At 42.2% G+C, this 70,774-nt stretch overlaps 4 protein-coding genes across 4 annotated transcripts in view; 1 reads left to right on the top strand and 3 right to left on the bottom strand.

The window, feature by feature from the left end:
* Window positions 1–4,985: 4,985 nt before the first annotated feature.
* Spa17 (sperm autoantigenic protein 17) lies at window positions 4,986–15,983 on the bottom strand. The gene is made up of 5 exons (XM_057767060.1): window positions 15,865–15,983; window positions 14,124–14,304; window positions 9,368–9,438; window positions 7,815–7,892; window positions 4,986–5,465 (listed from the first exon to the last, which is right to left on the bottom strand). The coding sequence occupies exons 2-5, from the start codon at window positions 14,275–14,277 to the stop codon at window positions 5,319–5,321; spliced, it is 450 nt and encodes a 149-aa protein (XP_057623043.1). The 5' UTR covers window positions 14,278–14,304; window positions 15,865–15,983; the 3' UTR covers window positions 4,986–5,318.
* A 31-nt stretch (window positions 15,984–16,014) lies between these two features.
* On the top strand, window positions 16,015–50,273 carry Siae (sialic acid acetylesterase). Its single transcript, XM_057767062.1, has 10 exons — window positions 16,015–16,220; window positions 19,849–20,010; window positions 24,540–24,715; window positions 30,214–30,352; window positions 34,183–34,441; window positions 35,699–35,808; window positions 36,326–36,459; window positions 44,273–44,430; window positions 46,407–46,602; window positions 47,980–50,273. The coding sequence occupies exons 1-10, from the start codon at window positions 16,154–16,156 to the stop codon at window positions 48,196–48,198; spliced, it is 1,620 nt and encodes a 539-aa protein (XP_057623045.1). The 5' UTR covers window positions 16,015–16,153; the 3' UTR covers window positions 48,199–50,273.
* Window positions 50,274–52,188: 1,915 nt separating this feature from the next.
* Tbrg1 (transforming growth factor beta regulator 1) lies at window positions 52,189–59,923 on the bottom strand. Its single transcript, XM_057767063.1, has 9 exons — window positions 59,674–59,923; window positions 57,897–57,967; window positions 57,066–57,286; window positions 56,064–56,200; window positions 55,641–55,787; window positions 54,351–54,448; window positions 53,988–54,098; window positions 53,074–53,216; window positions 52,189–52,522 (listed from the first exon to the last, which is right to left on the bottom strand). The coding sequence occupies exons 1-9, from the start codon at window positions 59,818–59,820 to the stop codon at window positions 52,377–52,379; spliced, it is 1,221 nt and encodes a 406-aa protein (XP_057623046.1). The 5' UTR covers window positions 59,821–59,923; the 3' UTR covers window positions 52,189–52,376.
* A 3,971-nt stretch (window positions 59,924–63,894) lies between these two features.
* Window positions 63,895–70,774, bottom strand: part of Panx3 (pannexin 3) — a 7,116-nt gene continuing 236 nt past the window's right edge. Inside the window, exons 2-4 of the mRNA XM_057768934.1 lie at window positions 68,984–69,126; window positions 66,394–66,608; window positions 63,895–64,534 (exon numbers count right to left, since the gene is read on the bottom strand). Of these exons, the coding sequence (XP_057624917.1) occupies window positions 63,895–64,534; window positions 66,394–66,608; window positions 68,984–69,126 (998 nt within the window). The remainder of the gene's footprint in view (window positions 64,535–66,393; window positions 66,609–68,983; window positions 69,127–70,774) is intronic.

Raw genomic sequence — 70,774 nt, forward strand, 5'->3', positions numbered from 1 at the left:
ATACCCAGCAAAACTTTCAATCAAAATAGATAAAGAAAACAAGATATCCCAAGACAGAACCAGATTTAACCAATACCTAGCCACAATTCCAGGCCTACACAAAGTACTAGAAGGAAAACTCCAACCCAAGGAAGTCAGCTACACCCACAAAAACACAGACAATAGATGATCTCACAGCAACAAATCCCCAAGAAGGTAAAACATACACAATAATATCAGCACCAATGAAAACTAAAATAACAGGAACTAGTAATCACTGGTCATTAATATTCCTCAATATAAATGGACTCAACTCACATATAAAAAGATACAGATTGGATATGAAAACAGAATCTATCCTTCTGATGCTTACAAGAAACACACCTCAACCTCAAAGATAGACATCACTTCAGAGTAAAGGGTTGGGGAAAAAATTCCAATCAAATGGACCTAAGAAACAGGTGTAGCTATCCTAATTTCGAACAACATAGACTTCAAACTAAAGTCAGTCAAAAGAGACAAAGAAAGACATTTCACATTTGTTACAGGAAAAAATCTATGAAGAGAAAATCTCAATACTGAACATCTATGCCCCAAATACAAGTGCATCTCATATGTAAAAGAAACACTACTAAAGCTTAAATCATACATTAAACCCTACATACTAACAGTGGGAGACTTCAACACCCCACTCTCACTACTAAACATGCCTACCAGAAAAAACTTAATGAGAAATAATAAACTAACAGATGTTATAACTCAAATGGATTAACAGACATCTATAGAACATTCCATTTAAACATAAAAGAATGTATCTTCTCAGCACCTCATGGGACCTTCTTAAAAACTGACCACATACTTGGTAACAAAGCAAACCTCAACAGATACAAAAAATTGGGATAACTCTATGTATCTTATCAGATCACCATGGCTTAAAGTTAGAATTCAATAGTAACACTAATTTCAGAAAGTCAACAAACACTTTGAAATGGAACAATGCTCACTTGACCAATGGGTCAAGAAAAAATAAAGAAATTAAAACCTCCTCAAATTCAACGAAAATGACTGCACAAAATACCCGAACTTATGGGACACAATAAAAGCAGTGTTAAGAGGAAAGTTCATAGCAGTAAATGCCTACATAAAACAGATGACAAATTCCCACAATGTGCTAGAACACAAAAAATATAAAATAGCGGGGCTGGTGAGATGGCTCAGTGGTTAAGAGCACTGACTGCTCCTCCAGAGGACCCGAGTTCAATTCCCAGCACCCACATGGCAGCTCACAGCTGTCTGTAGCTCCAGTTCAAGAGAATCTGACATCGTTATACCAATGTGCATGAAATAAAGTTGTTTAAAAAAAATATATATATATAAAATAGCAAATTCACCCAGGAGAAATAGACAGGAAATAATCAAATTGAGAACTGAAATCAACAAAATAGAAACCAAGAAAACAATACAAAAAAAAAAAAAATCAATGAGACAAAGAGTTGGTTCTTTGAGAAAATAAACAAAATAGACAAACCTTTATTCAAACTAACCAAAAGTCATAGAAAGAATATCCAAATGAACAGAATCAGAAATGAAAAGGGGATATCAGACGCAGAGGAAATCAAGAAAATCATCAGGTCATACTTCAAAAACTTGTACTCCACAAAATGGAAAAGTTAAAGGAGATGAACAATTATCTAGATAAATATCACTTACCAAAATTAAATCAATACCAGATAAGCAAATTAAATAGACTTATAAACACTAAGGAAATAGAAACAACCATCAAAAATCTCTCAACCAAAACAGCCAAGGACCAAATAGTTTCAGTGCAGAATTCTACAAGATTTTCAAAGAACTAATACCAACACTTCTCAAATTGTTCCACACAACAGAAACGAAACATTGCTAAACTCTTTTAATGAGGCAACAATTACCCTGACACCAAACCACATAAAGACATACTAAGTAAGAGAACTACAGACAAATCTCACTCATGAACATTGATGCAAAAATACTCAATAAAACACTGGCAAACTGAATCCAAGAACACATCAGAAAAATCATTCACCATGATGACCAAGTAGGCTTTATCCCAGAGATGCAGGGATGGTTCATATATGAAAATCTGTCAATAAAATCCACCATATAAACAAACTGAAAAGAAAAAAACCACATGATCATTTCATTAGATACTGAAAAAGCCTTTGCAAAATTTAACACCCATTCATGATAAAAGTCTTGGAGAGAGCAGGGATTCAAGGAACATACATAAATATAATAAAAGCAATATACAGCAAGGCAACAGCCAACATAAAACTAAATGGCAAGAAACTTAAGGTGATCTATCCAGCTGAAATCAGAAAGAAGACAAGGTTGTTCACTCCTTCCATATCTATTCAATACAGTACTTGAAGTTCTGTAGCACAATAAGACAAAAAAGGAGATCAAGGGGATGGATACAAATTGGAAAACTCATGAACACCTTCAGTAATGCAACAGGATACAATATTAACTAAAAAAAATCAATAGCCCTTCTTTATACAGATGATAAACAGGCTGAGAAAGAAATCAGAGAATCATCACCCTTTACAATAGCCACAAATAACATAAAATATCTTGGGGTAACTCTAACTAAACAAGTGGAAGACCTGTATCACAAGAACTTTTAAGTTTTTTAAAAAAAGAAATTGGTGAAGATACCAGAAAATGGAAAGATCTCCAATGCTCTTAAGTAGGTAGAAATAACATAGTAAAAATGGCAATTTTACCAAAAGAAATCTACAGATTCAATGCAATGCCCATCAAAATCGCAGCAAAATTCTTTACAGACCTTGAAAGAACAATATGCAAATTCACATGGAAAAAGAAAAAGAAAAAGAAAAAAAACAGGATAGCCAAAGCAATCTTGTACAATAAAGGAACTTCTAGAGGCATCACTATCCCTGACTTCAAACTCTACTATAGAGCTACAGTAATGAAAACCACTTGATATTGGCACAGGAGGACCAATGGAATCAAATAGAAGAACTGGATATCAATCCACACACCTATGAACACCTGTTTTTTGACAAAGAAGATAAAAATATAAAATGAAAAAAAGAAAGCATATTCAACAAATGTTGCTGGCATAACTAGTTATCAACATGTAGAAGAATGCAAATAGATCCATCTCTGTCACTGTTGGACGAGAGCTAGTTGTTGGTTCCTGGCTGCTTAGCAGCTCAGCCTGAATAATCACACAGAAACTGTGTTAATTAAATCACTGCTTGACCCATTAGCTCTAGCTTCTTATCAGCTACATTTAAAAAAGGAAGGTTTTAACTTTAACATAGTAAAATTACATATAACAAAACAGGTATCAAGTAAGACAGTTACAATATTTATATCTATTTTATCTTTTATCATAACTAGAGAAAACTATAACTATAAATTCTTCAATTCCATCCAAGACTGCAGAAGGATATGATATTACCTAAGGAAGCAGGAAGTATATTGTAAGCAACTTTCAAAACTCTAGAATTGACAGAGAAATCTCACTGCCTGGACAGTCACCCAAAGTTCTTCTGTACCGTTGGGGAATCCATCTTCAGCCTACATGCCCATAGTATCCAGCAGACTTTTCCATGAAGCAGGAAATTTCAAAGACAGTTCTGCCTATATTGGAAGTTTGCCAGTCACTTTATTCTGTATCCTGCATGAATATAATAATTTCATGAAGCAGGAACCCTGAAAGATCATCTTACCTTTAGGCAAGTTCAGCAGTCACTTTCTGTGGGTCCTGCATGTCCAGTTCACATAGCATACCAGGCAAGAGTTTAAAATTGTATCAATAAACCAAAATTCACAGCAATGTAAATCTCTAAAGCATATCCCCCTTTAAATGTAAACAAACATTTATGAACAATATTTGGGAATATGGACATAATTCTTCTCCAAACTGCTTCCTGCTGTTTATTGGGTGAAGTAAGTTTTTGAGGGGTGTTCAAGGAAACCTTTCAGGGGCTCTTGGTCCATCAAACCACATTAGCCTGGAATGAATCCACAGGTTCTCATCCTCTGTGGAAACAAAAGAAGAACCTCTTTTCCAAAACAACAGATCCTTAGACCCAAATTATGAAGTCAAGATACCATTATAATATACATGCTGGTTTAGCTTAGCAGCCCATACAATGAAATGTCTTTCTGTACTTAGCTCTTAAACTGTCAAAAAAATCAAAGAAAACACAATAATATACATAACCCAGACTATTTGTGTATATTCCATATTTACGTGGCTTATTTGTTTTTACTTTATTACTTTTTAATATTTATTTTATTATCTTTGCTCTGTCTCTTTAAAGACAAGGAATATCAGTGAGGAGGGCAGGAGCTTTACTTACCTTTGTAACAACTCAAACATTAAAAGGAAATTAGGGCTCAGTCAGGGCCCTGGGATTCATCACCACTGACACCGAGAAGAAACAGAAAGCAGACTATACTTAAAAGGAAGTGAGGTTATCAGCAGAAGAGAAAGATGACCCAGATTCCAAGGGTCAGGTAGAGCGGCTTTACTCACTAGTTGTCAGTGTGAGGGCCAGCCATGATAATCTAAGTCTGGGCAGAAAGGAAGTTCTCCTCCAACCATTATCACCTGGGATTCTGGCCATCAATATATTTAAATGGAGCCTAGAGTCTCAATAGTTTACCCTGAGACAATGCCTGGCATTATCCGACTCTCACCCAAGAGCAGACCATTCAAAGGAAATTCCTGGCATTCCAAGCACTGTAGATAGAAACACCGGCCAGCACTTCACCAGGACACCCCTAGACAAATGTCAGCCAATCAGGGGTCCTGGGACTCAGAGACCCCTCACCTCCACCTTTACTACTATAAAAACCCAATTCTAATTGAGCTTGGGGCTCTCCAGATATTCCAATACATTTGACTTGCGGAGAGACCGAGTTTGCAAACTTGATTAAAATAAAGGCTCTTTGCTTTTACATATGGGACTCAGTCTCCTTTGTTGGCTTTTGTGGGGACCCACAAATTTGGGCATAACAGTCAGATCGCAACTCAAGGTCTGAAGTGTCAGGCACTATTGTTCAGATGCTGAATTCAAAGGGGTTTATATGTAGGCTGGGGACAAGTAGAGATGATCCTCCTGGTCCCAGAGAAGTCTTCATGGGGTGTGTTTCAATTCCATGTTTACTAAACAAATGCTAATGACAGATTTTCACAACAGCAACAAATGCTATTCCATTACATCAAATCTCCCTTACTGAGGAAAAAATGACAATCACAACATTGATGGATTTGGATTACTTTTTCATGTTTTCTAGGGTGGGGGGTAAAGCCAGTAGCCTCATTTGGCTTCCTCTCCTTTCTCTTGTTCACTTTTATCTGACTTCATTTTCTTTACCTCTTCTCTGGCCACATGTCCCCGGAAGACGGATTGGATTTTGAGAGCAGCAAACTCCTCCTTTTCTCTTTCTTCCTCAGTTAACTCCTCCTTCATTAAAAGAAGAGAAAGTGAGACCCTTTTCCAGAATGCTGCCATAGAAAGGAATGTATAGATTTAACCAATTTACAGATGCAACTATCTGAAGTCTGTTGCTTCCTGGGGGATTTTATACATTGTCACACACTGTGTGTGTACCAAAGGCTAAATGCCAAAAGAGCAGACATTCAGCTTGCCACTCTTCAATATGTCTTAATACAAGATCATTGCCAACTTCTTTTCTCTTGTTTCCAGACAGCACCTATTTAATGTTTCCTGAGAAATAACCTTGTGTTTAGGGTGGGGAAGCAGAATTATTGAAGTAAGTACTGTTCTGTGTTAACACCAGCATATGTGCTATTTTGAAGTAATTGTGATTATACAAGACTGACAGATGTTAATTCTAATTTCTAAATGTTTAGACAATTAAAACCACACATTTAGAGGTGGAGCATCAAAGAGAAAGTCAATTTACTATTAGTAAATTGGGCTTATCAGAGTTGGTTAAACAGCGACATACAGTTTCTTCTTTATCTTTTAAATTTAGGTATAATTTACAGATGGCAAAATTCATGGATCCTAAATGTAGAACTGAAAAAAATATGGCCCTCAATATCTTTTTTAAGCTACAGAAATGATAAGTACACATTTAAAAAATCCTCAAGGCATCACTTGTAGTACAAGTAGAAACATTCTCACCTCCTAAAATCTTGCTCCTAAAGAGTACCCTTTATTGTAGGTTGTGTGTCTCTGTGTGTATCTGTGTGTGTTTATACATCCTTATAAAATTTCTCTATCTGTGAGTCCATTTACATGAAGACACATTTGTTTTTCGGTTTAAAACGAGACCATGCTAATTGGAGTGCTCTACAGCTACTTTCCCCATGAAAGAAGATATCTGGGCTCTTTCTTCTATGCTATTATTTCATATATAATTTTGCTCAGTTTTAATGGGAGGGACATGGACATTGTGTTCCATTGTACTGATATCATTCAGCAGAAATTTATTATTCAGTCAACTATTGATGGACCATTGAGCTAGTCAAAGCTATTCATGCTATTTCATATTTCAAACTGAGTCAAGTTTAGCTCTTAAACTTTTAAATACAAATAGACAGGCATAAAATTCTTTGAGGTGATTCTCCAATATGGGCAAGTGAATTACTCTTAAGTTAAAAATCAATGGAACCATAGCACAAACTTGCAGTAGCTTATAAAAGAGAATCTACAAGAGAAGTAAGGAAATGACTCTGCCTTTCTATATTCCCTGAATCCCTATTGCGTCGGATGCCACTGTTAGATCATTTAGATTGTAGTAGTATTATTCTAGATTAGTTAAATAATGTAAGGAAAGGTTGGTGTAAAGTCAAGGACCCCTGAGGCGCATATTCATTTTAGGTATCAATATTGCTAACTGAGATACCAGGACATGAAACAGAACTCAAAGGTTTGAACTCTGACATTGTACAGAATGAATTCTTTTATGCAAAACCTTGCTTTTCTTTTTCCTTTTTTTAAAAAATGGGGTTACATTATGCAGCCTTGTCCATCCTAGAACTAACTCTGTAAACCAGGCTGGCCTTGAACTCACAGAGATTAAAGGCGTGCACCGCAGCCACCACCACCAGACAAAGCCTGTTTTTTTAATTAGTTTGGACTATGAAGAATCCAGGTAATAATGTTCTGGTAAATGTTTAACTGGATCTACAGGGAAATAATAGAACAAACAATATTGCCTTCCTAAAATACCACCAAAACTCTGGTTTGTAGTGTTTACCTTGGTCTCAATACTTTTAGTATTTTAAGTTATCAAAATGATGTTTTGCATTGTACACAATTATCTCCAAGTAATGGCTTTAGCACACCACTGAATAGAAATAGGTAGTCTCTTTGAGGGTGGATTTTCCTATGTGTAGGTGGTTTGGATGTAGAATATCAAGGCAGGAAAGTATTTCTATAGTAGACTTTGCAGGAAGTATGAGTAAGCCATACCGTGTAAGGCCATTTTATTTGGTGGTCTGTAATTGTTTTCCTTTAGTTATCTCTAACCTTTGCCTTTGTGTGGTGGCAATGGCAACAAGTAGTGGAAAAATTCCCAAAGTAGAATATTAATATGAAAGATGAGAGGTGGTTCCAAGTTCATCTGTCTGCCTCTTCCATGGAAAGATTTTCTGATCTAGATTTTTTAAAAGGAAGAATGCATTTATGAAAATAATCTGCTAGTTTATCACCAATGTTAATCATCTAGAAAGCATGATTTTAATTTAAAAAAGTGTGTTGATATATATTTTGTGCACAACTTTAAACTCATCGATGCCATTTTGGATAGCAATACATAAGTAAATGAAAAATACTACATACAAAGGTTGTAACTGGTGTTTCTTCATTAGCAGATGATTTTGCCATTTCTTCTTCACATTTCTCAGTTTGTTCTTGGTCCTAGAAAGAGACGAGAGGGCCACATAGGTACTGTTTTGAAGACAGAAAACTCTGGACCATACTGCATAAGAGAAACTTCAAGTTAAGGTATTGAGAAGCATTGGGTAATTAAAGATATATACTATATACGTATGTATAATATATATTATATTTACCTTTAATATATATTATATGTATATTTAAATAATAATTTGTCTTGAAAGAAAAGAGTGAACAAAAACTCAAGGCATAAACCACCATCTCACACTAAAAATTAATTCAGTTTGCGCCGCCACCGTCCAGGCTGACTTTTTAATGACAATTATAAGTTAAAAACTAAGTCAGTATTACAGAAGAGAAGGGGATTTGGGAAGAGAAGGTAATAGAGGATGAATATGATCACCTTATGTGCATACATGAAGATGTTAGCCATTATTTTATGCAATTAACATACAATAATATATTAAATCAAGAAAGTGAGTTTCACTTTGGAAAAAGATATAAGCATAAAGGAGGAGCCAGCTCAGTCTGTTCTGACATGACTAGTCCAGTCTTCTGCCAAACAGAAGCACTGTTAACTCACTGCCTTCAGGAAGAGAGTCTAACATACAACATGGATAATTGAGGATGAATAAATAAATAAATAAATAGCATAAAACCATAAAAACCCAAAATAAAAGAAACTCCTTGAATTTTCTATGTGACACAAGGACATAACATTTTCAATATTATCTCTTTGATTTAAGTAAAAAATATAAACGAACAAATCAAAAACTCATGCGTATAGATAATCGTGGTTAAACTACAAATAAAAGCAACAGACTCACACAAGCAGGTATAAATGGATAGAAATTCACTTCTGAATGAAAAGTAACAGCTTCTACAAAAATATTTTGCAAATCTATTGGAGTACATTAAAGCCTGAACTTTGTCAATCTCTAAAATCTCTGTCAGAGTAACAACTGAGAAAATGGTGTTTCTTCAGCCGTCTAGAGTAGTATTCTAAAAAAAATTAATTTATTGTCATTTGTTGTTGTTGTTGCTGTTTTGAGATAGGGTTTCTCTGTGTAGCCCTGGCTGTCCTAGAACTTGCTCTGCAGACCAGGTTGGCCTCGAACTCAGAGATCTACCTGCCTCTGCCCCTGAGTCCTAAGATCAAAGGCATGCACGATCATATTTTAATTCAAATTAGTCTTTTTGTAACATGCAAATGGAAAAGTTGGACTAATAGTGTTTTATTTTATGAAATATAATTTATGACTTATGATGCTCAATAAAGTTTAAAGAATAAGAGATGAGAGTAATTCTGTGATATCATGCTCTTTCTCCTATTGGTCATCTTTAAATTTATGCTAAGTATCAGTATTCAATTCAGATAGTTTAGAAGATTATCTCTCATTATAAAAAAGTTTTATTAAGATATTAAAAAAGCTTGACACACTTCTCGAAAGTTGGGGGAGACAATAGCCAAATCTGGTAGCTTCATAGGACTATACCTTGAATGCGTGGTTGTTATAGAAGCGGTCCTCTAGCTTAGCCCCCCATTCTGCTGGATCAAAGTTGGTTTCTAAATAACAAAAATATTTTTATATTTATTTTGTGTTCATTACAGTGAATCTAGAACAATACAGGAATACAGGTTTCTTGTTTCAAATCATAGGTTCTTTACTGATAGCTGAAAATCTTACTGGCATTGAACAGCCCAGGGCTGCAGGCATAAATAATTATTAAATATATGATGAGTAGTTTAACACTGAATGATCCTTTAGGAGACATTTACTCACAAGAAAATGGTAAAGAAAGAACAAATGCCAATATTCAAGTGAACAGACACCAAAAGCACACATTAACAACTGCATAAAAGCATACAAAATATGGTTAAAGGATCAGGGAGTCTGGAAAAGTGAAAGATAAGGGAGGGTTTTCAAATGAAACACACTATGTAGACAATTAACATAGACAAGAAGTATTTCTAGCCAAATATAATTTTCTTTAATTTTCTGTCATGAAGATTTTCAAACTCCCAAAGTAGGATGTTCTGACAAGCCTCACGGGCACATTCCCTAGAGGCTACAATGGCCAATTCATGGCTTATCATTTTATCTCTACATATTCTTCTGGTTATTTTCCGGCCAACCCTAAACACCATATTAATGCATCTATAAACATTTAAATTTGTAACTTTAAAATAGTCTTTAAAATATAAGCATGTACCATTACCATATCTGAAATATTAACAGTTCCTTACAATCATCCTGCATCTAGCCTACTATCCAAAACTGTCTGCAATGTCTAATATACTTAGATATCTTGGTCATATCAGAGCCTCAAAATGGACACACACTACCTTTTGTTATGCCTTTTAAAGAATTTTTAGTGGAAAATCCACCACCACCTTGTTTTTCTGTGCAATTTATTTGTTGATAAAGTTGGGCCAGTTTTCCTTTGGAATTTTCCAGTGCAGTTATTTCTGACGACTCCATTGGGAATTTTAACAGGGTCATTTGCCCTTAAATTCTCTGTAGTTAGAGTTGCAGGTTTCATCTGATTCAGATTTGATTGTTTTGGCAAGAATACTGATTGGTAGTACTACTTAATCTCAGAAGATAAGTCATAACTTGCTCTCTCTAACCTTTAAATAATTTTTATGGGATCATGATGAGTGTTCCCTAACTTGTTTAGGGGTACAAAATGATAATGTTCTAAATTAATCAGTACTTATTTTTGGGTGGATTCAATAAAGAAAACAGGCAACCATTTGGTTACCCTGAAATATGGCTCTTACAAAAAAGGTTACAGGTTTGATTCCCTTACCAGCTCTCTGAATAACCAGCTGGCTCCCAGCACTTTCCTGGGAAGCCTGACAATGATGAATTCTGTGACTGATTTTAGTATTATGATCTCACAAATATTTAGTAATCTGGGTGAATTCTGGTCCATGGAGTTTTATTATTTTTTCTTACTTCTTTCTTTGTCCAAAATCTGGTTAGTGGTAGCTTATCCAGGTGCTTGGATGCTGCTCAGGTCTTTGCTAGCATCCCTAGAAATCGTTAGGAGCTTATTTCCTGGGATGGAAAGATGGCCAGCCTAATCTTACATATTTATCCCATGTGTATAGAACTGCAAGTCTGACTCATGGGAATTGGTATTCAGGGATGATAATATAGGGGACAGATGTCCACTAACATTTGGTTAGTCATGATTTTGAGGTTTCAAAATCTACCAGAAACGACTTCCATTAAAAAGTGCATTTTAAAATAGTGCATACATGCATGAGTATGTGAGTACATGCTCTATATATGTATGGGCACGGACATGCTATGGCACATGGTTGGAAGTCAGATGGCAAATTTCAGGAATCTGCCTGGTCTTTCCACAATGTGGGTCTTGGAAGTTGAACTCTAGTCTTCTGGCTTTTCACCAGGTGCCTTCACTCTCTGAGCTGCTTCCATTTTAAAAGAGAAAAGATCACATTGCTATTTCTAAATTCAAGACTACATGGTTTTATTAAACTATCTATAAAATTAGATTTTCTTACACTCCAAATTTTATTCCCAATAAGACTAGCATACTTGCTTGATTCATTCTTTAACATACAGGTCCAAGTTTCTGGAATAACTCTACATATCAGTCAGCTTCTATCGCTGTCACAAATACCTGTGATAACTTAAAAAGGCAAGGTCTACATTGGTTCACAATTTGAGGTATTAGTTGAAGACTGTTTTGCCAGCACAAAAATTTTAAAAAGCAAAACAAAACACCTAATATGTATATTTGGGTTGTTTTCATAATGCTGTAATGAAAAGTGCAGAGGTTCAACGTCTGGGCTACAGGTTAAACAAATATGGAATTTTGGCATATATTGCAAAATTTCTTTCCTTTAGATTTTGTATTACATATTTAGTAGGAATGGGTATAAGGGCTTATTTCTCTGAGCTGTATCTATAAACCATACTGTCAAAGTCATGACTTTCTGACAGTACGATGCAGGAGTAGCTGATGGCAGTTCAGTATAATTTCTTCTATTTTTCTTCATGTGTGTGTGTGCCTATGGAAACAAAGAGGAAGTCAGATTCCCTGGACCTGTAGTTACAGGCTGTTGTGAGCCTCCAGAAGTGGTTACTGTTATCTGAACTTGGGTCCTCTGTAAAAGCAGTAAGTGCTCTTTACCCCTATACCATCTCTCCATCCCTAGCTGAGTGACATTTTGATTTGAATTGCTATTATGGGCCAGTCTGACTACATTTTCATGTTAAGGACTATCTGTGCTTACCTCTGTGTGAACTGTTTGTTGGTATCTCCTGGTATACATATGCTACAACACAATATTTTTACAAGCTCTTTATTAGGTTTATTAACTTACTGGTATGCAAATTGCAAGCATTTTTTTCTCAGTTTGCTATTTGCGTTTTTGTTTTCTTCATGGTGCTTTGCCACATACAAGTTTGCTTTTTATGTTGTCAATTCTATCAATTTGTTCCCTGTTGTATTTGGATTTGAAGCAACGAAGGCAACTTAGCAAGCAAGATGTTTTTTCCTAGCATCTATATGGTTTCTTTTTCACGTTTAAATTTGGAGTCAGGTTATAATTTATCTGGATTATGCCATAAAGAATTGATGCTATTTTGTTTATTCATTTTTATATCACATCATTTAAGTTCATTTTCCATACTGATTGGAGAGACCACTTACATTGTATATTAACAGGTTTCCCATCACAAAAAAATGGAGCCTAGTAACCATCTGTGAAAAATGGTGGCAAGGGATTCTTGCAATGTGGGAGACTGGATGAGAAACCCACAATCGTTTATTTTGCCTTTGCTTGGGAAGGCTAAATTCTTATACTGTGTCAGTTGGAAATTCATGTGTAGTTGATATAGGTGGAAGTGGGTGTGGCGGTTAAATTTTTTCAAAGGTTTTAGTCATTTGTTTATCAGAGAGCTTGCATTCTGAGGCCATTCGTCATCAATTGTTTTTATTACTATGACCTGGTAACAATGACTCAAATACGATTTTAGTGGTATGTTCCTGAGTTCTAAAGTTAAACAAATGACCAAAGATTTTTACTGCATGAATTTGCAAAATTACTGTTATAATAACAAAATTCGTGTTCATAAAACTACTACTTTTAATCAAACATGTTTAATAGCCTTTCCCCACTAACGTTGCAGGCTGCGCACCCTGACTAAATATGGGACAGATCGGCAGTAATCAGGAAATTGGTGAAATTTTGAATTCTTCAAAGGTAGGATCATAATGGGCAGGGGGGAGCTGTTTGTGTGTACGGGAGTTGTTTGGATTCTTGCCTTGCTCTGGGTTTCTTCTCTTTGTAAAATGATTTATAAAAGAACGTCTGTTTGTTTGGGGCTATTTCTAATCTCCTTTGCCCAAAGTAATGATAACAAAGCTTATATAACAGGATTGTTTCAGGCAAAGAACAGGTTTTCAGTACAAAGTTACGATTGTAACGGTCCTCTTTGACCACTGGGCCAGACCTTCATAGTCATGAATCTTCAAGGCTGGGATCTGAAGATTGTCTTCATGAAAGGGAATGTAGGAACTTCACTTTGGCTTGAAATCAAAAAGTCACTATTAGCGTGAACCCTAGTCTCTATGTAGGATGGGACCTGGAGAGCATATAGAATGTAAATTACCTTCCCCAACTGGCAATCCACTTGCCAAAGCAGTTTGTTTCTGTGTCTTCGTTGAAGAACAGTTTCATATACTCCAGAAAAAACTAATTTACTTAATCTAAAGAGTGTTAAAATATTTTTATAACACGTATAATACTTTCAAATGAGAGGAATCAAAATTTAAAGAAAGCCACAAATTATCCTCTCAGGAAGAACAGACAGTCAGCTAACAGAGATGCATAGGAACAGGCCCGCCTCCTTCAACACCCTGGATGTGAGAAAGGCTGCGAGAGTGGCCTGGGGAGTGAACCGGTACATACTGTTTCCAATAGCAAGAACCTGTCTCATAAAGGCTTTCTGCACAATGAACACGATCTTAAGTTTTTGTTGTTGTTATTGTTCTCTTTTTTGTGTATGTGTATGTTTTTGTGTTCCCATGTGTGTGGGTACGTGTGTGTGTGTGTGTGTGTGTGTTTGTGTGTTGAGGGTGTGTGAACGTGTGTTTGCATATGTATGGAGATCACAGGCTGAAGACAGGTATATTCTTCAATTGTAAGTTTTACCATAACAGAATGCTTAGTTCCTTTAAAAATTCCTATTTTTTTAAAAAAGAGCTTACTCTCTCTTTTTTCTAGAAGGTTTTCAAAATACGCTGCGGCAAAAGCTGGTATATTCTCCGGTTGCTCCCTCAGAATCTCCCGTGTCAGCCCTTCAAGAAGATTTCCAAATCCTTGTGGAATTCGGTAGTGGGTGTTGGAGAAAGGAATCGACATCTCCTTGGAAAGAATTGCCTATGGTACCTGAAGATTTAGTTAAAAGTATCTAATTTTAATGTGTCTAATTTAAAGTACATAATCACAGCTACAACAAACCAACTCACAACACAACTCAAATTATTTCACAGACACACATATTTTGGGCTTTAAAAGTAAAAGTTCGTACAATCCAGGTCTGGTGGTGAACTACCTCAGTAGGTAAAGATAGCCTGGAAAGAAATCCCTGCAATCCACATTGTGGAAGGCAAGAACTGACTCCCACAAACTGTTCTCCGAGTTCCATAGGCAGGCTGTGTCCCCAGGGTTGCACCCATTCAGACATTCACACTCAATAAATGAAAACAAAATTCAACCCTCTAAGTCTACCCATTTCTTTTGGAGTTTTTAACTCTTTCACGAATCACTGGATTTTTGTTTTGTTTTCCCTTTTGAGATAAGGTGTCTCTATGTAGCCCTGGCTGTCCTGTCTCCCAAGTGCTGGGATTAAAGGCGTGTCATATCACAGCCCGAGAATTATAGTATTATAAATGCTGATCCACTACTTTAGACAAATCAATCTTTTCAGAGAGTCACAGTTTTCCCTAGCTATTAAGTACTTTGTCTTCCTGTCCTTAAAAGGTGAGGTTGCTTTTGCTATTCGGCAATATTTAAGAGACAGTGGTTGCTGGGAAGCTCCATATAGTCCCGTTTACATTGCTAAGAAGAAACTGTTGAAAGTTTAAAAGTAAAAAACAAACAAAAAAACTGGTCAGCTGGGGGCGGGGGAGCACTCCTCTGATCCCAGTAATTGGGAGACAGGTGGGCAAATCTCCGAGTTTGAGGCCAGTCTAATCTACAAAGCGAGTTCCAGGACAGTCAGGGTTACACAAAGAAACCCTGTCTCGGGGCGGGGGGACCCCCAAAAGCAACCCCCCAAAAAACTAGTCTGGGTTGTAGACATTATTATAATTTGTTGAATAAAATTTCACTTTCTTCTTCAGCCCCCACTTCTGAAGCATGGCCTATAAAGTCTTCAAGCACCTCTGTATTCTAGGTATTCTAGGGTAGGGCTGAGAAAGAGAGGTCGTGGTTTTGGAAGCCAGCCTTTGAAGTTTGGTGAAGTCTTATTTCCTGTGTTTGCCTGGCCTTCTATTTTGTAATTCAAGGGCTGGTGGCTGAAAGGTGGCTGACAAAGAGAGGGCTGGGTCACTGAGTAAAGACTGCTTCGGGATTGGGTTCTTTATCCCGAGAGGCACACAGGGGCGCTGGGAGGGGTCTAGGCGGGAGGACTTGAGGTTTAACGAGGCCTAACCTTGGAGAGTCTTCCCTCTCTCTTGTGGGCGGGAACAGGAGATTAAATACCGAATCTGTGAAAAGGCCTAAACCGGGCGGGGAAGCGCGGGTGGTAGAGGGGGGGGAAGACGGGTCAAACCGTGGGCGGGACGTCGACGATCTAACGTTCCAGATTCTCCAAGAAAGGACTTTCCGGGCTCCCTATCCGCTCCAGGGGTTGCGGGAGTGTCGGGGATGCCGAGAGACTAGGCCACACGACGGAAAAGGCGAAGCCTCCACGTTGGAGAGGGAATGGGGGGGAAACTGCCTCACCTCTTCTTTCTCTTCAAGCTGGTGCGGATGGTTCCAGTTGTTTTATCTCGTTGCTGGGTAACCGTTTTTTGTTTTTTTTTTTGTTTTTTTTTTTTAAACTACGGCGGCCGGGAAGGAGAGGGCCCGCTCCGTGCCGAGGGTGGTTTCGCGTACTGAAGACTCGAGGGTGGGGCCCCGCTATTTGGCCCCGCCCAGGCCCCGCCCACCACACAGAGATCACGCCCCCGTTCCCGCCCCTGCCTAGGGCTTCTTCCTGAGTCCAACGCGTTGACACGGATTTCCCGCAAGCATGGTTGCCCTGGGGTCTGTGTATGGCCTGCTGCTGCTCATAATCGTTCGAGCCAGCAGAAGTGCAGGTGAGGTGACATGACTCTGCGGGACCCTTCCCTTTCAGATCCTCTGCAGGATCTTGGCCTTCTTTCCCTCTCAAGGTCTGGTTTGAGTCAGAACTGGTCTTTTTCTACCTAGGCCCGGTGTGAAGGTGAAGGTCCTGCTGGGCGGTCAGCTGCCTTTATCCCCACCCACCCATGGTCCTTCACTTAAAGCATAGGGGGCAAAGGGACACTTCGGTTTATCAAGTTGGGGAGGCTCCTATGTGCCCAGACCGAAGCCTTCAGGAGAGCTCTGAGAGAAGGGGGCGAAGCTAGTTAGATAATATTTGGAAACAGGTGACTGAGTCATCCAAAATACTTCAGCTCCTGCCCCCACAGTGGTACCCTTGGGGAGGGCTTCTATCGGAATGGGTGCCTTGAGGGAATTAAATTTTACTAGTTTAAGTGGTTATTAGGGCTAAGAAATGCAACCCCCTCACTAGTGCAGAATAATTTAAGGTTCAGCCCTGAATTTTGGTGCAGCTTAGAGAGATTGGTGGAGGGAGAAGGCTCATCGCCCTGGGGGGAGGCTAACTCACACTGGTCATTCTGCAGGGCAGAGCTTGTCATCTGACTAACCCAGACTGGACATTGCCTCTCAGCATGGAGGTGCCTGATGATAGGAATCTGTCTCAAAGTAAATTTTGAGAATCTTCACTCAAAATGATAGTTAAAGCTGGATCCACCCACCCTTTCTCTTATTTGGATCACTGAAAGAGTGAACCCCAAACACTGTCAATAAATGAAATTTGGGGTGTTGGGATTATAGCTCAGCAGTAGAGCTCTTGGCTAGAGTGCTAGGAATTTGGATTTTTTTCACCACAGTAAAAAGAAATGAAGGTTGAAGTGAGAAGAAAAGGCTTGATTGTGTTCTACCTAAGCACAAGACAGACCCAGCCCATCAATGGCCTTTCAGAGTTTCAAAGCTGTAGTTAGCAGTCTTTCCCATTTCTTGTCTCTCTCATGATCTTGGAAACCTATTGGAGGAGGTGGGGAGAAGGTAAAGACAGTGGAGTTTTCCTCTTAGTTATTTTTCTTAAGGTCTGTCACTGTTTTATTTCCTTTGGGTCATATTACATGACCTTGGTTGCTCTTGCCGTTCACTGGTGCTCTAGAGTTCTCTCCCGTCTTCCTGGCATATCCTAACGTCTTTCCTTTAACTCTCTCCTTTTGCTCATGTTTATAATGTAACAAAAAGTTACACTTCACAATGAGGGTCCCTATGAACTCACCACCCAGTGTGAGAGCTGTGGTTTTTACCGAGACTGTCAGGGTACTCCTCATTAGTACCTCTGCTGGGTTCTCATCAGAGGTAACCGCTGTCTGAAAACTTTTGCTAGTCTACTTGTAATGATTGCTTCTTTCCCACAGCTCCTGTTCTTATTTTCCACTTCAGTTCCCAAATGGAGAAATCCAGCACCTTTAAAAAAATTCATTTTGACTATGCCTGGTTGTTTGAGATGCGTGACTCTCTTCTGTCCGTTTCTGGTCCTCAGTATCTTTCACATCTGTCCAGCTTAGAGTGTGAATTTTGTAAGGGTAGAATATATAATTTTTCTCTACACTATCATCACGATCTAACTGAAGCAAAAAGGAAATTATTCCTTCAGAATTAGAGACATGGATTCTAATTCTATCATAAACTAGCTTCTGAGGCCAGTCAAGGAAATGACTGTCTCCAGTATCTTCAGCACTCTGTTACATGTGTAACTTCCTAGTAGGTTGCAAAATCCCCAGCAGCAAGACTTTTTAATCTATTATTGGTAGTATTTTCCCTCCACCGTTATAGCCTCAGTGTGTAAAATAGTGCCTGGCACACAGTAGGTATCAAGAGATATTTGTTGACTTCACAGCTGTTCTAACTATTCTTAAAAATTGCTTAATCTATTTGTGTCCTAGTCCCTTGATGGGTTATGTGTTTATATCTCTTGATCAGTCAGTAACACAATTATACTATTATTATAAAGATATTTTCCACCTCTAAAATTCTTTTGCTCATCCTAAAGCCATTCGCAAAGACATTCTATAAATGCATGTTGGCAAACACAGACTGGCTTGAAAAGGCATTTCCCAGCCTGTGGACAGACTACTGGCTGCATACTCCAGTTCGTAAGCAATGTTTTCTTCACTCAGTTCCTCTAACTCCAGCCCTCTCTCTACTTAGTTCTTATTTATGCCTTTGCTTTTCAGCTTTTGTTCTGTATCCACCCGAGACAGGGCCCTCCCACACATATGCCTCCCGGTTTCCCCAGCAGGCCGCCAGTCTGCTTATGCAATTCTGGGATGTTGTGGTTCTAGAGTGTTTTGCTCATGGTACACGCATCGTGAGCTTGTTAAGCCTTCTGGATGATCTTTGATTGTCACGGAGGCTTCATGATCAAATGAACTCCTGAGTGAGAAAGAGAGCTGAGGATTTTTAGGGACTTGTCTGGTATTCTAAGAGCAGTATAAATAGGCCACCAAGCTTGCGAGGAGACCCCGTTAGCTCTACTGCCCTGTTAAGTATAGCCTAAGGGGCTTGCCATCTTTTGTAGCTTCCAGGGAGGAAAATGTCAGCTTTGTTTGTTAATTCTAATTCTCTTTTCTGCCTATCATGCTTATATAAAAAAAACCCTTAATTTTGTAAATTATTTTCTTTGGAGGATTTAAAAAAAATCTTTTCTGTTGAGACAAATTGGGATGAAAGTTTTATGATTTTCCTAGTTAAATTTCTGTGAGCTCACTGGGATCATGTGGATCAACGCTTGTTATTTAAAAAGTACTTCGATATAGGCTATGAGTTAAAAATAGAAATGATCTCGTTAAAGTGAATTCTTATTCAGTCTTCTTAGTGACTCTTAGCACAGCATCCAATATGCAAGTATACCTCCTCTCTTTTGCCTGTGAAATGGTGACGAGACATTTTCTCTGAGATTTTAACCTTCTGTCTCTCCATGATCTTAATTTTGTGTCCCGAATTTATCTGAATTTCTCAGGGAGACTTGTCACGGTCTCATCCTGGGTCATCAAAAAACAATCAAAAATCCCAAAAACCCGGACAATAACGATGACAACAGTGCGTGCTGAGAGGAATGATGTGAAGGGATTTGGCAGTGGCAGGATGGAAGGCAGGAGATGAAGATGGGCACGGCATTAGAGAGGCTGTGCTGGAGACAGGCATCACTCTTCTTTCCTAGCTCCTAGGAGTGGGCACAGTGATAGAGAGTTGGGGAAGGAAGTGGTTTGGTTTTCTTATAAACACCATCTGTGAGGTATGTGGACGGTTCATTTTTAGTGATTAGAAAGAAAAGTTAAGTGTTAGAGCCAAGTTTTAGAGCAAGGGCGTGGGGAAGGGTGTTGACCAAGAGCTATGAAGGGGAGGGAAGGAGAGTGTGTACATTGGTTGTTGTCCTGGGCCCTAAGTTTTCCTTAATAATCATGTTATCCTGTGATGCATATTGTTGGAAACTGTCCTTATTATGTTCTTATTTAGTTAAGAGCAGCACGGTCTAGTTTTGGAAGATTACAAGGCTTGCATAGACTCATATTCTTTTGTATAGGGACTGTATGTTACTTCTACTTGATGCTCAGTCTCTTTGATGATAGTCTCCTAAGTGTTTGCCAACATTTTTAGGTGTTGGTTTTCGCTTTGCCTCATACATCGATAATTACATGGTGCTGCAGAAGGAGCCTTCAGGGGCGGTGATCTGGGGCTTCGGTACACCTGGAGCTACAGTGACAGTGACCTTGTGCCAAGGTCAGGAAACCATCGTGAAGAAAGTGACCAGTGTGAAAGGTAAGGCAGCCCATTTTCTCTTCAGTTGTTGTCTTCTTCTGCCACCTGCTGGATTATCTGAAAAATGAATGCTTATAGCTCCAGCTCAGGCTGTCCATCCATCCATCCATGCATCCATCCATGCATCCATGCATCCATCCATGCATCCATGCATCCATCCATGCATCCATGCATCCATCCATGCATCCATGCATCCATCCATGCATCCATGCATCCATCCATGCATCCATCCATGCATTTATGCATCCATCCATGCATTTATGCATCCATCCATGCATGCATCCATGCATCCATCCATCCATCTATCCATCCATGCATGCATCCATCCATGAACGCATCCATCCATACATGCATCCATCCATACATGCATCCATCCATACATGCATCCATCCATACATGCATCCATCCATCCATCCATCCATCCATCCATCCATCCATCCATCCATCCATCCAACCATAAAAGCTATTTTCTTTTTTTTTTTTTTTTTTGGTTTTTTCGAGACAGGGTTTCTCTGTGGCTTTGGAGCCTGTCCTGGAACTAGCTCTTGCAGACCAGGCTGGTCTCGAACTCACAGAGATCCGCCTGCCTCTGCCTCCCGAGTGCTGGGATTAAAGGCATGCGCCACCACTGCCCGGCCATAAAAGCTATTTTATTTGTCTATTTACTATGTGAATAGGCACCAAAGATACCACAAATGGTAACAAGCCTCAAAGGGTTTGTTAAGGACCTTATTGAACAGAACAGATTATGCAGAAGTTTGATGAACACCGATAAATTATCTGTGGAGTTCTATGAGATACAGAATAGAGGCATATACCTCAGCGTGGTTGCTATGGAAAAGCTGCCAATGAAGATGATATTTGAGCTGACTCATACATGCCAGAGAGGCAGTCCTAGATTCGAGAGAGTCGGCTCAGTGGGTGAGAGCTTTTGCTGCTCCTGCAGAGGACCTGGGTTCAGTTCCCAGCACTCAAACACTGGGTGACTCATAAGGCCCTGTAAACTCCAGCTCCAGGGGGGATCTGATGCCCTCTTCTGTTTACTCTGGGTGCGTACATATACATGGTGCGCATGGACACACACACACGCACACACACACACACACACACACACAATTTCTTAAAAAGTCTTAGCGTTTTTTAAAAAAAGAGTCAATTTGGAGATCTGCTAAATAACTTTGGCTTTAGAGTTCACGGTCTAGGTTTTGATTCTGACTCTGTCATTTCTGGGTATATAATTTAGACATATTATCAAATATTTAAGTGACAGTGTGTTTTCCATGTATAAAGTAGAAGTGGTACTAATTATTAATGGATGATAATGAGGAGTAAATGAGTAAACACATAAATTAGTTAAAACAGTGTTTGGCACATTAACTTGGGTGGACATTATTGTTACTATTATTGTTACTATTATTTACTCAGTTATTCCAATATTTATTATCTACTATGTGCGAGGTACTGGTGATAAGGTGATACATAAAACTGATTTAGCCTCTCCCTTAGTGAAGCCTGCAGGTTAGGGAAGGCAGGAAAATAAAGAACACTTATAGCTATGTGAGATGTGCGCCACTATAAGGAAGGATAGTGTGTGTGTGTGTGTGTGTGTGTGAGCTTAGCAGGGTAATGGACTTAGTTTAAGACTTGTCTTGAAAGAGGAGGCACAAGTCCTAGATACAGGGGTAGGAGACCATGTGTAACACTGGAGAATTGCCGTGGAGGTATGTTGTTCTGGGACACTGGGCTAAGTGACTGGTGGTGGATGACGGTAGATGGGACAGCATAGAGGCTTGTATCTTTGCTAAAGCACATAAGTCATGGATCAGTAGATTTTAAGCAATAAAAGCACACAAGCAGATCGAAAGGGTTTGACAGCCATCAGATAGGGCTGGTAGAGCTGTGGGCAGGCTCTTATGATATGCAGATGTTCACAGTGAGGACTTGAGAGTATGGCTGTGGGGATGAAGGCTCAAGGTGAGAGTAAAGAGGTCTCTGGAGAAGGGACAAGGATGTCTAAGAGTGGATTCTGGGGACCAAGCTCAGGTCCTCTACACGAGTAGCATGCACTCTTGACTGCTGAGCCAGCCTCCAGTCTCTCTTTGTGGTTTGTGAGATGCACTGAAAGTGAAGAATTCCAAGACTGCTGTGATTTCTGCCTAGTCTGCCATTGAATATGTTATGTAGCTGAGAATTACATTGAGCTTCTGGTCCTTCTTCCTCTGTGTCCTAAGGCAGCAAAGCGTGGGTCGTGACCCCTTTGACCCTTTCACAGGGTCGCCTAAACCATCAGAAATATCAGATATTTGCACTATGATTCATCACAGCAGCAAGATTACAGCTATGAAGTGGCAACAAAAATAATCTTGTGATTGGGCTCACCACAATATGAGGAACTGTGTTAAAGGGCCGCAGTCCTAAAGGATGGGAGTGTAGTCATGAACCATCATCACACCTGGTTTATGCAGTGCTGGGGAGTGAATCCAGAGCTTTGTGCATGCTATGCAAGTGCTCTATCAACTCAGCTATATCCCCAGTCTCCTTTTTGAAAGCATATGAAATAATGGGTCTTATTATTGGCATTTTATGCATATGTATAATTATATTGTGCTCACATTCACTTCTTTACCCATCTTCCACCTCCTGACTCTAACTGCTTGTCTCCTTTCCCCCTTCAAGTAGTCCATTCTGCTTTCATGTCTCGTATTATGTTGAATATATTTTATTTAAATCTAGATTATTTGTGATAGATGTGATATTTGTCCTTGTCTGACTTATTTTGCTTAATATAATGCTTTCCTATTTTATCCATTTTCCTTACAAATGATATAATTTTATTCTTTTTTATGTCTGAATAAAAATTCTACAAGCTAAGGGAAAATACCCAATTAATACCTCTGAATCCTTGGATAATAGTAGAAGTCTAAGACATAGTCCTGTGTTAAGTTTTCTGGCACATGATCCCATCAGCACATATGAACAATGTTAGTGGCGGGAGAACAGAGTAGTCTTGGGGAGATGTGTCAGTGCAGGAAGCCTGGAAAGACCTTGGCAAGCCTGTATTAGGACAGATTGGAACGTCTGCCTGTTCAGAAGTGTGAGCCATACGGAGCACATCACACCTGTGCGACTCAATCTGTACTCGCTGCCCACTGTTTCCAAAACAGTGATTTTTCTGGTTTAGGTGGAATTACGAATTTTATACACTGATGCCTGGCTATTGGTCAGAGAAATACAATAGTGAGCACGTGGTCCTAGGCTTTGCTGACCTCCTGGAGGGGAGCAATAAGCTCAGCTGCTTTTGCTTTTCAGAGGCCAAATATGTAGACATTTCTCCAGCATTCTAAGTGACCCTTTATGGTTTCAGTTTTTCCTAGTTTTCCAGTGTGCATCTGGGCATCTGTTTCTGCTTAGCTGTCTCTGGTTAGAAAGAGCCTCGGCTGCCCAGCATGGAGTAGGTGCTTGGGTGGTATTTATGTAATTGTCTACATAATTATTTCTTCGCATAGGTTAGGAGAATAACTTTCCACTGCTCTGTTGCCCCATTCTTTTCCTTTGAATTTAGATTGATGTGACGGCAACTGTGTTAAACCAGTTCATGTTTGACCATTTTTATGTTAAAATGTTTTCTCTGCCTTTTCTATGTTTGTATTTCCCTGTTCTACTGTTTTTATGTTTTCTTGTTGTTTTTCTTGCATACTTTGCCACTTGGAAGACAATTTTTTTTTTAAATCTCTGAGTATGACAGTGACTGCAGTGATCCAGTGACCGGAAAGAAGGGCAGTGGAAGGTGTGGCTCCCAGGGAGCAAGCCAGGGATTCCTAAATTAGGGTCTTTCGTAGCGTCTCCTTTCTTTAGTGGAGTCCCAAAAGCTCATTCTGACTAATCGACTGGGCACGTTAAAATATCTTTTTTGCAGAGATTAATTTATATGCTTCCCACTACTTGTTGACGTGTTCGTTTCTCCACGCACCTGTTCGTTAATGGGAGAGCCCAGTGCCACCAGCAATGTTAATACTTGTTAGCAGCGTGCGAGGAGGTGGGGTGGATGACAAGGGTGATTCTGCTTAGTAAAGGGAATATTTAGAGTAGAAATGAGTCCTAGCCTGTGCTCACATTTGATTGGATAATTGCAAGTTAGTTCAGGGTAAATCAGAAAGATTAGATTATGGTAATATTGACAGTTGGATAGTGTAATGAGAATTTCTATTTTGTGTTTTTTAAATTTTTTTAAACTAACTGTCCTCGAATTTTAATCTATCTGTATTTTTTTCTCTCCTAATTTAGGATTATAACTGGGTAACTAATTTTTTCCTGTAAACGCCTTAGATAAAAATAAGAGTGGATTGGTACAGATTAAGGATAAAAAGGCTGCTGTTCTTGACAGCTCCATCCCCCTTGTCTGGAATTTGGCCAATCCCTATAGCTTTGCATACAGAGCCTGGGCATAGCCACACATGGAGTATGTTCGGGGTTTGACTTTGTTTTGGGTGGTTGGTTGGCTAATTCCTTGGAGTCTGTTGTTGTTGCAGCACACTCCAACACTTGGATGGTGCTGCTGGATCCCATGGAGCCCGGGGGACCCTTTGAAGTGATGGCACAGCAGACTCTGGGGACAACGAATGTCACCCTGAGGGTTCACGATGTCTTATTTGGAGATGTCTGGCTGTGCAGTGGGCAGAGTAACATGCAGATGACTGTGTCACAGGTAATTCGGAGAGTCTCAGCTGATGATGAATGTTGATGGTAATGGGGAGGAAGAGAAAAGAAGGAGAAGGGAAAAAGATTAACAAGGAAAAGGAAGGCTGTTTTTACTTACTAAGTGCTTATCATGAGCAAGATCTAATCCGAGTGCTTTCATACTAAATTTTTTTATTTAGTAACCTAAAGAAGCGAACTATTGATTAAATTGGAGTTATTGGTTGGCACTAATTGTGTTTATATACTCAGTTTTCTCCCTAAAGAGGTAAAAGCTTACCGCTATTCCTAGCTCTATCCTCCAAACTGAGTTTCTTTTCTAGTTGATTTATCTCTTCTTGCCTTTCTTGACTATCCATTTTTCTATTTTTAAGAAATATTTTAAGTTTGAGGTTTAGGAATCTGTACAACCAAGCCATGCTTTTTTTTCAATTCTCTCTTTGATAAAAGTATAAACTAGAGGGGTTGGAGAGATGAGTCACTGGTTAAGAGCACTGGCTGTTTTTCCGGAGGACCCAGGTTCAATTCCCAGCACCCACACAGCAGCTCATAACTGTCTGTAACTCCAGTTCCAGTGGAGCCAACAGGCACACATGCAGGAGAAACACCAATGCACATAAAATGAAAATGAATCACTAAAAAAGTGGAGACTAGAGTACTTTTATATATTTTAAGCCTTTTTTTTTTTTTTGAGATAGTGTTTCTTTGTGTAGCCCTGGTCCTGGCTGTCCTGGATCTAGCTCTGTATATCAGGCTGACTTTAAACTTAGCCATTTGCCTTCCTCTGTCTCCTAAGGACTGGGATTAAAGGTTTGTGCCACCACTGCCTGGCTTGTTTATACATCTTTTATTCTTTATAGTTTCATTATTCCCTTTAGGAAAACCTGTTGCCAAACAGTGGTATTAAAAAGGTTAACAAGCCGGGCGGTGGTGGCACATGCCTTTAATCCCAGCACTTGGGAGGCAGAGGTAGGTGTATCTCTGTGAGTTCGAGGCCAGCCTGGTCTACAAGAGCTAGTTCCAGGACAGGCACCAAAAACTTCAGAGAAACCCTGTCTCGAAAAATCAAAAAAAAAAGTTAACAAATCTACTTCATTTTACCCATGTTTAACTAATTAAAAAAATCTGACTTTTTGTATATATAGTTTTCTAATCAGTATTTTGTGAACTCTTCCTGCCTTAATTAAATATATGGAAGTATTTTAAATTGAAATGCCTATTAAGCTAAGCTTGGCCTGGACCTTCTTGGCATGTTTGAATGGATACAGATGTGAGGTTTTATCCTGCTAGGAATCATGGTTTTATACAGAAGTGGAATTGCTGTCAAGTCATTAGAGAAAGCAGTGCTTTCCCCCATGTTGTAATTGCAGTTCTGTGTTTTCACAGAAAGGCATGGACCAGATCTGTTTGTATCTATATAGTAACTTTCTCAATAGCAGACTATGCCAAGGGATCCCATCCCATTTTCTGTCAAGCTAAATCAGATCTTGATTGCTAAGCGTAAACACTTTCTTTCTGCCTGGAATTTTCTAGAGCATCTTCTGAATTAACTCTGGGCTGAGAGCTCTGAGATGGAGGGGGACAGAAAAGAGGATTCTATCTGAAACATATGTATTTCTCTCTCTCTCTCTCTCTCTCTCTCTCTCTCTCTCTCTCTCTCTCTCTCTCTCTCTCTCTGATGCACTTAGTTTGTAAGGCAGCATTTTAGGTGCAATAGTACTGAAAGCCACATTTTCCAATCTTTTAACAGTGCAGAGCCTTCTCTTTTGATAGGAAGCATGCATTGCACGGCTCCCCCTTGATGCTTTTGCTCCTTTCTCTGTCCAGATTCCCAGTGCACACAAGCACACAAGCACAGGGCTGTCTCTCTCCCCTTTCCTCCTTCCATGTGCCTTTTTGAGGAGGTAAGATTCTCACTATAACCTACCCCTCTTCACATTCAAAGAAGGAAATGGCAGATTGTATGCCCATCTTGTTGTTAGGGTAAAATGGAATTTTAAAGCTGAATGTTATTTATAACACCGAGTGAGATGTTTATAAATGGAGAAAAGTCTAAATGTTCATCTGCCACCTCAGGGTAGGTCTTAAGACTCAGCTATTTCCAGTAAGCTTAGGAAAAGATGGCCAGTATCAGACAAGAAGCCCAAATTGCCCATCACTTGACAATCTCTTCTTTCTTATTTTACATATAGAGAAATTAATATACGGAAGAGAGGGATGGGTGCCACATTCCAGTAGCAGATTCTTGGAAGTATGGCGGATGGCTTATATACAATTATTAACCTCAACCTTAGAACTGAACTGATATAGTAGAAGATGAAACAAAGTACTAAATCTCCAGATTCTTCTGTGTCGATGACTAGATGTCCATCCACAACATGTGTGAGTGTGAGCACACACATACGTTTACATTTTCACACATTCACATACATACACACTTACACATATGTCTTGTTCCCCCTTGCAGGCCCCTTGCTTAGATCCTCTGAGGGAAATCGATTCTTGGCGTGTCTTCATTAATTCAAGAATGTGGTACAAAGGTTACAAAATGAACACTGGTGAGCAGCTGCTTTGATGGGGACCGGTCTGGTCCCTGGAGAGACAGCGGTGCTCTCCCTCAGCCCAGGCAGCCTTAATGACTTCAAATACCTTGGTATTCATTTACATCCTCATTTAAATACTTGGTAGGGAAATAATTATACTGAGGTGTTTGATGAGATGAAATCTGATCTCAGCAGATGGAGGAAAGCTTCCCTTTCATCAACAGGGAAACCAAGTGTCATTTAAATGAAAATCTTCCTGAAATCTCTTTATTCCTAAATTTGCTGCCAACATCCCAGAGGAAATGCTTCCATCAAAAAGGCAGTGGTATTGGGAACGGGGACCAATTTCAGACGTGACTGTCATCAGGTACAGCAGGAATTTCCCCCACCCCCATTTTTGTTGACACCCGGCTTTCCAGTTCTGGCAAATATGAGAAAAGATGGAAGCCTTCCAGTTAATGTTTTGAATCCAGTTCCCTGGGCTGGTAACAATACAGGAGTATGCCAGCCACCCTGACTCCACTGGCCTGGCACTACCCAGGCAGACTCAGCAATGGGGTTGGAAGACAAGTAGCATGTTCTCCCATCCTGCTTCCCCAAGCTGGCGTCTCATTGCTATGAGCTGCTTGCGTTCCCAGGCAGTGCGGAAGCTAGTGTGGGTGGAGGGAATGAAAGCAGCTTCATCCACTGTTTCCATGGAAGCAACACACGATGCTTCGTGCTCGGTGCAGAGCTGAATTTCAAAGGAGGTGACTTTTTTACAGGTACTTAACGCTAAAAAATAATTTCCCTGCCAGAGTACACTGTGAGCTTGTTTCTCTTTGCCATCCATTTTCCATTAAACCTGCCAGGTAAGCTCCTGAAGACAGATCAGAATTTCCAGTGGAATTTTCCTGTGACTGTGTGTGATGTCTGCCCTAAGTATGGAGACCTTCACAGCTGGAGTTGATACCGCCCAGGAGGCACATCAGGTTGTGGCTCCCACAGTGACCCAAGAGCAATTTCCTTTGTATTTGCTTGTGTTGTTGGCTACAGCCAGTGCAGTAGTCAACTCGAAGGCGATTCTACAGCAGTTTTCAATGAGATGCCAAGGGGGCACCCTGGCTGCTTTTATTCCTTTTCCTTCTTCTGGATCGTGGGCTGGAAGGCCAGCTGTATTCTCTGCGGTGGCTGGGAGGGAAAGCAAAGCAGCTGCCATCTCTGTGGCTGGAGGCCAATGCAAAGTACCCTGGACTCCTGTGCCTTGCTGTGGCAGCCGGACCCAGCTGGAGAGCCTGCTCCCTGAGGCATATGGTAACTGACCTTCCTGATGATCCTGTTGGTCCTTTGTCTTAGGAGAAGCTGACTGCTCTGAGGGATAGAGAGTACTCTGGAGCAAATGCGCACACAAATACAAAAGCAAACCAAGATGTTGTCCTTTGATTTTTACTGTAAAGGAAACAACATCAACAGACCTGTGCTGGCTGGTTTTATGTGTCAGCTTGACATAAACTAGAGTCATCAGAGGAAGGAAGGAGCCTCGGCTCAGGAAATGCCTCCTTAAGATTGAGCTGTAGGGCATTTCTTCGTTTAGTGATCAGTGGGGAGGGCCCAGCCTATGGTAGATGGTGCCATCCCTGAGCTATTGGTCCTGGGTTCTATAAGAAGGTGAGTTAAGGAAGCCATAGGAAGCAAGCCAGTAAGCAGCAACCCATGTCCTCTGCATCAGCTCTTGCCCCCAGGAACCTGCCTTGTTACTTCCTGACTTCCTTCAGTGATGAACAGCAGTGCTGAAGTGTGAGCCTAATAAACCCTTTCCTCCCCAACTTGCTTTTTGGTCATGGTCTTTCGTCACAGCAATAGAAACGACAAAACCCCAAACAATAACCCAACAAGAGTGCAAGAGACCACGATGAAAGGAAGTAGGGTGCTCCTAAGATTTAGAGGAACGAGGCTTACCAGGCCTGATGAGTAAGTCACTCAGTACGGCACATACAGTCTTGCCCAGAATAGCACCAGACCACTGTGTCATGAAGACTCATGGGGTGGTTTGGGACATGTGGTATCTCTGGGCAGACACGTTTCTTTCTTTAGTTCCTTGGGACTCTCCTGAACCTTCCCCTGGCAGCACTTTTCAGATAACCTCTCTTGCTAGTCTTTTCCTTAGTGACTACGCCCCGCCCCAGGATCAAGAGGAGAGTAACCTAGGTTCCACAGTCATTTCTCTTGTGTGTTTCTTTGTAATTCTTTTCTTTATTAATGGTATGTAGATTAAATAAGTCATGGTCTACGTTGTCTCCGCAGACACTCCCTAAACACCATTGTTTTTTTTTTTTTTTTTTTTTTTTTTGATTTTTCGAGACAGGGTTTCTCCGTAGCTTTTGGTTCCTGTCCTGGAACTAGCTCTTGTAGACCAGGCTGGTCTCGAACTCACAGAGATCCGCCTGCCTCTGCCTCCCGAGTGCTGGGATTAAAGGAATGCTCCACCACTGCCCGGCCCCTAAACACCATTGTTAAAAGGAGTTAATTCAGAGACTCTGTGTTATCCGGAATCAGTTACCAGAGGGAACAAGTCTTTTAGTTTCATATTAAACTATGGGCTGGGAGGTGTAGCTTGGTGGTAGAAGGATTACCAGGCATGCCCTAGGCCCTAGATCCAGTCCTCAGAACCATGGGGGCGGGGGGAGACAGTGATGTAATACATAGTGTTCTTTAGCTGCACCCCGGCACAGCTCTTCTTGTCCCGTATAGACCTGCTGTGGCAGATGCCGGGTCCCCTTGCTTGTGAGTTGTGATTCATCATGGACTCCATTGGTTAGAGTGGACCCAAACGGTTTGGGTCCAGCCCATTTCTGATTTGGTTATTCCTTTATTCTCTGCCTATCCAAGTGTTAGAAGGAGCTCAGTGGATTGCAAGAAGTGTTAACTGAGAAGCTACAAGCCAGCTTGCTGTCTCTCGGGTTAATGGACCCTCTGATCTTTCTAGATCTTTAATGCCTCGAAGGAGTTGTCTGACAGTGCTGCCTACCAGTCTGTGCGCATCTTCTCTGTCTCCCTCGTCCAGGCAGAGGAGGAACTGGAGGACCTTGATGAGGTTGACCTGTCGTGGTCCAAGCCCACTGCAGGTAAGTGAGTGTTTCAGCCTGCACGTCTCTAGGGAATGGGTTAGTGACTTAAGCAGAACCCATAACCCCTCAGTTTGGTTCTTATTATTACAGAACGATCCTTTTGTTCCTATTGGGTGTCCATCCCATCCCTGGTGATCACGGTTTCATGTTTCATGTCCACCCTGAGTCTTCCCCTGGTGTTCAGGAAAGGGCTCTTGCTTTTACTTTAGAACAGTATTAATGCTGTTTAGCGTGAGGGGGGCCAGCATCTTCCTCCCTCATGGTAACCCTCTGTTCCCCCGCCCCCATTCCTGTGTCTGAGTATAACTTACCGATGTCCTCTTAGAGTGAATTTGGATCTACCCAGCTTCCTCCAGAGCCTTTTTCATCAGATTTATTCTGCCCTTTCTCTCCATTCGATACAGAGTCTTTATTTCGTGTCTCTGCCTCCTCTGCCACAGGCTCTGCACTAGTCCAAGGACAGGGCAGAGAGTGAGAGAGACACACAATTCCTACTTTAAGGGTTTAGCCTTGCTCTTTCTTTTCACAAACTAAAACAGAGCCAACATCGTCTCATGACGCTCCATCTCTTCCTGTTGCTTTACACTTCTAGAGTCTTTTGTTTTCATTCTCTTCACTGCCTTGACATGTTTCACTCCTTTTCTTTTTCTTTTCTTTTTTCGAGATAGGGCTTCTCTGTGTAGCCTTGGCTGTCCTGAAACTCCGTCTATAGAACAGACTGACCTCGAGCTCCAAGATCCTCCTGCTGGCCTCTGCCTCCTGAGTGATGGAATTAAAGGTGTGCGCCACCATTGCCTAGCAACATGGTCCATTCTTCAGTCCGTGGTAGTCTGGATCTTACACCTCAACACTTTGTTCACCTTAATGTTACTGCTCTCGTTATAAACTCTGTGACCTCAACAGCACTTGGCACTGTTGACCACTGCCCTTAGCCACTCCTAACCGTGTGGTAATTCTTTCCAGCTCTCCTGCCGCCACCCCCTCACCCCTGTTCTTTGCTTCCTTAATCCTTCCTTTCAAATGTGGTCTCCGTGTTCTTTCTAGGCCCTTTCTTTTTTACTTTGTATATGCTTTCCCTCAGAGACTTTATTTGTTCCTCCCTTTTTAAGTATTAGTGTATTCACCAAGCTCTCGAGAGCCCACCATTTGCTAGGCACTGTTTTAAGTGCTTTGGGTATAGCAGTGAACGACACAGGTAAAAACACCTGCCCTCATGTGCTTATAGTCTACTGTAAAAATATTCAGGAACCCAGTACTTAGTAAACTACATTCTGTCTGATTCTTAGGGGCAGTGGGTAAAAGGGCCTGTTTCCATGCCTTAACAACCTGAGTTTGATCCCTAGGACCCAACATAATGGAAGGATGGAACTAGCTCCCACCTCTGTCTCTGTCTCTGTCTCTCTTACACACAAACATTTCATATAGAATGCCAGTTTTGCTATCTAGTGCCTAGAGATGATAAAATGTTTGCCGTGTAAGCCTGAGGACCTGAATCTGGAACCCCAGTACTCGTTAAAAGGCAAACGTGAAAGCATGTGTCTATAATTCCATCACTGGGGAGGCAGACACAAGCTAATCTCTGCAGCCCACTGGTTTGCCAGCTTAGCCAATAAGTAAGTCTCAGGCTTAGTGAGAGGCCATATCAAACAAATGAGGGAACACATTGCTGAGAGCTGCCGTGGGAATATACAGTGACAGCTGTAGCTCTCAGCAATAAATAAATGGACACATGAATATATAAGTAAGGTGGAGGGCAGTCAAAAAAGACACCTGACATCAACTCTGGTCTCTACATAGGTACCCACACATGCTTGCACATCTACACACACACACACACACACACACACACACACACACACCACAAATAAATAAATTCTTGCCTATCCTATGTCCTCCTAACCTATTTTCTTCCTTCTCAGTTACCTTTCTCCTCTACCTACCAGGCAGATCTACCTTAAACTGGCTACGCACAGCCACCTAACACTAGGACACACACATTGCTCTGATTGTATCCTAGACATTAGAGACATAGGTATGAATAAGATAAGTTCCTGCCTTCGGGTAACTAAAACTATAGAAGAGAAATATTCTTCTATAGCTGTGAGACACCATGACCAGGGCAACTTACAGAAGAAAACATTTAATTGGGGGCTTGCTTATAGCTTCAGAGGCTGAGTCCATGACCATCATGGTAGGGAGCATGGCGGCAGGCAGGCAAGCGGTCAGGGTACTGGAGCAGTAGCTGAGAGCTACATCCTCATTTGCAGGCAGCAGTGTGTGTGTGGGGGGGGGGTGGGGGAGAGAAAGAGACAGAGAGACAGAGAGAGAATGGGTTTGGCATGGACTTTTGAAACCTCAAAGCCCACTCCCAGTGACATACCTCCAACAAGGCTACATCTCCTAATCACGACTAAACGATGGAGTCAGTGTCATTCTGACCACCGTAGAGGGAAACACCGAATAGATTATTACAGGAAGTGACTTGATGAGGCTGTGCAGAGAGGGGAGGAAGCCAGTCTAGACCAGACTTTTTAAGAAATATATTTTTTATTTTATGTTCATTAGTGTTTTGCCCGCATGTATGTCTGTATGAGGGTGTCAGAAACCCTGGAACTGGAGTTACACCCAGTTGGAGCTGCCCTGTGGGTGCTGGCAATTGAACCCTGGTCCTCTGGAAGAGCAGCCAGTGCTCTTAACTGCTGAGCCACCTCTCTAGCCCCTAAACCAGGCTTTTTATGAGCTTCATTTCATTTAGTATTTTTTCTTTGTTAACTCTGCCTTTCACTTCTCTGCCTCTCTTAAGACACTGTATTGTCATTTTACTCAGCTAATCACTTGCCTTATTCAGTAAGCTTTAGAGCTCTTGAGCGGTTCTTTGTGGCTCATTCATTGCCGCTGTGTCTCAACCATCATGTAGCTTGGCACATAGCAGGTGCTCAATTCTAACTCGTCAGAAATTGATTTGATTTTCTGCGTTTGCACTATCACTTCTTGGATTTGAGTCCTTTGCAGTAGTACTAAGTCAGTGCTTAAATACTGATCTGAATCAGTCTTGTCGCTGTGTTTGCATCCTCCCTCCCCTCACCAACTTCCTCCCTGTGGAACTCAGGTGCAGCAGCTTATGTTGGTTCGGGGCAGTGTGAACGGATAAACCAGAAAGAGCAAAGCTGGGGATGGCCATGTCTCCTCTTCTGCTGGATTTCTCAGCACTCCATTACATTAGGCGTGGAGTTGGTCATAAAATAATCCAGAAAAAAACAAATGCATCTCATCCCTCCCTCCTGACTGCTTGCCTTAAGTGAGTAGCCAGACAAGAGGGTGGAAAAGGGACCTGATGGTTCTTGTGCCGCTTTCCTCCTGAAGAGGGCGAAGATTCCTGGATTTCAAGGTGCCTGAGGTTCTACGGTACCTCAAAAGCTGCTTAGAGTTTTGGTTCCCTGATTACATAAGTGCATTATTTCTGTTCAGACAGCAACACAGTTGTTTTCATTTGCTGTGATGCCAGAGTGAGAGCTCTAGTTCCTCGTTATGGGAAAAAACATAAGCAACTGAAAAACAAACAAACAAACAACCTAAAAAGCTACCAAGAGAAATGGTCACTAATGAGGGGGTGGGGGAGAAGATTCTCCATAGGGGAGCTTTGGAAGCTAAGCTTCATCTTGGGCTGTATCTTGTCTCTGTCCCTCATTTTACCTTGCTTCTGAAGATCTTAGAAAGGAGCCCAGGGCTGGCTCCTGCCCCCTGCTCTCACCTAGACTGATCTCACAGCTCCGGTTTGTATTCCTTTGCTTTAATCATGACTGTCCCTGTAATATTTCTCTGCCCAGGAAACTTGGGCCATGGAAATTTCACTTACATGTCAGCAGTGTGCTGGCTCTTTGGGCGTTACCTGTACGACACTCTGCAATATCCCATTGGACTGGTCTCCTCCAGTTGGGGTGGGACACCCATTGAAGTCTGGTCATCTAGAAGGTCACTGGAAGCCTGTGGAGTCCCTGATACATGGAATGCAAGAGTTCTTCAGCCCGAGATAAAGCCCACAAAGAGGGAGTGTGAGAGTGAGGGACCCTTGTGTCCTCTGAGGAGGTAAGTGTGCACTGAATGTCCACATTTGTGCTGCGCGTGTGGCGTCATCCATGTGCAGGACACAGGCTGTTGCCATGGGCACTGTAGTCATCTGGGTACATGTCAGCAGGGGATAACGACCATTTAACTCAGTAACAGCAGTAGCTGAGTGCTTGCAGCCGTTTTCTGTGGAGGGTACTGCACTAGGCTCTTACATCCCTAAAGTGTCGATACTGCTGCTGTTCCATGGTTAAAGACACCGAGTCCCACAGAGGATCAATAAGTGGCTGTGGGCAGGACTAGTAAGTGGGTTAATCCGACCCCAACACCTGGGTTCCTCTTGGCCACCATACAAGCTCTCATGCCCCAAGAGTAAACAGCCAGGCAGGAAGGAATGCATAAATATGTATTTAAAATATATTAGTGTACTGAGTAAGCCTGCCTGGGAAAAGCTGGGTGGGGAGAATATTTGGGGGAGAGAAAGAACTAGTTAGTGAAAAACAAACAAAGCCCTAAAGAATACTGTGTGCAGGTGAATGGCATGTGCCCCACTTGCGCGAGCACTGTTTCATCCTCTCTGGGAGGGGGAGAGCTTTGCTCTGGGTACAGTTGGGACATTTGGATACAGGCTTGCCTGGGAATGAGTGGGGCGGAGACAGTAAGTTTGGACAAAGAGAATGGCCTTTCGGAGACTAGGAGGGAAAGTCCTACCTGGCTGTGGTGGGGGTGCAAACGCAAATGGCGAGGGAAAGCGGGGGTCCTCGTACAGAGCTGCCGCACAGCTAAATGCATATATGTATTCCACAGGAAGTTTAGGACCATATCCAAAGTCAGAGAAAAAAAAAAACAAAAAACAAAACCTTCTTTTTTGACTCAGTAATGCCGCTGCTGGGAATTTATCTTGCAAAAAGAATTAAGTATGTATGCATTTTGTTTAGCTCTATGGAAGATAATCGTGATATTACTGACAAAAGCAAAACACTTAAGCTAGTCTAAGCGTCTCTCTACTGAGGAATAGTTAAGCTGAAATTATTGCCTGTAAATCAGCCTCCTTCTCGCTTTAATGGCCCTATCTGGAAACTGGCATGGCTTCCTGTGGACTTGCACAGAACTGACTCAGAAGAGCCTAGAGGTAGAACCCCAAGGCTTTCCCGTGCTCTCAAGTGAAATGCAATAGACTGGATTAGCCCTGTGCTGTTTCTTCTGAGGTTTGTTCAAGTGAGCGTGGGCAGGCTGACTCTTGTGATCTGGTGACCCTATTCATCTTTCCGATTTCAGGTTCTTCCGGGCTGCTTTAGTGGCTGGACCCTCAGCGCACTCTGTCCTCTGGAATGCCATGATCCATCCACTGCAAAACATGACTTTGAAAGGGGCGGTGTGGTACCAGGGTGAGCTTACCCCTTTCTCCATTGTGTCAGTTAGCTTTTGCAGTGTGGCCAAGGGCCCCAAGAAGTTAATGGCGTCAAAGCCCAGTGACTTCATACTTTTCTTTAGCTCTCTCTTCTCTGGCTTAACAGGGTGGTTCCCCTATCTGTGCTGCTTCAGCTGGTTTTGTCTGGGATCTCTTATTTGTCCTTAGCTACCTACTAAGTTATCTGGTAGCCAGAGGGCCAAGATGGCCTGTCTCTCATAACCATTGACTAAGGGCTGCGTGCTGGGCGTCATGATTCCCAGGTAGCCTGTTCTTTAGCAGATTGGCTCACAGGTATTTTTCATTTCCTTTATGGTCCCAGAGTTCCAGGAACCTAGAGAGAGCCACGCCCAGAGCCTCTGGGCACAACAAGTGCTGACGCCATAAGAGCTTGCAGGCTACTACTTCAGGGCGTGGATGGGGAGAAGAAAAATGTAAGGCATTTTAAAAATCCACACCAAAGTCCTCTCACGATTTTGGTGATTTTTTTTTAGGGGAGTCCAATGCAGATTATAACAGAGACCTGTACTCATGCATGTTTCCCGCACTCATTGATGACTGGCGCCAGACCTTCCACGATGGCTCCCAGGGGCAGACAGAGCGTTTCTTTCCGTTTGGATTTGTCCAGGTATGTGTCAGAGGAAGGGTGTTAAGCATATGTGGAAGACATGCGCTATGCAGATCTCTGTCCAGGAGTTTGCGTTCCCACGTTTGTTCTCAGTGTGTGCTAACTCCGAGCTGTATGTAACCCTTAATTCATATGAATTTACTGAAGAGATGATGAAATCTTTAAACATGTTAATAAACAGCTAATATTTTCTATTCTAAAAGCACTCCAGTTTCACTGGAAAACTTTCAAAGATGAAAGAAACACCCAAACAAAAACAATCCCAGCTACCACCACCACCACCACCACCACCATCATAAAGCTAAAACTACTGAGAATTCCAGAAAAAAAAAGCATACTTCTCTTTGTGTACAGTTGTTGTTTCTCTTCCCATCATATTGTAAGCATTTATATGCCAATAAATCATATTCTTCAACATGATTTGTCATGATTAGAGAATATTCAGAAATACGGATTCATTGAAACACATTTAAATGAGTTCTGAATGGACAGGCACTAGGTGGTTTCTCTTATTTTGCATTTACAAGCTGTGTTGTTTTCCTGAAAGCAGATTCCTTGTAACTTAATTATTGCCCAATGATAAATTCCCAGAAATTAAACAGCTGGGTCAGAAGATATACACCCCCAAAGACTTTATCCACATCCCCATTCCTTGTTAAAATTATGCAATTGTGTAAATGTGTACCCTTAGCAGTGGGTGAGAATGTGGACTGTCTCATGCTGAGCAGGGTTGTGCGTTTCCCCGACTGGCTAAGGCTGGCTCGGCAGCCTCCCTAGACCTACTCACAAACTGCCCAACCAACCAGCCATGTTAGCTTCCCACGATCTCTGTGACTTGCTGTTATCCCTGACACCCTCTAGAACTGGCCATATTGCCTGCCTGTCTTCCAAGCATCATACACACCCTTGGTTTGAAGACCTAGTCGGGTCTCTGCCTGGATTTTAGGAAACTTTGTGTGACTAGTGAGAGTCTGGGCTAGATGCCTTTCCCCCAGATAATGCGTTTCTTAGTAATCACTTATGCTCTTGTTTGGTTTACATGTAGTTGTATGGGTGGCTATATTTCAGGGGGTCAGCTTTGTGTTTCTAGTATGTGGTTGTTTGGCACTTTTCAGATAATGGCTTGCAACACAAAATGAAAGCATTGTGAGGAAAAGCTGTGCTTTCTGTCAGAGGAAGCTAGTCAGAAATATTCTGCTTTCACTCTTAGATAAAAGGAATAAACGTATGGGCCAAGTTCAAACATATGTTCACGACATATCTAATGCCTAGACGTTTTAGTGGAGTGGTAGTTCTGGCTTTTATGACTCGGAAATTACACAAGTAAGGTATTATGAAAACGTCCAGCCGTCAGTGGGCACTGTCGTGATTCAGTTATTACCCTGTGAGCCATAAACTCTTTGTTCTCATCACCTTCCCTCTCTTGTGCCTTTATCTTCCTTACCATACCCTTCCTGGAGAAGCCTTTTGTGTATGTGTGTTTATGTGATGTGTGCTTCTGTGTATCAGCAAGAGCCAGTCCTCACCTTCCACCTTGTTTAAGACAGGGTCCTGTTAGCTCATATGCCAGGCGAACTGGTCCACAGCTCGTGGGGGACGTTCTTGTCTCTGCTTCCCCTCTTGTTCTGGAAATACCGGACTCAGAGATGTGCGCTACTGAACCTGACTTTATGTGGATTCTGTGGATTTGAACTCAGATTCTTATGCGTGTGCAGCAAGGGCTTTACCCACAGTTCCATCTCCACAGCTGAGCCTGGCTTTATGTGAGTTCTGTGGATCTGAACTCAGAGCCTCTTGCTTGTGTGGCATGAAGATTTTACCCACAGAGCCATTTCCCAGCCACCAAACCTTGAATTTGAGAAAAGTTTTTTTTTTTTTTTTTTTTTTTTTTTACTTTCTTTCACCTAACATGGCTGAATGATGATTTTCTTTTTGTATTTGTATTCAGTTCTCTGTTAGTGTTTCTCAGCTCGTGTACTTGGTTGTTTGAAGGTGACTCTAATTCAAATGAAAAATATGCAAACATGGCATCTGGTCTTCTTAAATTTTAGTCTATAAAATTACCCTTTAACCTTAACTTTATCACTCACAAAAATATGCCGATTACTTGTAATATTATGTATTTATGTAAGCATGTGAATTCAAAGGGAAGTCCTGAATGTGACAGCCCAGCTGGGCTGGAGTTGCATCTGGGGCTCCAACCCCCCCCCCCCCCCCCCCGCAATGACACTCCTTGCGCTGTGTGATGTTGAGCAACTTGTCAAGCGTCTTTCTTATTTTAAGTAGTGCATAACTTAATCTGTATGAAAACATGCTGCATATTAGCATTTATTATTTTTTCAGAGCTGGGGGGGTATTCTAGTTACCGGTAGAAGGGTGGCTGGAAGCAAGAGAGAAAGAAGATCCAGAGGCTGGGTTTTAAAAGGGCCCTTGGAGGAAGAGATTGAAAACTTCCCTGTTATTTGTAACATCTTCTGAATGTGGCTAGTTTTGTGGGTTTTTTGTTTTATGGTTATATGTCTTCATTAGCCTCTGTATTTGTAAGAAGCACCACGGGAGACTGAACCACACTTGATTGTACTTCAGATTAGGAAAAACACAAGCATTTCATTTGGGTGTGGAGTATGCTGGTGCCCCCAAGTGGTCAGTGTGCGGTAGTGCCGCCCGTGAAATGACAACTGAAGGAATTCCCAGCAGACTGCCATTTTGAGGAAAGGCCTTTGGCTGGAGGGGCTGATGTAGCTGGTCTGCCTGTTGAGCTTAAGGCTGCTTCCAGTGGCTTTGTTGCTTGGTTTCCATTATGACTCTGCCTGGTGAATATGGTTCCATTTACTGTCCTTGCCTTGATAGAGGATGGAGGACTAGTTGGTGTGTGTGTGTGTGTGTGTGTGTGTGTGTGTGTGTGTACACATTTGTACGGGGTCATGTGCATGTACAGGCATGTGGGAGGCGCGAGGATAACTTTTGGTATGGTTCCTCATGTGCTGTTCATCGTTTGTTGAGATGAAGTCTCTCTCAGCCTGGAACCCTGTGTGTGCTTCTGCAGTGCTGGGCTTGTGTTTTCTGGTGATCAAACTTTCCATGCAGACCCTTCATTGGCTGGGCTGTCTCCCCAGCCTTATTCTTTTCTTTTTGATGAGATTCTGCTGTGAAGCAAGGTTTGTTGTTTCCTATGTTAAACCAGGTTTGCATAGAAGGATCCTAACAAGAAAACTGGAATGTTCCTTTGCTTCTGTGCCACAGCCAGGGCTCTCGTCACTGCTTTAACCTTTCTTTGTTTTCCTGATGTCGCTCACATTGCTCACGAATAAGGAAAAAATCCTTAAAGTGTCATCTGGGCACGTGTGTAGAGGATGCCAGGTTTTTTTCTGGGCAGCGTGATGAGTAAGGCTGAGTAGAATGCTCTGTAGAATGGAGCTTCTCTGGTGGGGTCAGGCATTTTGAAATAGAGTCAGATGACAATTTGGGTGCTGTCCAGACTGTGTCTTGACTTCTTGTTAGATCATGGTTGTGAAAAGAGAGAGTAGGCTGATGCCTTTCGTTGGCTGAAACCAGGGCTGAGAATGAGATGCTGTCTAAATCATCAGAAAATAAACTCAGAAGGAAAACCCCAGCAGGAACACGTGTGTCACCGTGATGCTAAGGCATCGTCTTTTTTTTTTTTATGTGATCTTCTATTACTGTATGGTAGTTATATGTAATGGTAGATTTCATTAGGATGTTTTCTTCATGTTCACAAGCAATTTGGTTATATTCACCCCATTGCTTTCTCTTGTCCCCCTCCCTTTCCTCTTTCCACACAACTCCCATTCTACTTTCCTCTGTGTGTGTGTGTGTGTGTGTTTTAGTATAGGATCATGGGTGAAGGTTTATTTACAGGAGCATGGGCACCTTACCAGTAGCTCCATCACTGGAGGAATGTCTCTATCTCTCTCCTCAACTTTTAGCTGTATACAAATCCTCAGAGAGGGGTTAGGTGTGGGGCCTCACATGCCCCTCCCCTTTTCATGACAGTGTTGACAATCTCAATCTTGTATAGATCTTGTGCAGCTAATCACAGCTGTTGTGAGTTCAAGTATACTAGCCATGGTATATCTAGAAGTTAGAGGCCCATATCTTCAAAGGTCTACCCTTCCTTTGACTCTTACATTCTTTTCTCCACTTCTTCCTCAAAACACCTTGAACTTTGGAGGGATTGGCATGGGCATTGGATTTATGGCTGGGCATTTACCAGTCATTTGTTCTCAGTACTTTGATTAGTAAACCATCTCTCAGGAGCCCCTGTTCTTTGCAGGGCTGGGGGCATATTAGCATGAATTAGTTAATCTTATTTACTGCTCACTGTGTAGGGTCTAGAGCACTTCTCTCTTCCCCCAACTGCTCCTTCACTAGCCAAGGACTCTCCCTTGACTTACCATCTTTTATCAAAAGCCTTTCTTCTTGTTTCTACATTGACTCTTCCTCTTCAGGCTATTCTCAATGTATAAGTCAGGGTTTCAGTGTGCCCCCCACCTTGACTTGCAACTAATACTGAGAAGGCCATGTATGCTCTGCTCCCACCACTCTTGACCTCACTTCCTAATGCTCTCTGCCTATTCCATCTGAGCCATACTGGTTGCCTGATTTTTTTCCTTAAGTACACTAGGCATACTTTGACTTTAATTCCTGACACTTTCTTTTTCTCCTGCCTGCAAAGTATTTTCTCTACTCTATTTTCTCTTACTGCATAATACTATATTTAGCAGCTTAAAACCATCCAACATATATTTATTTATTATCTCGCAGTTCCTGTTTGCTGTGCGCCTGGCATAGGTGGCCTAGCTGGATGCTGGTGTCAGGCAGAGCTGGAGGGAGTCTCCTCTGAGACTCGAGGTTCTCGTCTAAGCTCCCACAATTGTTGGCAAAATTAATTTCCTTAAAGCTTCTCTAGGACTGTGGCAGTCAGATTCCTGAAAGGCAGCAGGAGCCAGTCTGTGACTCCAGACCTTCTCTGAAAGGGCACCCCTGACTGGTCAGGCTCACCAAGATTCCTTCCCTTTTGATCTTGAAGTCAACATTACATCTGCAAATGCGTTCTTCGCCATGTGATGGGATGTAATCCTAGGGATAGCATCCCATTACCATAGTATGTTGGTTAGGAGCAAGCTACCCCCACACAAAGGTATAGTCTCATATAAGGATGTGGGTTAGTGTGTGTCATCTTAGAATTCTCCCTAACATGCTTTGATATCCACATAGCTTGCTTTCTTATGCTGTTGTCTTTGTTCAGCCTCAGAACGAATTCATATTATATATTATTATTTTCTTGGTGACAAAGTGAGTTACCCTATTTTGTTTGTTTGTCATGTCTGTCCCCTGGAATGTATCTTGTAAAAATATTGCCGCTCTGAGTTTTGTTCCCTACTCCATCTTCTTGGTGAGGTTGTTGCCTGAACCAAGTAAGCACTCATTGAAAGAATGAGCGGACTGCCTGACTCTACACCAGTGTTATTCTTCACAGGTTCTTTCTGGAACGGTGTTTTCTACAGGTTCTAGTTGTCTTTGGTGAATTGCTCTAGAGCCCAAGCAGATGATCCAAATATTACTGACTCTAAGCTACGCGCTTAGTGTTTTCTCTTGGGCCCTGTGTCTGGTTGGCTGCCTGGTCCTGTTGGTTTGTTTCATTTCTGAGCATCCCATTCAGTAGGATAGGATGACTTATCGCACTCGAGATAGATCTGGCTTCCATGTGTCTGTCTGTCTGTCTGTCTAGAAATATTAAGCTTTGTGCCAACATAATGAGTACCGGAGACAAGTCAACATAAAAGGAAAAAGGCTTATTTTGGTCAGAGGTCACAGTCTCTAGCTGGTCTTGTTGTCACCATTGTGGGATCAAGTGTCAGAGAAGCCTGTTCATGCTATGGTGCCTGGAGGAAGGGGTTGAGGAAAGAGACTAGCATTTTAAGATCCACTTTAAAATCAACTCCCCAGTGACCTGTCTTCCTTCCACTAGGCCGCATCTCTTGACGATTCTCCTGCCCAATCAGCAGCACTCACTGGGACCAGTTAGTTCTTGAATGTGTGCACTTTTGTGGACATTCATCTTCGGAGGTGGACTTACCTCACGGCCTGCCAGTTTCCCTGTCCAGCCGCCATGCTAGCTTTACAACTTGCCTTTACTATGTAGACAGTTTCAGTGGCACTCAGTGAACTGACATTCTTTTAAAGCTGACCATTTTCCAGTTCTCAGTTCAGAGGATTTGAACCACAGTGCTACAGTGCTGTGTAGCTACCCTGTCCTGAGTGGCTGTCATTGTTTACAGAATCAAGTAGGAACCGTGTTCCCACCTTGGCCAACTATCTTTCCAACCTTGCGTTTCAATAACAAACCCATGCAGGTGGTCTGTACCCCCACTCGGAACAACAATTCTTCTTCATCCAAGCAGGGCTCCTCGGACAACTTCTTTGCCTTTCTGCTTTTTTTTTTTTTTAAAAACTCCTAAATATATTGAGTCTTTGCACAACAGTAATCCCTGTCTGTTTGAAATGTATACTCAAATTGCTGTAGTACCAATTAGCTTTCTATACTATTGTATGTGGCTGCATATTACTTTTAGTTTGTCATGCTCCGGTCTGTCTGTCCAAGGCTGTAAAGTACGTGTACTAGGTAGCTACAACTTTGTCACAAACCACTTCCAAACCCCATGGCTCAGAACAGTCTTTATGTTATAGTTCACATACCCAAGGAACCTGGGGCTTTGGTGATCTTGGCTAAGCCCATCTGGGCTCTTCAGAGCTGTGTGGCTTAGCTAGGGCTCAGCTCCAGTCGAAGCAGAGCTGGACTTGTTAGATGGACAGCTCCGTTCCACAGCTCTCATTCTTCTCTAGAGAGCAGTAGGCCAGCCAAGCCACATTCCTCTCTCAGCGGTGCCAGAAGTACAGACTAGGCAAGACCTACTGACACCTAGGCTGGCACACATTAATCTCAGCTTCCAAGGTCAAAACAAACCTCATGACTGACCTCAGAGTCAATGAGTGGGGGAATATACTGCTTCTTATAATAGGAAGAACTGCAAAGTCGCATTCCAGAGGTGTGGATGTGAGAAGGAATGAAGACTTGGGTTTTTTGAGACTTGCCATGTACAGGGTGGAGTCTCCTTTGCTTCTCTCCGGTGCCAGCCCTGCGCTGCATGCTCATCTATCAGCTAGCTTCCTGTTGCAGTGTAACAAATTACCCCGGATAAGTAGCTAAAAACATTATTGTTATCTACTCATATTGTACGGCTGGCGAGAGTGAGCTAGGTCGTGTTTGTTCATCTCTGTCCTAGGTATTGTTAGTGAGACTTGCTAGTGTGGCCATAATCTGACTGCAGCATCTAGAATTCACATGACTGGCCCTTCAGCTGCTGTTTTTAGCTGTCTCCATATTATGTCCCAAACCTTCTCTATTTACAGTTTCTCCAGCAGAGTAGCTGGATATTTTTTGTTCTTTCATGGCTAATGCATGATTTTAAGAACATGAAGCTACAAGCAAAGGCCTCTGGACATAGATTCAGAAGCTGCATACAAATTCTGCCTCATTCTATTGATCAGCAAACCACAGGGTGAGCCTAAATTGAGTAGAAAAAAAGAATAAGACACACAATACATTGTAAAAAGTCACGTGGCTGTTGGAGACTATGCTGTCCATCCCCGGAAACACCCTCAACAATATGAGATGCTCAGAAAATACTTGAATAAATGTTTGAACAAAACAGTGGAGTAGAAGCAAAGTATCAGTGAGAAGCATCCAGGAGTCAAATACAGTAAAAATGACAACATCTTTCTTTTCTAGCTGTCTTCATACACCTTGATGAACACATCAGATTATGGATTTCCTGAGATTCGCTGGCATCAAACAGCAGATTTTGGCTTTGTCCCCAACCTGAAGATGCCCAATACTTTCATGGCTGTTGCTATGGATCTCTGTGATCGGGACTCACCTTTTGGCAGGTATGCTTCCCTCTTCAACTTTGCTTCACCAGTGAATATTCTTGCCTATTGTCTTTCAATATGATGTTCACTTGTAATGGGATGTATTGGACTCTGGGTTGGAGCTTAGATGTACTACGTATCAGTCATCTATGCTGGGATGTGCTGCAATAATCCAAACCAAAGTACACCTCCCCCAATACAGAAACTGACCAATAAACCAACCAAGACCCCCTTGGCACCCACCTCAGGGCTTTGATGCAACAGGAGCTTATGTCATGCTCACACTCAGTCAAGCAGGTCAATAGAGACTTTGCTCATTACAGTTGTTCACAGATCCAGAGCAAAAGTCTCCAAAGACCTGGGACGTAGCTTAGGAATAGAGTGCTTATCTAATGTGTCCTAAGCTCTTGGTTCAAGCCCTAGTATCATCCCTAAAGAAATGACTCTCCAAGCTTATCTTCCTCCCATCATTACTTTTAAGTCTTGTATTGGGAAGTAAGTACTGTCATCTGGAAGCCACGTGTCTTAGTGAAGGTTTCTGTTGCTGCTACAAACACAATCACCAAAACTGTTTGGAAAGGAAAGGATTTATTTCAGCATACAATTCCACATCACAGTCCATCAACAGAGGGAGTTAGGGTAGAAACTGAAGCAGGGCAGGAACCTGGAGGCCAGAGCTGATGCAGAGGCCATGTTGGAATGTGCTGCTTATTGGCTTGCTCGACCTGCTTTCTTCTAGAACCCAGGACCGCCAGTCTAGGGTGGCATCACCCACAATGGGCTGGGCCCTCCCACATCAATTATAAACCAAGAAAGTGCACCACCTCTTCTCCACAGGCCAGTCTGGCAGGGGCATTTTTTAACCGAGGTTCCCTCTTCTCAAATGACTCTGGCTGGTGTCCAGACAACTTAAAACGTACTACACAACTGAATCACTAAACTAAATCATGGATATAATCACCTTTGGTGAGAATAGGCTGTGGAATTGTAGTATGGACTCAGGGAAGGCTGGAATTTTTGTTGTCAGCACCAATGAATATTGCATACTAGCTGTAGGATATAGTATTCCAAATATGAAATGGAGCCTGATATATGACCTTTAGGTTACAGAAGGAACTTGATCTTATTTATTGAGGGAATAAATAAAAGGCAGACAGACCTGAATGATGAACATCTGGTCAGAGGAAAGATGGCTTTTAATGGCAGGCAGTAGATGTTAGCTGTCCTGGCTTGGGTTATTGCGGCACATCCCAGCATAGACGGCAGATGCATAGTGTACCTAAGCTGCAACCAACAGTCCAGTCCATTCCCTTACACTTCACCCTTCTCTCTCCTTTTCCTCCTTCTCACCCTCAGTTGCTGTAAGGTTCTAAACCCATCCATCTCTCATTATCGCTCACTGTTCTGAAGATCACTAGCCACTGATTATTGATTTCAGCCAATTTTAGTCTTTCCTCTTTCTTTGCCCCTTCTTTTTCCCTTCTTTTTCCTTTTTTTTCTTTAGCATTTTGAGACAGACTCTTACTGTGTTGACGAGACTGGCCTTGAACGTGTGATCTTTCTGTCTCTGCCTCCTAAGTGCTGCTCGTACAGGCATGTACTACCATACCCGGAAATCCTTTCCTCCCTTTCTTCCCTCTTCTTTAAAAAAAAAAGATTTTAGAGACCAGAGAGATGCCTCAGTGGTTAGGGACACTTGCCACTTTTCCAGAGGTCCCCAGTTTGGTTTCCAGAACCCATATGGTGGCTCATAACTCTCTGTAACTCCAGTTCTAGAGGATGTGACACTCTCTTCTGGCCCCCACGGGCACCAGGTGTGTATGTGAGGCAGACATACATGCAGGCAAAACATATGGGCACATAAAATAAAAGTAAATGAACCTTTGAAGAATTGTTACTTTATCCCTACTTGAGTGCTTTGAAAACTCTGCCTTATAACATGTGGTTATTGTTGCGCTCAGTCCCATCATCCTCCATGTGTTCTTACACTGCAGCATCCACCCTCGAGATAAACAGACTGTGGCCTACCGACTGCACTTGGGGGCTCGAGCTGTGGCTTATGGTGAGAAAAATTTGACCTTTCAAGGACCACTACCTAAGAAGATAGAACTCTTGGCTCCCAACGGGCTGCTCAACCTCACATATGACCAGGAAATCAAGGTGCATAGGCAAGATAACAAGACATTTGAGGTGAGAATAGCGGGGGGGGGGGGGGGGGGAGGGTGGAGAATGAGGATGGGTTTATGTCTGTGGTAGTGGGGAGTCTTTCCCCCACCGAGGCCCTGTGATGTTGGAACAGCTGCTGGTGGCTGGGGTGGTGAGCTCATCTCGAAGGACAAATGCAAAACTATTGATCCATTAATTTGGACACAAGTTTGATACAGCAACCAAGGGAGGGAAAATCAGCCCCTAATAAACCATATTACTTTCCTATTTCCTTTCTCAGGGCAGCCACCTTTGCTCAGAGAATGCCCTTATTCAGACTTTATCTGTTAAATGATCATTGCTCTAAAAGAATCCCCTAAACCTTAGCTGTCTTTTTTGTTGCACTGTGCTAAAATCTGAAATTCTCAGAGTTTAGCATCTGTTTTGAAAAACTTAAGCTGCATGATTCCCAGCTTAGTATGAACTAATGTAGTCAGTCTGACCACTGATTGGAGATGAATTAGAATCTCTTGTAGATGAGGGAAGAGGCTTTCCTAGATGCCTCGTCTTTGGGAAACCTGAGGACACCAGTTTGGGAGCTGAGGTGTGAAGAGGCACAGTAGGAGATGATAATCGTGACAGGTGACCTTTGTGCAGGAGTTTAGAGCTGCAGCTCTCAGGGGTCCACATGCCTCAGAGGCCTGGTCAGTGTCTGTCCTCTGCTAATTTCCATGCGGGCTTGATGTGAATTTAGAGATTGTCAAGAAAGCTCTGCACTCTCCCGTTGTTAGCTGGTGGTCTGCCTTTCATCTGGCCCTGGAACCAACTTTGGTTGGTGTAAGGGTAGAATTTAACCTTTAGGTTCCGGGTAATTTGTCTTCTCTGGATTGCTTTCTAATGCCCAAGGTTCAGCAGCCATGGTGGCTCTGTGTCCTATCTTACTGCATCCTCCTCTGGGAGTGCCAGAGAGCCACAGCTGAGTTGCTAGCTCACTCACATTCTGGCTTTAACATCTGGAGGGAGACATCAGCTGGACAATGCTCAGGGGTCCAGTCTCTGAATGCTGGACTATTGTTCCTTGTCTCCCCAGAAAATTAATATTTTTCAATGGGTTTTAATTACTTAATCAGTTGAACATTAAAATTTCTTTTTGGTGCTGAGATCAAGCCCAGGGCCTTGTACATGCTAGGCATAGGTGCTTCCACCAAGCTATACCTTTAGCCTACATGAACACTTACTATTAACCTGTGACTCCGTCACCAGACCCATCTAACTGCTCTCTGGCTCAGAGTGGCTTATTTTCCCTCCTTTCTAGTATGTCTGAAAGAGTGGTTCTCTGTTTGTTTTTTTTTTTTTTTTTTTGTTTTTTGTTTTTGGTACACCCCTCTAACTTGCCTGGCCATTCTGTGTTTCTCTTATTAGATCTCCTGTTGCAGTGACCATCAGTGCAAATGGCTTCCAGCTCCTATGAACATGTTCTCCACCCAGACCCTGATCTTGGGTATCAATGCTTGTCTTGGCACCGTGGTTGCTGTTCGCTATGCCTGGACCACATGGCCCTGTGAATATAAGCAGTGTGCCATTTACCACCCTAGCAGTACCTTGCCAGCTCCTCCCTTCACTGCTCATATTACACACTAGATTCCTGGACTTAGGGCAGGGCTGTCAAAGGACATTCGACACCTCTTAAATACAAGGGCATTTAGGAGTTTAAATGACGACAGCTATGGCTTTTAAGGGCAATTATCAGAAGCCTCATTGAATAGCCCCCAGCTACCGTATGGCTCTTCCCATATTCTGAGATGAGCATTGACTAATAGACACTTGAAAATACTTATCTTTGTCTTCTTGTTAGCTCAAGCCTCTGGGCTGATCTAATTCTTAACTGCAACACTGGGCCTTACCACCACCTACTTCCCTGATATAGGGAGTGAAATGCCCATTTCTGTCCCTTCATCCAAAACTAAGAACCCTCAGGCATGCGAGAGATGTTGCAGGCCGCAGAGGCTGGTGCTTTGCGAGTTCTTTCCAAACCCCTGAAAATGGCTGGGGATGCTAAGTTGTTCCCATCTGTGGAACAGCTGTCTTTTGTGAAGCGTTACTACCTCATGACTAATCTTTCAGGTAACCTTAGACCATGTATTTGTATCCTCATTAAACTCCCCAAACTATCAGTATCCAGCACAAATCTTATTCTAAAATGAATCTTTGAGACATATCAGTCCTATGTTTAGGCATAGTGGCACATGCTAAGGACGGGCCTTAAGGAATAAAGAGAGAGGGCCCAAAGGGTGGAGAAATCACAGGCATAGGGACACATGAAGGTAGATGTACTTGGGGCAAATAGGTCCTTAAAAATAAGTTTCAGGTCCCTGAGAGCTAGAAGTTGACTAAGGCTAATCCCCATTGAAGAAAGAGTTTAGGTGAAAGAAAAGATCCATGATAAGAATGAGTGCAGGCAAGGCAAAGGTGATGCTGCAGTCTACCAGCTGATTAGAGACAGCTGGCAGCTCTGACAGTTGCATCTAGTAGACATTGGTAATAAGCCAAGCGTGCTGTGCACACCTTTAAGCCCAGCACTTGGGAGGCAGAGATAGGTGGATCTCTTGAGTTCAAGTCCAGTTGGTCTACAGAGCAATTTCCAGATTATCTAGAGAAACACTCTCTTGAATACCCCCCTAAAGAAATTGGAAATAAAAGTATTATAACTAGTGACACATCTATATATTCAGTCAGATTGTTAGCAAGAGATTTACAGTGTCCTTGAAGCATGGAAAGGGGTACAAGTGTCACCTGCACGTAGCTCTTTTGTTTGGTGTGAGAAGTGGGAACTGAAGCAGTGAGAATTTCTTATTATTCTGTGGGGCTCTGGTGTTACTAGAAGCAGCAAGATGTTGTGTCAGTTTATTTGGTTAAAAACAAAGAAAAAAACCCAAACTATATATTCTGCAAGGGCCCTTGACTTGTGTGGATTTCTAGCCTGCATTTAGTTCCTAATGCTGACCTCTCTGCATCTGGCCATATGAGAACATAAGCCCAGTAACCATCAGTTCTCAAGAAAAAGTCAAATCTACCTGCCCGGCCCTCTGCCAAACCCTGGTGTTAATCCCACCAAACAAGAGTAAGGACCGTTACCCAAAATTCTTTGGTCAAATTATGCAAGCTTTATTTTCTGTGAGACAGAGCTATCTCCCTAAAGTGGGGGTTTAAAGAAAATAGCATCAAACACAAGGAAGGGTTTATAAAGTTCAAAACTGCAAGACTACATGGTTTTCCAGGATTGGGGGATTTGCAGAGGAATGTTGGTTACATAGGAATTTAGCTGAACATTTCAAAAAAATTATTTGGTAGAACATCTTATCAGGGTACATTCAAGGTGTGAGTCAAACTCCATAGAGTAGGGAGCATGTCAAATTCCAGAAACAGGTTAAAGCATGGTCAAGCTTGAATTCTGCAGCAAACAAGCTTATTCTTATGAACTTATTCTTACCTTATAACAAAATGGCTTCCATACTTAAAATGAAGTTGGGCTGTTCATCATTATATATGTTGTTTTAATGTGGAGGCTGCCAGGAACCCCGAGCCCAATGTCCTTTAACACCCAATAATTGGTGCATACAGTGCAAACTTTGTTTCAGGTAAATCATGTGGCAATGAAGTCATTATGAATAAAATTTTAGTGTTTGAAAAGTTTCAAACATTGTGTGTAGATTGTGTATTTCCTCAAATGGAAATAATGTACAACTGTTTGAAAATGAATCATTTTCAATCATTTGGGTTAAAGGAGAGTGTAAAAACCAGTCCCGAATCATCACTCAAGGAGAAACACTGCTGTGCTGACTTTCGCCTGGCTTGTATTTCATATGATATCTATATCTATATATGTAAATATGTATACACACTATAGTTGAAGCCAACCTTTCCATGTCTCATATATTTTAGTGGGATGTGACCTTGAAAAGATTTAGGTGTTGACTCAAAGTTGTCTTTTTTGGGGGGGGGGAGGGAGGAACAGGGTCTCACTATACAGCTCTGGCTGTCCTGGAACTATGTAAACCAGGCTGGCCTTGAACTCAAGAGATCTGCCTACCTCTACCTCTGAAGTGCTAGGATTAAAGGCATGAGCCACTGCACCCAGTAATTTCCTAAATGCATGCAGCTAGAGGATTAAGGTTTGTAGTTCAAAAGTCGTGAACTTGTGCTAATCCACCAAACTGTAAAAAATGTCGTTGAGGTAGGATCTTACTTCTAGTCTTGGCTGGTTTTGAACTCACAAATCTGCCTACTTTTCCTTGTTGAGATTAACAGTGTGTACCATGTTGACTTAAAATGAAGCTTTAGTTTGTCTTTATTTGGGTTGTAATTACAATGGGCTGATACTTTTATATGGCAAAAGGAGCATGTTCTAGTAATTTGACAAAAATAAGACCAGGGTATTATTCTCTCTTCTTCCATTCTCGTAGATAGGAAGTTATGAACTTGGGCCCAAGTAAAGTACACTGATCCAGAAGTAGGTGCCACAGAAAGTCCCCCTCCTCCAACTTTGATGTTGTATGAAGGATCCAAAAAGTCCAATTGTGTAGAATACAGTAAAAAATGAGTCTGTATGGAGGAAGGGAACTAATCCTTAACTATGTTGTATCTGAACTTGTGTTAACATTGGGTACAAGTGCATTCTTTCATAAGGAACTGAGTTACAGAGGATATTTATCCCCTCAAAAGATGTGCGAAACTCGACAAAAATATATGGATTCCCAGTTTGGAGATAAGCAGAACTTTTCTACTGATACTGACAAGAAAATAAAGCCAGGGCCTGGGTTACAGGGGCTGGTGACTCAATATTCCTAACTAGGATTAGCATTTAGTGTATCGAGTTGTTAGACTTTCTGCTTACTTCAAGAATCAGCAGCTGCCATGAACTTACTTTGCTAATGCGAATCCCTCTGTGATGTTACAGTCTTAGGGAGATTAGGTCCAAATAGCTCTGCATAACTGTAGGGATATATTTGTATTTTGATAAATAAAGCTTGCCTGAAGTTCAGAGAGTAAAACAGCCACACTGGTCAGCCTTACAGACCAGTGGTGACACACTAGTTGCCATAGAAACTGGGCAGTAGTGGTGCATGCCTTGAATCCCAGCCCTAGAGAGGAATATAACACAGGAGGAGACAGCTCTCACAGTCTCATTCTGAGGATTCCTGGAGGCAGGATCACCATTTTGGACTGAGGTAGATGTAAGAGCCAGTGGCTGGCTGTTTTGCTTTTCTGACCTTCAGGTTGAACCCCAATTTCTGTCTCTACGTTTTTATTAATTGTGTTTCATTTGGCACCCAACATGGGGCTCGAACCCACGGCCCTGAGATTAAAAGTCTACCCTCTCCCTTTCACTTACAGTCAAAGCAAAGCAATTAGCTAAGAACCCGGGACAAGCTATCACCAGGCATCTTGAACTTTGACTTCCCAGACTCCCAACTGTGAGGAGTAAATTTGTTGTTTATAAGCTACCCAGAGCATGGAAATTTGTTATAGCAGCCCAACAGACTAAGTACGTTTACATAGACTTAAGTTTACTTCAGGGAGAACGGAGCAAAAGTGATCATATCCTGACTACAAGAAGATAAAAATAAGCAGAACTGTCAAGAGATATTTATTACTAAAAATAAAAGCAACTGAAGTTTTATCCCAGGGCACACTGTCAGCACAGGAACAGCCACGGGAAATGTGTTAATGTTGTCTCTGCTTCTCAATTGCTGCCTCCTTCCACATACAGTAAGTTTAAGTTAAAAACTCATGATGAAAGGAAGTGGGCTCTGCCCTCTTCAGTCTGAAGACTGCATTGGGCTACACTGTGATGGAGACTTGAGATGCTGCAGGTCAGTGTCCACCAAGGGCTCATGTGTCAGGAACTCTGGCTGGTAAGACGACACAAAGGCTTCATGCTGAAGCTCAGGCAGGTCCAGGGATCCTGAAAAAAACAATTCCTTAATCGCATCGTTGCCTGGGAATCTCAGGACTGTTTAGCTTGGATGCATACACAGCCTCTTAATTCCTCACACTTGTAAAAGTCAACCCTGTTTTGCCTTTGGTTGGTAAATAGACAGGTATTTCCTTTAACTGTGGAACAAAGATGAACAGATGTAGTGAACTGTCATACACACAAACCTAAAATCCCCTAAATCCCTTAAAGGATCCTAAAATCCCCGAGCTCCCGACCATTTCATAGGGCAGGGTCAGAAACCATCACTGGCCTTTGCCTTCACCCCAAGTTTTATTCCCTGTACAGCAAACCCTGCTAGTTTGCATCGGTCTCACTTAAGTTACAGAATGAGACAGTGAAGTTTCTGGGTAGGTTCTGTGGGTAACACGGGAGCCCCAGGCAGGCTTCCCATCCCCCTTACTCTCACTTTCTATGGCTGGCTCAATGAAGCATGCTACTTACTGCCCGCCAATGTGTGATGAGGGTGCAGTAGTCTAATGATGGTTGGTGTTCAAACCAGAAAGGGAAAGTTAAGATACCTGGCAGAATGGAATCCTCATGGTCATCATCAAAGGGCTGCGTCTGAAAGGCTTCAAGGCTCATAGCCGCATCATTCTCTGGCAGCTCCTGGGAGAGCTGCCCCTTCCTGGGTCTGCATGCATCAGATTTCACCCACTGGTAACTGTGGACCAAAGGGAGTCATCCTGGAGAGCTGGCTGTCAGTCCACAATAACCCTTCCTACCAAATGGATCAACTTTTTTTTTCATCTGGTCTTCCTCCGCTATATATCTAAAAAGCATCAGCTAAGAAAAACAACCCAAGCAAACCTGAGCAGGCAAGCCTCTGGTGACAGGTGACAGTGCTCCACAGTACACAAAATGGCACAAATTGAGCAGCCTTAATTTGAGAATCCCAACACATTTTGTGTAACCATGAAAACAATGGGAAATTCTATACCTCAAGGGATGGTCACAATTAAAATGAAGGTGCACTAAAAATATTATATAAACCTGTCCAGGGTGTATTAGTAGTGTGTATAGCAAACAACTGGCTTTCCTATTTAGACTTAGGTTTTGTCCCCAAGTTACCTCTTGTGCATATAAAGTCACCCCCCCCCCCGCCGCCCAAACTTGATCTGAAGACAGGAATGCAGAGATCCACCTGCCTCTGCCTCCCAAAAATGGGAATTATATGTGCGCACCACCACACCTGGCCCGCATAGAAAGTCTTAAAAAACCCCAAACTGAAGTTGTCTCCTCTAGCATTTTGGATACAGAGCACACTGGGTAATTGGCTCCTGCTCACCCATCTAGGTGGATAAGTGGGTCACCGTTGTGGCACACGATAAAGGAACAAGCACACCTCTGACACAGAAATGCACACACGAACAAAGTACCCTGCTCCGCAGGCAGCTGAGCGCCTACCAGTGGAACAGTTTTGGCTCCCACTTACTTGGCACAGTTCTGAGCTTCCGGACAACTCTGAATCAGGTTGTGGATGATTGGATGGGAAAACCCGAAGAACTCAGCACCACATGAAAGTAGGTTAGGCATCAGTTTCCCCCTAAGCAGAAGAGAGAGAGCTTTAACTTGAGAGCTTAGGAGGAGAAGAAGACAGGCTTAAGAATGGAACAGCAGTATGAGCAGACACCACACTTAGGCTTTCCTAATATCCTCTGAGGCCAGGAGCTGAAGAGTCTAAGGATACAGCTTAGGTTTCTATAAAGCAAGAGATCTCCAGGCACTGAGAGAGAAATGTCTCAACTATACCAATGGTGAACCTTTTTGTGAGTCCTCTAGCTGGTGGACAACTTACGTTGCAACACTGATGGCCCTGACCAGTTCTTCATAACAAGCATCTGCAGAAGACCCGACGATGGTGTTCTGGGGGTCATCTTCAGGAACAATCTCAAACTGAGAATGACAGGAACAACTAGGTCAATTTACAAGGGGAGAGAGGTAGAGCTGTATGACTCCTGTAAACAGCCCCAGTCTCTAAAGCTGCTGCACAACATGCCAGGAAATGGGCACAAAAGCATCTTACAATGTTGTTAAAAATTCAAACCCAAGTAAACAGAAAATCCTATGACTTCTGATTCTCTGTATTTTGTTTGACTTTTGGTCAGCACTGAACTTGCTCCATACCTTTCTATCCACTTAGAGCCCCAAGTCCAAATAAAACTAGTACTTTACAGAAATGAACACGTTCTATGTCACACTCTATTTCTCTGGGAAATACAAGCGTACCTAGAAATATTCTGGGCCAAAGGATACTTTGCCAATTTTCACTGTGTATTTGTTTTTCTTTATCTTTGCCAATACTTGATATTATCAAACTAAAGCCACCTAATGTTGGGGGAAAAATTGAAGCCAATTTTTTATTATAAATCAATCATATTATACTAAAAAATAGAATCTTGTTTGATTAGTGACCTAAGAACAGTAAATTTTTCTTTTAGCATTTTGTCTCCCAGAGGAAATGAAGAATCATGTGATTTTCATTAAAATTCTACTAAGACTCTGATTGGATATGTGCCGCACTTACAGATGTTGAAAATGTGGTACAGCACACAATGGTAACTTTCCCTATTAGCATACTTTCTGTGGAGCAGGCTGTGTAGCTGAAATGATGTCAAACACTAGCTCCATGGGCCAGAGCTGTGACACAGATGAGTTTCCCACAGTTAGGTAAGCTCAGGTTCCAACTCAAGGGTCCTTATCATGCCTCCAGCTTAGTGTTCTTGATTGGCAGCTGAGGGTCCTTGTATCTTAGCTGAAGCAATAATTTATCAAATGATTTCTGTTTGAATTTGCACTTAACCTAAGCCAACTCGTTCTAGCCTCAAACAGTAACAGTATATGTGGTAAAATTACTATGGTTTAAGGAAAAGATATCACCTAATGAATTAAAAACAAATTTGTATCCCATATCAAACACCCAGAAGTACAGCTGTGACAGGTTTTCTGCATCTTGGTATTGTATAAATGATGACTATAGTATCTTACAGTCTGTCAGAATAAGTAAATAGTCAAGAAGTCAAGGATAAAAGAAGTTCTCAAAACAGAAAGAAATAACAAGAAAGGAAAATAATCATGTGGGGGATACCTGGGGTTGCACACCACCATCCTTGATCTGACAGGTGTACAGACACTTCTGGTCTGGGTACTTCATGCTGGCAAACACTCGAGTACTGCAGTAGCCCACAGGGTAGATGGCACTCTCATCATGGAAGCCAGGTCGGTTGGTGATGATCTATAAAAAATTCCCCAATTCCGAGTTCAGGTCACTTAAGGCTTTAGAGGCCCAGTTTACTATGGTAGCCTTTAGAGCCACTGTGGGGCTGCAAAGAGTGACAAATCCAAGAGAAAGTGATGGCTGTGAGCAGATGAAACTGACCTGGTTTCGTAGGGCCGAAAGATTTTCTGGGGTTGGTATGGATCAGCAAAGGGCTGCTGCCAGTGGGAACAGGGAAGGCTCAACCCCACTCCCATGGTTCTGATTATCTGTCTATGTGCTGGTCTCACTCACCTCCCCCAGGCTATATACTGTTAGACCCCCTAGTCCGATGGGGAACACAGGCCGTCCTGAGGGATCCAAAGCAATGGGCCGAACCAGCTTGCGAGCACCTCCCTCCATTTTCTTTTTCTTGGATGTTTTCTTCAGAACTGAAACGCAAATCTGGGGTCACCCACTTTAGGTCCCTTCCATTGCCAAGGGGAGGGGAAATTTACATATGAATGGTAAAGACAGAAAGCAAATCTTGGTTTATACAGATGCTTTTTATGATGGCATTTTATACCTTAAGCTGATCATAAGTTGAAAATACTGTAAATTAATACATATGATATACTTAACAAGTATCATGACAACAGAGTACACTGTGGAGTATCAAGTGTTTCTACAAGTATGTGTCTGTCTAGAAGCTGTAGCTTGATGTTATTAGCTAATATCAGAATATCACACTGCATATCACTATCCTAAGAAAAGATCAAAATTCAAAGTCCAATTTTTACTGAATGCATACTGCTTTCATAAAATTGTCAAGTTGAGAAATCACTAAGTAGAACCACCACCAGCTGTAACTGAGATACCATCTGTGTTCACTAAATAGCCATATGGACCTGTCCCCCAAAGCCCAAGAATCTAACAGCCTATAACAGTAACCAATTCTAACCTAAGCACTGTGCTGCTAAAAATCTTACATGTTTAAAGTGCTCCTCCACTGTACTACCAGAATTCCTGAAGGACAGCAGTGTGCTCAAAAGGCCACCCTGCCTTTAGGGAAGAGCAGTGAATGCAGTCCAGAGAGCAGGGGCACAAGATGAGGGGCAGAGGCCTGCGGCTGCTTATCCCCATCTATCAGGCCTAACCAGGATCTCTTCAAAGTAGCTTCTATAGCACATGTGTTTCTCAGGGACTCTAAGGAACTTCATGAAACACAAGTGGCCCCTGTGCCGACCAGTTAGTCTACCAGGTCTTTGCTATCAGTGTAGTCGCTGAGACAATGGATACACTGTCTTCTTAAAATACCTTCCAGTTTGTTGTTCTCTTTGCCCTTTTCTTTTTTCTCCTTCTTGGATTTCTTCCCAAATGGTTCCTCGGCCCCAGTGCTGGGCCCAGTTCCCTGGATAGTTCCCACAGAGCTGGCCACCCCATAAGCCAGGGGCAAAGTGGAGCTGTGGGAAGGAACTGCAGCCTGGGGTTCCCCTTCAGTTAGAGCCTGAAGCTGGAGGAGCTTCTTCAGCAAGTATCTGAGGTTGAGAGGAACGGGAGGAGAGGCGTGATGTTCTGGCTTTGTTTTTCTTTTTTTTTTCTTTCTCAATTCATCATTTTACTTAAGTATTGGGAAGTACAGAAATATATACAATGATTATCACACTCAAACAATAAGGTTCTCATTGGAATCTGGAGACAATGAAGCCCCAGAGGATAATCAATACTCAAGAAATTGAGATAATGGCTAGAGTTTCTCTTGCGCCAGCAGGGCTCTTCTTCCTTTAGGGTGGAAGGCCTGAGGTGTCTGAAGGGTGTTCACAGGAGGTAGAGGTATCCACATACCCACTGTGCTTTGCATAGGGAAGCACAGACCAAATATTTGTAGAATGAGTATTATGTATTTTACCCCTTGGTTTTCCTAACTGGGAAGTGATAATTACATGTAGAAGAAGGCTCTGTCAGAAAGATGAGAGGAAGAACTCTCTTGCCATCAGAGCCCAACAAAGCTTAGGTAGAAACACCACAGGTTTGGAGTTTCTTTGTATTGCTTCAAGTGGTTGTGCTATGTGCAAGAATCCACTGGAGAAAAAAATCTCCATATCGATCACTAATAAAAATAACAACAACAAAATGAAGCTAATTTACCTTCTTTCTTCTTTTGCCTTAAGAAATTTTTCCTCAAGACGAGCAATTTCATCACAAATAGCAGCATTTTCCTTTAAGAAAAAAACGGACTGTAATCACATCAAATGAATTTTAAAATGAAGCCATTTTCGGGGAACAAGATCTATATCTCAAACAAACAAACAAAATCCCATCTGTGCTTCAGGATAAAAGGGAAATGCTATTCTATTCTGCACACAAGCTATTAGTACATCTTTACAGGACTGGGAGATGGCTGAGCAGGGAAAGGCACCTTCTATGCAAGCACAACTTGATTTGATCCCCAGAATCCATAGTGGAGGGAGAGAAACAACCCCTGACAGTTGTCTGCTAACTTTTACATGTGTTCGGTGGCACACACACACATCAATAATAAAAGAAATAAAATAGGTAAAGTGTTTGGGTTCTACTGTAGGCAGAGAAATTACATAATTTCTTATCCAGTGAGTGGACACCTTCCGACGAATAGGGGCATTCTTAATGTATATGTCAGAACAATATGGTACACCAGGATTGTCATCAATACCAATCAAGGTATGTGGTCACTCCAGTTAGTGTAGCCTTTGGAGAGAAAACGACACACTACCTATACTCAGAATTACACCACTACAGAACTCTAAGGATCAGCTATGCGCATCAGCCTTGATCTTGACAATCTAAAAGAAATTAAATACTGCGTGTAAAATCCTTATCACCATTCTTTACTGATGACTCAGTCTATCTTAAAACCAGTTCTGAAGGAAACACCCATTTAGGTGCTTCACAGGTGGAACTTAGTTCAGTGTTCAGAACATCCTCTGGCTTCACAAGATTTTCATATACTCAAAGAACCATAATCTTTAAAATAAATTGTAAGCATTAGGCAACTGACAGGAAGTGACGAAAGGGAACAGTAAGTAAGGTGTTGCGATCATTTACTTTTCTTATTTTTTTTCAACACAACACATACAAATATTAATGTCTTAGGAATAACAAATTTAATGTTCAAGCTTTTGCTGATGCATCTAAAAGGCCTATATTTAATTGAAATTTTGTAGAAAAAAGAGTTAAACTACTGATTCAGATGCGTGAGAGCATTTGGAACGTAGACGTATTTCCAAGCACAGAGCTGACTTAGGTTAAGCCAGGATAGTCTGAGTATTAGACATATCAGACCCTAGTAAGTTTTGTGGGCAAAACAATTCATTGACTATATCTGAAATCCCTACAATTAAGGCAGGAAGTGCAGATACACCTGGACAACAGGGCCATAGTGTGAGTCCTTATGTGACAACTTTAATTTCCCCAGTATCAGGAAGAGGGGAGGCAGAAACACCTGGAAGACACGTCAAAGGCAGCTACAACCCTGAAAGATTCAGGTCCCATTTAAGCAAGGTGTCAGTCACGGCGATGGCGATGGGTTGGGGCGTGCTTAGGAATTAGGCTGTGTAGTGTAAATCATAAACTAATCAGGATATTCGAGTTGGAGTCCGGGCAAACGATCTCTTTGAGCTTCAAGTGTTCTCGCATTAAAAGACACTTAATGCTGAGCTCATCTAGAAAATTAAAACGTAGCAAAAAGGTAACGATTACAGTTTACTGGCGGGACACTTTGCAGTCCTCATTTACAGAGGAGTAGGCAGGACTAGAGAAATGACAACTTATCCAACGATGGGGGACTAATAAGTGATGAAACTAACGCTGGCCTGAACTGTTTCTCTAGGTGACGAACAGGTGGGCAGAACAGTCCCAGGGAGAGAGCGGCTGAACCCAGACTCACAAACACCGTAGCCTTGGCTGCTTTGCGCAGCCGCAGGTACTTCAACCGGTACTTCTCGTTCTGGCTCTTCTTCGGGAGCTTTTTCATCCTGGCCTTGTTGGACAGCGGGGTGCGCGGCTCGGAAGCCAGGCCGCCCAGCAGGCTCATGATCCGGCCCCAGCTGGGGGGCGTGGGGCTGCGGGGGGCATGGAGGGGAGGTGACACCAGCAGGTACTCCCCGGCACTTCCGCGTCAGGGTCCCAAGGAAGCCGCGCCGGAAGTTACGCAAGACTCTGGCCACGTGTAACTTCCGGGCTTGGGAGCTGCGGGTGGTCCGGGCCAGGGCGGACTTGGCGGAGAGGTGTGGTTCACGGCTACGGGGAGAAGCTGAGGCTGGAAGGGATCGGTCCTACCCGGGTGTTAGTGTGGGCCGTAGTGGAAGAAAAACAGATTAAAACACAAAACCCTTGCGGACTCTCCCGTTCTCTCTGCGCTCAGGCGGGTGCTAGTTAACGTCTGCGTTTTCCAGTTCCTCTGAGCAGACCTTCCTGACTTTTAGGAGACTTGAGTATTAGTGCTGGAACTCAGCTTCCCGTTTATTCTACTTATACAAGTGTTGTGAACTTTGGGGATAGGGGAAAAAAAAAGACCTCGATTGTTTCAAAGCTTGCTGTCTAGTTAGCAAACAGTTTTAATAAAATGTTAGCACAAAGTCGGCATTCAGTGGTTTTTGAATGAAACCTAGAGTATTTTTATTCACATGCACAGTATTATTATTTTTTTAATAGTTAAGTTTAATGTTTATAACTAAGGCCAGCGGACAAATCTTTAAGTACAAGATTGGCCTAGACTGGACAGCAGGCTTACATTCTTTTAGCAGTGTTATAAACCAGTTGACTGAGCCTTTTGTTTACGTTTTTTTTCCTCTGAAAACAATATAAGTAATGAGATGGGTGGAATTTCCAAAGTAGTGTCCTGATGTAGAAGAGAATTGCTGTTAAATTCTCAAAGTCTAGACATTTAAGGTTGTACATGAAAACTCAGAAAGATGTAATTTACAAGTTCTCTGATTACTAAAGAAAAATCTAATACTAATAAAAACAACAGAGTAAATGACCCAGGTACTTCATCTCTGAAAGCTGTAAAACAGTTGGAGTATTGACAAAATGGATTTGTTGTTGTTGTTTTTTAAGACAGGGTCTCTTTTTGTGGCTCTGTAGACCAGGCTGGCCTTCAACTCACAGAGATCTGCCTGCCTCTGCTTCCTGAGTACTGAGATTAAAGGCGTGTGCCATTGCCACCCTTGGACAAAATGGATTTCACACAGAGAAACAGCTTGTAGATATTCTCCTGTGACTGCCCATGTTTTAAATGACTTTTGATTGACCCGAGTGTGTTTAAGGATGCAACATTGTCTTCACAAATGTACCCATGGCGGTCCTGTAGATTCAGCTTTGGAAACTGTCAGAATTATGAAAGACTACAAAATACACTGTCTTAGGAAATATGTACTGGAATCTTAGCTTGGAACCTGAAAACAGTCATAGTAACCGAAACGGACTTTATTCTTATTAAAAAATGTTATTTTTGGTTGTTTGATTTTTGTTTTTGTCTAGCTGTGTTTTGTTCTTATAGACTTTGTTTGACTTTATTTGTACATTGTTTGACTTTTTTGGTCAGTTCGTGTGACACACATCTCTGTGGCCAAAACATTTTGATATTGGGCTATGTAAATGAGTTTGTGAGTTCCAAACTATGTGTTGCTACTGACTAACTTGTTCTTTCACTAATTTGTGCAGATTAGTGTCTACCATGATATAACCATTAGAAAACTTCATTGATATAGTATGAAAGTTTATTTCTGAAGTAGATTTTTGCTAGGTATGGCAATAACTATCCAGGGAAAGAGGAAGAAAATAGGAAGAATTCTTGAAAGAGCTTCTCCTGGGCACCCTAAAATAGAAGTAGTTGTTGGCACAGTAAATGGCAGAGAAGGGCACCTTGGAGGGGAGACTGTATGTCCAAATACTCAGTGTTGTGAGAAGCATGGGTGCTACAAGTGATTACAGTGAAAGCTATATGTAGTTGTTAATGGGGTTGGCTTCTAGCTTCCAGTCTATGGAAGGAAAGAATTCAGTTTAAAGACAAGAGTTTAGACAGGAGTTTATTTAGCATGCAAAGCAAGCCCTCCAGAGAGAGATGGAAGTGTGCTGTCTGAGGGTGTGTGTATGTGGACAGTCGTCCAGAGGGTTCTGTGTTGTGGATTTTAATGAAGTTAGACGTGAGTAACATCTTCGTGAAGTAAGATGACTTGTTTTTCTTCTCAAAGCATGAGGATCATATTTCCTTTTTATGGTATTTCTTCCCATGATCCTCTCTAGAAATATTCATGCAGTGGTGGGTTAAAGGGCTGGGGACGAAGGTGAAGGAGGAAGGGAGGAGGGAGGAAAGAGAAGGAGGAGTAGGTGTGGTAGTATTATCAAAACCAGAATGTAAATACTATTATAATGAGCTGAGATCTTTTGAGGACAGAGATACTTTGCTAGGGTACGTGTATATCAAAGTGCCCTGGTGTTTTGGTTTTTGATATAGTGGGAACTACTTATCTGTGGCTTCAAGGATTTCTAACTGCAAAGACACATTCTGTTGTCAGGAGACACAACTACCAAAATGCAGCTGTGGTTTGTTTGTTTGTTTTGGTTCCCTCATATCTAATTTCTATTTGAGGTTTTCAAAGTGCAATGACGAATCTCATGTCTGTCTGTTAGTTAAGAAGGCTATGTCATTCTATAGTACAGTCCAGTCATTCTATTAATTTTAAAATTGAAAGCTGAAGATAGAATTTTAAAGTAGTTTGGTTAAATTGTACAAACAAAAACGGCTTGGACTGCTTCCGAGGGCTGCTTTCTCCTGGCTCCTCCACTGATATCCATCCATCTTCTTATCTAATGGGGAAGCAAGAGGAGAGAGAGACTTAAGTAGTGGGCAGTGCGTACAGCACCAAAGGCTTCTATACTCACTGAGCAGTTGGGCTTTCATAATGGCACAAGACTTTTATTAATGCCATTGATGAGCTCTTGGCTTGCTTTAGGTAAATTTACCTGAGTTTGTCAGAAGTAACATGACTTTTCTACTTACCTATATGAAGAGGGATCTAAATGGCTTGTTTAAAAATTCTCTTAAGAAATACAGAACAAAAAATAAATGAAAAAAAAAGAAATACAGAACACAGAGCTAAAAATTTTCATTAAGAGGCACCATGGTATTGTGGGTAAAGCACAGCCTACGGAATCAGAGCAAAGCTTTGGCAGTTAGATGCAAGGATGGAGTAGTGAAACGGAGAACGTACAGAAGTGGATCAACGTGATGTTCGACATTTATTTATTTATTTATTTATTTATTTATTTATTTATTTACTTGTGGAGATCAGAAGCTAACTTGCAGGAATCAGTTTTCTCTTTCTATCATTTGGGTCCCAGGATTGAACTCAGGTCATCAGGCTTGGCAGCGAGCCCCTTAACCTACTATCCTTCAGTTGTTGACTCTAGGTGAAGGTGTGGAATCTCTTGAACTATTAATACTTGTGAAAATGTTCATAGTCTGTAATCTGAGCCCTGTGGAAAAGAGGCCAGTTTATATAATTAAAAGTATATTTGTTCCCTAAAGATTCCATTCATGGTCTTTGCTTCTGTCCTTATATCCCACAAGCAGACTGCAAGTTAAAGTCATTTCTTGTCTTGCTTTGCAGGCAATGGAGGGTTTGACAAGGCTGAAGGTGTCTTCAGAGCAAGATGGACAGGCAAATCAAAGTGTTTCCAGGGGTTTCATATCCTTACTTATCTCTTATTAAATTGCTCTACCTGCCCATTGGGGTGAGGCAAGCATGACTTCTAGAGTGAGTGGATATTGTGAGAATTTTCCTCCATAAATGGCCTTTAGAGTCTTTTTGCATTCGAAGTCTAGACTTCACTCAATTTATTCATTCGGTGTCACTGTCCTCAGAATTCTCTAGACCTAATTTTTCTGTTCTTTGACTCTTCATTTCTAGACTTCACATTGAATATTCATGCATTGATTCTATCTTCTTATAAATACAGGATATTCAGCTGACCTAACCTTAGTGATTTTATGTGGATATAATTATCATCATCTTTATTATTTTTTGGTCTTTTACTTTGTATAGCTTGTGAAGAAGGAGAGTAACTTTATACAAAACTCATCTCTCCATGGTTCCTTTCTTAACTATGGGTGTTCATCATGCATCTGTTGGGTGAGATGTTTAGGTTTTGAGGGTTCTAACCCAGCCAATAAGGTCATAAAATCAACCACTGTGTCAATGTTGTGTTTCTGGGTGGTTGTGTCTTTCAACACACATAAGACACTAAGCCAGCTGAAAGAGATGAGCTCAGAGATGTTAGCTCGGAGGAAAAGAAGGATCACATTGAGGTCATTGATGGGGCATCCCAGCATCTTTCTACTGAGGAGATCAAAAGCTGGCAGCATCTCATAGATGGAGAGGAGCCGTTTGTCCCACCGACATAGCCGTGTGAGATTGTATATTATTACTGGAACCAGTAGGGTGTATATTGCTGCACTGGAGAGGCTAACGATCTGGAAGACAGACAGGGAGGTCAGCCTGCAGGTGATCAGCTCTGGCACATGGGTCTCAGCATGTAGCAGCCCTGTCTTGATGGAGCAGTTGAATTCTTCTTGGAAGAAGACATCTAAGTGGAAGTGGCCAAGGTATAGGTAAGTGGCTGAAGTGAAGAGGAGTAAGAGGGAGTTCCTCAGGAGGTAGGTGGCCACTAGCGAATGGGAGCGCTGCTTGCATGCCAGGTACCGCTCTAACAAGGCAAATTCAAAGTATCGTTCTTTCCGGGCCCTGGGCAGGGGAAGAAAGAAGGCTCCGTTAGGAAGCATCATTTTAGAACCACATCCCAAAAGTCATGTGGGAGACTAGCAGGTCTGTGTGTCTAACATGACATTATTTTTTTAACCTTTTTTTTTTTTTTAATTTTATGCACATGGGTAATTAGCCTGCACATCTGCTTGTGCGCTACATGCGTACATTGTTGAAGAAGCCAGAAGAGGGCGTTGGATCTCCCAGGACCGAGTTACAGATGTTGTGAGCAGCCATGTGAGTGCTAAGAAGTAACTCCAGTCTTCTGCAAGAGCAGCCAGTGGCTTTACCTGCTGATCTATCTCCCCAGCCCCAAGCATGACATTTTTAGTATCCATGAAAATCTATATTCCCTTCATGATCATAACCACAATTCTTCACCTAGAGGGTGTGTGTGAGTACTCTCCAGCTCTCCAAACATTAAATACAGTGTCTTAAATCCAGGGATGATCAATAAAGTATGAATGATCACAGTCTGAGTGAGTTCCTTTCCAACAAAGTTAACTGAAGCTCAAAGTAGGACTTACAAAGCAATAATGATTGGGAATGTAAATAATAGAATTCTGTGTTCTGAGTATGATTTTGAGGCCAGTTCATTCATTTTATACAGATGAAAACATTAACAACGCAGAGAACCGGGGAGGTACAGGTAAGCCCGTCTATGCTTTGAGGAAGCTTTAGTGTCTGCCTTGAGGGGAAGGGCAGATAAGATCTGTCATCTACAGTAACATTAATGCTTGTTGCTGAGCGCACATAAACCATAACAGTTGTGAATATTAGGAGATGGAAAAGCAGTGTAAGTTCGAGTGTTCAGAAGCCATGAGAGAGAATATCGGCTTAAATATGGGTTCCAAAATGGTAGAGCAGAGCTTTTTTTGAGGACATAGCAAGCACATGAACACGAGACAGAACACGATCACAAATCTTAGCTAAACTCCCCTTTCACTGCCTCCCCTGGCCACAACAGACATATTTAAAAACTGCACTGTTTTTATCTCTTAGCTTCCCAGTTCCCTTGCCCTCTGTTACCTTTTTCCTTCATACTGTTTGTCATCTATGAAAATGTATTTTATGTGTGTACCTTGCTTACTTGCTGCCTGATTTCCTTCAATAGACTCTTAACCCCACACTGGTAAGTAGAGCTTTGTTGCCTTTGTCCCTGTCCTTCCTGAACATCTACATGTGTGCACGTGTGTGCATGTACACACACGCGCGCGTGCGCGCACACACACACACACTATCAAAGCCTGGTACTTAGATAAATGAAGGACTAATTCCATCAATGATATTCTCAGGGATAAGGGGGAAACTACTTATTGTCCAGACTAAGTTAAGTATCCCATATCCCAGATCTTTCAGGTCTGGGAGTATCTCAGATTTTTCTTTGTGGGTTTCATACATGGAATACTTGGAATATTTTTTAAAAATTCGATTTTGGAACACTGGTCAATTTGGGGATTAGGAATACTCAAATTGTAACTAGAAGTTTGAAAAGTAGTTGACACTGTGATTGAGGCCTTGGACAGATATTTGAGACTTTCAACATTTTTTTTTTTTTTTGTTGTTGTTGTTGTTAAGCATGGGGGAGTTAGTTAGCCGAGGTTTCTGAGCAAGGGAATGGTATTCAAAGTAATATTTTGGAGCTATTAATCCCTAAAGCCCAGTCTGTTCCTCTTCTGTCTTCAGGAATGAGGAGGTCATCCCCTCCAAGAATGAAGGGAGGAACAGAGTACTTTGTTCTTTGAGAGGGACGGCATAGAGAAATATAAAGATGATTATGTACCGGTATCAATTTAATATGCCATAGAGTTTGTTGGAAAAACCTAGAGGGAGCAACTCACTTCTCTAGCTCATCCCAGAAGACATGGGGGTCAGAGCTCTTCTGCCGGATCTTCAACATGTGCTGCACCAGGCGGATAGAGCGGTTGTAGGACTTGTCCAGTTCACTGATGATGAACAATAGGTCAGAGCTGAGGGCCGGCACAGCTGCATATTGCCACAGCAGTACTGGCAGATACATGGCGACAGCCAGGGCCAGTAGAGAGTAGGGGAGAGCCTGCAAGGAAGAGAAGGTTGAGGAGGGAGGCCAGGATGTTGGGCCTTGAATGATGACTAAGTGGGGGCTTTGCTGCTCTCCTAGTCCCGCTTTAGAAGGGAAGAGAGTGCAAAGAGTCAACTACCCAAAGTTTTGCCCACATGTAATAATATAGTGTAGCTGGTAGAGAAGTGACTTCGTCACTCCATGTTACCCAGATCCATGGTCTATGGGTTTTCTGATCTATGATCTGTCTGGGGCTCCAAGGAGAAAAGCAAAAGGGAAGCTGAAGAGGAATGGAGGATAGAAAGTGTCTGATAGGGAGATCTCTGTCTCCTCTGCCTCAGCAGTGCAGACTGAGTATCTAGCCTGAGAATTTGACCAACAGTGGTCCCGGAATTCTAGGGGAGGGAAAATATTGTTTCGTTTATATGTCCTGTCCTGTGCTTGTCTTTTCTAATCTCTGGATCCTCAGCAATGTTGAGTGACAGCACTGCACGCGCCTTGGGAATTCTTTGGGGGTTATTTCAGGATAATGGAATGGACCTTTAGAATGTGTAGGTCATATCTTCTCAGCTACACTGGTGTTTTTAAAGACTTTCCTCCCCTCATATGAAGATAGGCATTCATACATGGTGAATACCCAGGATGGTGTGTCTGTGAGTCAAGACAGAAGATATATCTCTTGCAGCCCTCAGAGGAGTCAACTGTTGACACCTTACATTTCTGTTTAGGTTGCCCTTTGTTGTGGTGGCCTGGGCAGGGAGGATAGGGCCTTCTCTTCAGTTTTCTTATTATACTTATGCATTCAACAGAGGCAGACCCATTTCTTTATCCATAGCACACTCTCTTCTTGTGAAGGATTTGTGAATCTACGTTTGTTGCTCAGCACACAGGATGCATTATTTCACTTGTTTTTCACAAGTATGCTATGGGTGGGGTGTCATCCTGTGTCTATTTACAGTGGGGGAAGCTGCATCAAGGCCAGGTCAAGCATCTGCACACACCACACACTCAGCAGGTGGAAGAGTGAAGATTTGGAGCAGGATGGGAGGCTTAGGAGCTTATTCTCCTGATGACCCCTTGCCCCACAGTTTCTTCCAGATTGCTTTGTCTTTGCAGTAGCAAGTTTAGAGGAAAAAATGGAAGGTCTCTCTCTCTCTCTCTCTCTCTCTCTCTCTCTCTCTCTCTCTCTCCTTCCCCCTCCCTCTCCCTTCCCCTCTCTCTTTCTGAGTGTGTATCTGTTTGTCTCTGTATGTTTTCTGATCTACAAAAAAGACTAGAATGGATAAACTGGGGCCTTAAGTGAAGTTATAATTGTTTTACTCCTATTCAAAAAATAATATCCCCTGAATATAAAGCCTTCACTTCTACAGAGTGTGTTCCTAGGAATGGGGTGGAACCAAAGAATCTGGGTGTCACTTCCTGGTGACACCGACGGTCAGGCGTTTTGACCTTTCCTAACATGAATCTCTTCCCAAATCTGTGGGCTCATCACTGCCTTGGCCTGCTGACCTCCACTAAGTCTCTGGTTTTGCCTTCTAAGATGACAAGAAAGAACAAAGACAAAGTTTAAGGACAAGGCAAACAGGAGACAAGGCAAGAGCAGCAAAATATTGAAAACTGGGGGTCAGCTGCCTGATACAAGGTGTGGTGTGAGGAGAGGCAGGGATTCCAGGCAAGAACAAACTATCTGCGACCCAGAACCAGGAATCAGGGATACGGGTAAAACTGAAAAGCAAGAGTATATGTGAGTCCGTTTGAAATAGGATACCGATAAGTAGATGTGAGATGCTGAACTGCAGATTTTTCTGCAATATACAGCAGCAAAGCAACCACCCTTTCCCATTCTTGAAGGAAGGCTTGAAGTTTTGTCTCTGGAGAGACTAAACCACTCTATGCTTATGTCTACTATGTGCAGGAGAACTATTCTGAAGGGTGGAGGAACGAAGAACTAGATGATGTGACCCATGCCTCAGTTCCCGGGGGGTTAGCAGTCAGGCTTGGTACACACTGAAGTCTAACCCTCTCCTCCAACTCAGGACTGAATGACTCAGAGACAGCAGACAATCCTGGCATAGGACTAGATACTAATATCCGAGTTTCTTTCCAATGAAGTACACCAAAGGGATCCCCTTTACCGAAACTGCTTGTCAGCAAGCCTGGCCCACAAGCACAAAACTTCCAATCAGATGAAAGCTGGCAACCAGACATCAACAGGCATTTGAGGAACCCCAGACTATGAAAGTCAGCTGCCAAAGTAAATGGGCAAAGACAGAGCGAGGTGGAAGAGGGCATAGTGGGCAAGGGCAGAGCGCAGTGGGAGGGGTATGGTGCTTTAGTCCATCCCCACTCCCAAGCCAGGAAGCCATCCTGCTAGGACCCTTGTGTTTTACCTTGTGAGGCCAGAGAGACTTCACCTGGTACTGCCCAGCCTCGTCCTGCTTATGGTGAGCCAGGGAGTCCCAGCAGGAGCTGTCCACATAGGCGGCCTGTCTGACACTGAAGTTGCTGGGAGAGAAGCAGCTGATCGGAGATCCTGCAAAAGGACCATGACTTTGAGGCAGCCTGGGTTGCAGCAAAGGGATGGAAATCATTCAAGAGCTTTCTGGGCAAGGGGACATCCTTATGACTTGGTAACCGTCTGTGGCTGGCAGGCCTTGCCCTCTGCCCAAGTCTCAGCTTTCCAGGCCCTGCACTGCTGTGTCGTGATGGAACGGCTCACACAGTTTGGCCTGTGCTACCAATGCACTGACTTGCTCTTTTAGGTCTGATGGGCCTTTACTCTTCAGTTCTCCAAGGCTCCCACATAGGAAGCCACCAGAGACTTCTTGAGTTCCGCAATTTGCTATCAGAAAGCTTGACTTTTGATAGTGACATTTCCATTCAAGAATGATGACATCCTTTTTGTTTGTTATTGTTTTTGTTTTTCAAGACAAGGTCTCTCTGTCTAGCTCTGGCTAAACTGGAACTCATTCTGAAGACCAGACTGGCCTAGAACTCAGAGAGAACCACCTGCCTCTGACTACCTGAGTGCTGGAATGAAAGGCTGTGCCACCACCACCCAGCAGAGATGGCTTCCTTTAAAAATATTTTTGAAATTATTATGTGTGTATCAAGTGTGTGCATGGGCTGAGTCATACTTGTGAGGGCCAGAAGATGACTTGTAGAAATTGCTTCTGTCTTTCTGCCATAGTTTCAGAGTTCCCCCATGTGTGAACTGTATCTCATGTGGGCAGAGTTGGCAGCAAGCGCCTTTACCTGCCGGGCCATCTTGTCAGCGTTGCTTTGTTTTGGGATAGATTCTCACTGTGTGGCTCAGGCTGACTTCAAACTTGTCAGCCCCCTACCTCAGGCTCCAGAATGCTGGGATTACAGGTGTGTGTACTACTCCCAGATTAAAAAATGACTCTCTTTTGTTTTGTAAAATGCAGAGGACTAATGCCTACATGGAAAGGGAAATGGGTTTGAACGAGAGGATCTAGCTTTCCTGTTTCTTATCTGAAATTGGTCGAGCTGGGAACCACCCCTGTTCCCATTCTTGCAGGTGAAGAAGCAGAGAGAGGTGGAATATTTCATCAGAAACTGCTGTCAACTAATGGGCACAGACAGGAAAAAACAAAACAAAACAAAACAAGGGGCCCAATTGACTGCAGAAGAGAGACCAGCAGGCTTTCTGAGTTAACTCAGTGCTTACAACATTGAAAACGTGCCTGCATTAGTGTCTGTTTATGTCTAGGGTCGTGGAAAAGACATAGGGGTTTGTTGAGTGCCTCCCAACAAGGCTGTATTAACTCTGCAAGTGGGGGTGGGAAGAGGGTTCACGGTGGGGGGGGGTGCTCACAGTGGGCTAGGAGTCCCAACCTCTCTTGTCTCTAGAAGCCAAAATAATAGTTTGTATCACTGATTTGACACAAAATGCATGACTGCTAAAGTGAGGAAGTAATTTTGATTTCAAATTTTTGTTTTTTTTTTAGTTTCAGGTATTTATAGTATGTTGAGCATATTCTCTCCTTCATACTCCCCATACTTTCCTTCCTCCACCCACCCCCTTCTTTATTGTGAGATTTCCAGGTTGACTCTTGTAACTTTTTGGTTCTTCTGCTTTGTAGGTGCCCTAGACTCACCCATGACCTGCCTCTTAGGAATCCAGTCCAGCCCAAAGCCAGGAAATCTACTTCAGACAG

The sequence above is a fragment of the Chionomys nivalis genome, chromosome 4 (assembly GCF_950005125.1).
Source record: "Chionomys nivalis chromosome 4, mChiNiv1.1, whole genome shotgun sequence".
Classification (NCBI taxonomy): Eukaryota; Metazoa; Chordata; class Mammalia; order Rodentia; family Cricetidae; genus Chionomys; species Chionomys nivalis.

Coding starts and splice junctions, on each gene's coding strand:
- Siae (XM_057767062.1), top strand. CDS start 16,154: ATGGTTGCCCTGGGGTCTGTGTATGGCCTGCTGCTGCTCATAATCGTT. Junction 44,431..46,406: donor CGGGACTCACCTTTTGGCAG/GTATGCTTCCCT, acceptor CTTACACTGCAG/CATCCACCCTCGAGATAAAC. Junction 46,603..47,979: donor AAGATAACAAGACATTTGAG/GTGAGAATAGCG, acceptor TTCTCTTATTAG/ATCTCCTGTTGCAGTGACCA.
- Spa17 (XM_057767060.1), bottom strand. CDS start 14,277: ATGTCGATTCCTTTCTCCAACACCCACTACCGAATTCCACAAGGATTT. Junction 9,439..14,123: donor CCTTCTAGAAAAAAGAGAGA/GTAAGCTCTTTT, acceptor TTTGTTATTTAG/AAACCAACTTTGATCCAGCA. Junction 5,466..7,814: donor AAACACCAGTTACAACCTTT/GTATGTAGTATT, acceptor CTTTTAATGAAG/GAGGAGTTAACTGAGGAAGA.
- Tbrg1 (XM_057767063.1), bottom strand. CDS start 59,820: ATGAGCCTGCTGGGCGGCCTGGCTTCCGAGCCGCGCACCCCGCTGTCC. Junction 57,287..57,896: donor AAGGCAAAAGAAGAAAGAAG/GTAAATTAGCTT, acceptor TCTCAACCTCAG/ATACTTGCTGAAGAAGCTCC. Junction 52,523..53,073: donor TGAGGATTCCATTCTGCCAG/GTATCTTAACTT, acceptor TGTTTTTTTCAG/GATCCCTGGACCTGCCTGAG.